This window comes from Ruditapes philippinarum, unplaced genomic scaffold, assembly GCF_026571515.1.
Source record: "Ruditapes philippinarum isolate M1 unplaced genomic scaffold, ASM2657151v2 ctg7593_1_1_1_1, whole genome shotgun sequence".
Classification (NCBI taxonomy): domain Eukaryota; kingdom Metazoa; phylum Mollusca; class Bivalvia; order Venerida; family Veneridae; genus Ruditapes; species Ruditapes philippinarum.
Genome location: NW_026865448.1, coordinates 23,913 through 91,956, shown reverse-complemented (window position 1 = coordinate 91,956; position 68,044 = coordinate 23,913). Strand labels below are relative to the sequence as shown.

Genomic DNA, 68,044 nt, shown 5'->3' with positions numbered 1-68,044 from the left:
GGGCAAAAATTAAAAATATCAACATAACAACATTTTTCCCTGTTTCACATAAAAGTTTTCACCGCAAACGCACAGGACGGCACCGCAGCCACGCACGCACACACACAATTTTATTAAAAATGAAAAAAGAATTTCGGTAACATTGATGAATAGATCATTGGGAATTTACTTATGGTCTAGTACCAATGTACTGCTCATAACGAAAAAAATATTATTATAGATACAAAAATATTTTTGGGAAAATGTGTGCTTTTAAAAATGAAGTCAATGTATGCTAGATTAAGGGTGACAAAGCACTTTCCGTGGTATACAAAATGTCATTTAAATTAAGTTTTTTAGTAAAAATTTTATTTATTTAATCTTGTGCTTTAAAATTTATCGTTGTTCATAAAAAAATAACTATTTGAAAAAATCCCTTTTTGTAAATGTTTGATTTTGAATAAAAACCCAAAAAATTTTAAATCGTATATCAAAGTCATTTTTTTTTTTTTTTGTCAAAATTTTTGGAAAAAAAACCCATACTTATATTATTGGGGAACCGTGTCTCAAATTTTTTCTATCTTTTCCAAAAAATATTACGTAGTCAAACATTTTATGCGACTTTTTTCCCCAATAATATTACGTAATTAAAGATAATTAAGTCGCTGATTGAGCAAAAAAAAATCCTGACAGGGTTCCCCCCGTAAATGAATTTCCTTTATGTGCTTTAAACCGCATTTTAATTCCCTTAATTTTTAAAAAAATTTGCCGATTAAAATTTTAGTCCGCCCCGCATCAAACAAAGTGTCATAAATCGGTTTCTCTCTCGGACCCCTACGTTTCACGCAAAAATAATTGATAAACAAAATTCGCCCCAGAGAGGGTCACAAGTTGCGGTAAATACTTTAACAAATTTTATGACCCAGTGCCATTGCCCAAATTTAAAAAGTGCTGATTAATATCATTTTTATAGCCAAATTTTTTCTTCAATTTTAAGTTTTACTTTCATTTGGTATCTGTCGCACATGTCACGTGACTTTTCGGAAAAATTTTATAGGCACTCAGTGGGGAAATGGAAGCATTGCGCACCGCTAGCGGGGGTTTTTTTAATTGTTTCCTTTTTTGAATTTATTAAATTATTATCATCAGCATTTTTTTGATTACCCCGTGTCACTCTCCCTGTGTTTTCTGTATAAAATTCCCGTTAAAATTAAAAAAAAATAAAAAAAATAGTTCTGAAGTCTTTTAAAAATCCATGGTAGATGACAAATAAAAACGGGTATTTATATTTTTTCCACCAAAATTTATAATGTTCAATATTTTTTAAAAGAAATAAAAGATTTACTGATCATTATGATCTGGGCCCTTTTTGACTTCTTTATCATGAATATCATCTATGCACGGGTAAAGATCAGTTTCTACCCGGGAAAAGAAATAAATTTTATACTTTGTCCCCGATTTATTAGTACTGTGTCCATTTACTGGCGAAATTTTTTTTATGAAAATATATTTTAATTTTTTTTTTTTTCATAAGAATAATCATCTTGACAATCTAAAAAGGTTTAGAAATTTTCAGGGACACCTTACCCCAAATCATATAGGCGTTCACATAAAAAATGTTTTTCTTTTTGTTGTTTAAATTTTTTTTACTTGACATTGTTAGAAAAAAGAGGTTGAATGTAAAGTAAACCTTGAATCCTTTTAAAAAGTCTATCAACTCAATGTAATTTATCAGATTAACGGGACAGAAAATTTTTTCAACATTATGGTATTTTTTGCAACTCATTTTTTAAACAAACCCCCTGGTCGTGCGATTTCCGCTATGTTTAAATTTTTATGTTTCATACATTATGTTACGTACATTGGCCCCACAATTTTTAAATTTTTAAAAAAAAGGGTAAAAGTTGAGATATTTATAAAAGGTTAGTTTTTACGATACATGTTTCGAGTGTTGGGCCGTATGGACCTGTAAATTCACGCCCCTATATGAACTACCCATTTCCCTCTTGTCCCCACAGGGGGCGGGCGTTTTTCATTTAAAGAAGGTTAGGGAATAGCAGATACAAATAGTATAGGTACGTTTTTTAAAAAGTTTTTAAAAAAAAATTTTTTGGGTAAACTTCCAAAAATTTAAAAACGAATGTGTTCAGAAAAGGTTGTAAATCTTTTAGCAAAAATCTTTATTTTAGGTTTTTTCAGTGATTAAAAGACTTCCCTGTCACCTTAAGGAGTAAAAAAATTCAATATTTAAAAATTTCAAAAAAATATTCAATTGAAATACGAGGGAAGTCAGAAAATTCCGGACTTTTTGACCGTCTTCGAAAACCATTCAACATTTAAAAAAAAAACTTTCTACTCTTTTTTTTAAAAAATTTAACCCCACGTCTACGCATTTTTGGGCCCTCTTCGTGGGGCTTTCGTATTCCCCTTTGGGGCCATAACGTGACCTATGTTTTAGGGGTTTTGTAACAGCAGATATAAAGTCGCCCCGGTTTATATTTCTTTTTCCAGCCAGCATATTTTTAGTTCTGGAAACAAAAAAAGTCACAGGGGGGGGGGGGCTGGTCTATAAGGGGAGGGGGAGAACACCCCTTCATAATAAGAGGGCCAAAAAACGTGTATAACAACTATATTGAAAAACTCTGCCCGTTATTGGCAAATGAATGTAGTTTTCACTAATATATAATGTGTGTATATAGCTCCACGTGGAAAGAGAGGAGCATGAAAAGTCCGGATATTTTCTTACCGTCCCTCGTACTTATTTTATTTTAAGAACACGATCAATAAATTTGAAATTCATCAATTATTAAATACTTAACTTTTCGTGTACAGACTCAAACCGAGTCTGCCATTTTTGTGCAATACTATTATGATTAATGTTTCTAGAGGATCACTCTTTCTCTAATTTTTGGGTCGCTGCGCTTGCGCAAAGCGAGCCAAAGTTATAAGCTACATCTCAGGCTTACTGCGAACCGAATTTCGGCTGAATTATACATGCACGTAGTAAATAGTTCCATATTGTCGGTAACAAGTTAGAAAATCCGTACCTTCATTCATTACAGGAGGGTTATCTACATTTTGAAATGGTCTTATGATAACGAAAATTACAGTAAATTTGTGCTGTGTACAGAAAAAATATCAAATGCGCGATTGAATCAACGTGACAGGTCACTGAGGTCAAGCCTAGCTTCTTCCACAGCTTGATTCGACTTTCGTTATTTGATACAGACATCCAGGATATTTTGAAGAAATTTGTAAAGTTCTTGAGTAATTTTGACCAGTTTACGCTCGATTAAATAAGAAAGATTTTTTTATGAAACTGAACCCACCCGTGAGATTAATTTTTGAAGATTAATTTGTTTTTATAAATACAATTGGTCCGGTAACAGGTCCGATTCGCACAGTGACGATTAGTCCGAATTTAGTGACGATTCGCCCCACTAAATTAACAAAATTTTTTTAAAATACATTTGGACTGTAAAATATTATGGTTTGGGTTATTTTTGTTTTGATTTGTTTGGTATAATCCTTTATATTTTAATAGATCACAGAATAAAGGTTTAACAGAACTAAACAGTATTAATAATAAATTATTGAATTAAATCTGGATTCTCATTTGTATCAAATAATATAGTTATGATATTTAATATAGAACTTTCAGAGTTTTAATAAATAAACTAGATAATAGATTGATGTATAAAGATAAGTATGATAATATAATTGATTTTTATTTTACTATAGCTATTCGTTTCTAGCAAGCAGATTGTCCATACATTGTCATTATATATATAACGTTCTATTGGCGCATGGGTATTTGTTCGCATGACATTATATATATGGCAGATTGGTGGAATCAAAAATTATTGTTTATGTTTACCATATGCATATCATAGAGGAAAAATAGAAATCCGCTTAAGAACAACCCAAATGACACAATTGAAAATGTTGCAGGTTCGGTTTTTGTTTTGAGGCTAAACAGTCACTAGAATGAAAGTTACTGTCCTTGCCCCCTAGCACATACTTGGCTTTAAGGCCCATTATGCCTCAAGACAATGATTTTTAATTTTAATTTCTCAAAGCCTGTTATTGGTGCCTGTTATAACTTCCAAAAAGTTACTCAATGGGCAATTGATCTGAACACAACTTTTGCCTCAGCTGTTGCTTTTTTAGCAAATCAGTATAGTTAAGCGTGATTTAGTATTTTTGTGGAAGTCAAAAACACTACTTTGTTTACAATGCAAAAACAGTAAGGGGCCTTACATGTATGTAAGTTCTGTCGCTAGAGGAGGTGTCTGATTATTCTTTAGGCTTAGTTCTCACACTGACACTAACTGAGTTCAAATATTTTGGCAACATTCAGTTTTTATAGTCTTATAATTACTCCTAATTATTGGAAACAATCTAAACCAAAGTTTTTGAAAAAACCGCAGAAAAAAATACACAGAATCTTGAAGAACAGTATCCTTTTTGTTTCAAGTTCCCCATTCTTTTTTTTTCATGAAGGGAACACACCAATTGTATTCTTTTTGGGAATCATGACGCCACTTTTCATGGAATGGCACTACATGTCAGATTGGAGTTCCATGATCACTGCCATAGAAAATACACTGTAATGTTTCTAATTTAAAAATTTACCATTACAATGTTTAAATGTTTGAATACTGCTTAACCTAATGCTATTGGGTGTGAACAGTAGCATGCACTTTCAGTACTATCGCATAAACTGGCTCAAATCAAACTGAGTCTGAAGCATTTTCAATATTGCTATTTTGGAGCTTTTTTTTTAGAATTCCTGTTTCTCTTATGTATCATAATTACCTACGTATTAAGCTTTAAATAGCGAATAAAGAGACCACTTAGGGAACAAAACACACATGCAACAACTGGATTTTATTTATCTTTGCCCTGCAAGCCTCTGTCACTCAGTCATATTTAGCCTGTATTTAAAGAAAAGATTCTACAACTAGAATTTTTTAGAAGGTAATTCTCCTGATCCAGAAGTGTTCTCCCACAAACAAGTGCGTGGTTCCCATTCTGCTCTATGCTAGTGCATACAAAAAACGGACGGACGATAGTACTTAGACTGTGTATCTATAACACTTTAATTTACATGATGATTAGGGGATTTTCTAAATAATATGAAAAATTGTTGATATAAGAAAAATATATATATATGAAATTTAAATTGATAACGTGCATGGGATTTGACTGATTTAATTTCACAAATAATCATTGTAAATATTATAAACATGATGATATTGGTCTGAATGGTTAAGGTCAACATTTTTACTTGCTTCTGATTTGTCCCCAATAGTTTGATGCATTGACGTGTTTTGGAGTTGGTATATATACATGTACATGATGTAGCTGATTTGACTATTAAAGCCTCAAATGATTTAGATAAGCTTTAAGTTGGAATGCTTTATTGTTGATATGAAAAATCATTGAATGTTAAATAAGAAAATGTATTTATTTCAGGTGTGTGATATAATAAACTGTTGTGTGACGGTTTTAAAATGTGACATGGTCAAGACATCAACAATATGATCGTATTTGTTCAGTGTTAATTGGTTCTCTTAAATGTATTTGTTTATGAAGAAAAACCCACATTTATTTTATGGGAGCTCTGGAAAATTTGAAACACATATTTGACGTTAAGTAGTTCAACATTTAAGAACAAACACTACGTGTCAGGAAGTATTTATCCTGTAAAAAGCAGTATAAAGCGCCAGCTTTTTTTGGCAATGAAATGCTGTTGTTTTTTTTCCTTGTGTCAGCAGAATGATATGCACACATATTCTATTAAGAATTCATTCCAGAATTAAATTGAAAATTGTATATTTGGTGCTATTCTAATTCTATTCTTCCCAATACATGTATGAATCAAAAGCACTGTTCATTTTTTGGGACATTTTAATCACTATTCAAGTAATCAATTCTGGAAAACAGAGGCGCAGTGCATAATCTGAAATTTTTGAGCAAGTTTTACAATATTTAATGATTTCTCCTTTGGTTACAGAGAGAAACAGTTTCTTCTTTTTGTATCTTATTAATATTGAAAAAATGTATAATTTGCTGTCAGTTGTGTGTTATAAATGTGTAGTACATTTTAACATTATCTTCTGTTTAGTAAAATTAATCTATAATAATTAAGGTAAACAGAATGCTCTGGTAAAAAATATTAGAAAAATCTCTTAAAAAGACACATATAATGTGTCAAAGATAAATAATTTGTAATTCTTATAGAAAGGTACAAATAAGTGTGGTTCAACTTATGTTTTTAATGATGTTTTAGAGCATTTTAAATGTTGGTAACAACTGAAAAAGAGTAACCTGAACCAAACGTCATGTGTTGTAAAGGTAGCAAAATGTGAGGCAAAGTATTATTTTTGACTTACAAATACAAAATACTGAATTAATGTAATTATATCCAATTGCCAAGAATAACATTATCTACATTGTACATGGTCCAATGAGTACATGTAACTATTTAGAATGCAACAAGATATGTAAAAGGAAAGTTTTGAAAAAATAAAAATGTTATCTTTATCTAAGGTTTAAGGTGGACCTTTAAAAAGTTTATTTATTTTATATATATCTTAATGCACGATATCATATGTGCGAAAAAAAATTGTGTGTAAAATGATTAACTTGGGCTTGCTTTAATACTGATTACTTGTGCATGATCTTTAATATATTATAAGACATTAAATTTGTTTTGCTTTTTTTAGGTGACTTCTGTCATGGTTACTGTTTGTAACAGTGAAGGTACAGTACATGTAGGTTCAGAACAAGTTATATACATGTATACAGGAAAAGATAGCTCAAACTGGTAGTTTGTTTATAGCAAAAAAAGTGATGAAGTTTCAGCCATGAAGTTCTTCCATCGTGATGATGAATCATCATGATCCTATTTAATAGATTCTTTGCAATTATCTGTAAGGAAGAGGTTTCTGCTGCAGAGAAGAAAAAAAAAATCATACAGGTTTGTTCTTTTTTCCAATAATAAATTTAGGTCTGTTGTTGAATTGCATGTACATTAAAGGTCTTTCCTTTCATAAGGTTCTACAGGTTTGTCATCTTTGTGGTAATTACCTGATTCCCTTTAGTAATTAATTACAGTCATCAAACTTTTTAAAACATGTTTACTGTAATCACTTGTTGCATGGTGCATATGCCTGAAAGCCTAGGATTTTGTGACAAATATCATCATGTTTTACTATTAGATTATGTGGAAAAATGATTGAATAAATGAATTATAAGTTTAAGGGGTTTTTTCCAAATTTTCAACTTGCACCGATGTTGTTTGTATATCAGGGTTTTTACTTTCTAATGTTTGACTGATATCATTGCAGACCTTTACTAATTCAAAATCATGAACAAAGTATTTAATTAAACATTTTCCTTTCCAGAATTACATAATTCATTGTAGGACTAGTAATCATACAAAAAATATATATTACTGTAAACTGTTACAACTACGAAAATTAAAAAATTGAAATGTATGCTCATAGTGAAATGATCCATTCAAAAGTTAAATTTTCAATTATTTTTCTGAAAAAACAAATAACAGATTATGCCCTTGCTTCTAGTTTCTTTTAATTTGAACAAATTATGCTGTTTAATTGTTTTTCTAAAACCTTGCTCCCACTTTGCAGTAAGAAGTTGCCCACTCTTGTTCAAATGAAGCTGTCTGAAGTACCAAAGTAGAACAATGTATTATTTCTTGGAACAACTTTAATTGAAGTGAAGCTTACTATGTGAAGGAGTTTAATTTCTGTATTCAAAAAGGAAACTTCAGCATACAGAATATACCAATTTTAGGTATGTACACTTTAAATTTTTCACTGGTTATCCATCTAAAGAAAGCATCGAGATACAAAAAAAAAGCGATAATAATTATTTTGCCTGACACCAGAATACACTATGGTTCTGCTTGCAGTTAGAAGTGATGTTCTATTCTTGTACAGCAGCATTAATTGAAACAATATTTGTCCTATCATTTTAATTGAAAGAAATTGACAATATTCTTGTTTGTTTTTCAGCAGCATTTCGTAAAGTTAATTAAGTCTGTGTATAATCACACCATCCATTGCTTGCTTTTGATTTTCTTGTGAGGGGCAGAAACTAGCATTTTTACATAGTGGTGTAAGCTTAACTATGATAATTCATGCAAAGATATGTATAAAGAATATATATATATATAATATATATAAGAAATATGTCTTCGATTTTACTGGTAAATTGTTATGTATGGAGCACATGTCTTTATGATGTTGAATATATTCAGTGCCAGATAAACAATTACTTGCAACATGACAAATATATTGTTATTTTCAGATATTTGTAGCTTTCAGTTATGGGAGTACAAGACAAGATTAATTTGAACTGGAATCCTTCAGACGTTGACATAGCTAAAGGGTTTCGCAGTTTCAACTATAAATGGACATTTAAATTAATATACATTGGTTTTTATTTTATACATGTATTTGTTAATATTTTTGTTTTCCATTATTTCCCAATATTGTTAATTTTGGATAATTTTAATGCCGCAGAAAACTTGTCGGTCTTGGAGTATGGCTGTTTAACAAAAACAATACAGAGTGTTCGTCAGAAACAATGAAATTACAGTTTTGCTTGTTAATGAAACTAATTTACTCATATAAATATATCATTTTTGTAAGTATGAAAGAAATTTGGAAACATATCATATAATGGGTATTTGTTTCTTTTTGCATGCAAGATCCAAATATATTTCATAGAGTGAACAGGCAGATTTAATATTTTCATGAAATGGCATTGAAAAAAGCATATACAATGTATACTTTGGCACAATGGTTGGTAAATGGAGGCTGCTATTTTTACTGTGACTGAAAGTAGTTCAGATATAACAACCTTATTATGTCCGAGGTCTATAGGCCATCATACAAGCAAAGAGAGCAGATTTTTTTTTTTTTTCTGTGTAGAATCATTAGATTTTCAATGTTCAGATTTGAAAGTGGATTCTGTCATTATTTCCTGAATTTGTTTAATTTCCTTTCATGATTTGCAATATTAATTATCTACTTTTTATTTATCACAATTTTTTCTGAGAAATAAATGTATTTTCCCACAAAATTTCTGTTTTGTTTATAGGCTTTTACATCCTCATTCAAATAAGGGTCTGGCTACTTTTGAAATTATACTTTATTGTGAAATAATCTAAAAGTAATGTCATTTTTTTACTGAAAGCATGTTATAAGTTATGGTGTTCAATTGATTTCTGCAGGACAACTTATGAAGGAAATGAAGTGAGTTGACATTTGCCATGTTAGTATCAAAAGCAGATTTAGTTTCAATAAATTATTTTTTGATGCTGTTATACCCCTTTTTAGCTCGACTTTTTTCTTTTTAAAAAAATAGAGGTATTGTTTACAGGTCATGGCATTGCCGAGGTCATCCACAAAACTTATATTTTGAATCATTACTTTTTAGCTCACCTGAGAGCAAACGTGCTTCATGGTGAACTATTGTGATCCCCCACCATCAGTTGTCGTGGGTCGTCAAAAATTTTCTTTAAACAAATCTCCTCCGAAACCAAAGACTGCACAGTAATAAAACTTTGCAGGAATGACCCTACAGTTAGTGCCCTTAATTACTTTTGTCCAGTGCATAACTTGAAAACTAGTACATGTAGTTTGAATTCAATACAAATTCATACAATGGTCAAGCGAAATGAGAGAAAGTGCAGTGTACAATAACCATTACTCAATCTGCAGTATTTTATAGAGTTATTGATCTTTTTCCTTGTCTTTCTGGACTTATTATAGAGTAATTCAATAAAACTTCATCAATGGTCAACCACATTGAAAGGAAATGCAACATACAAGAACCACAACTTACTATCTTTAATTGCCCACAAACATAACTCTATTTCAATTCTTTTACAAGGTATTCTGTTACATCCTAATGTCCAAAGCAGTCTTGTGGGGGTATTAATCACATTAAGTGATAGTTCTATTTTTAACTGATCATACTTTACTTATTGTTTTGTGAGAATTTCATGAATCTCTCTTGATGAAATTGTGTTATTGAAAAGTCATGTATTTACAATCTCTGAAAGTTTATCCCTGATGGAACACTTATTACTAGTATGCATATAAACAGAAAGATTTTTCAACCATTTTCTTTTCGAGTTGTTTGAACACTATCCAGTCTATATGCACAAGTGTTAATTATAACTTGAATATCAGATTGGTAATAACTATAATCCCCAAGAATGAGCATGTTTTTCATATGCCTTATAAGTAGATGAAATTATCAATGCTTAGTCATTGTTAATAGAGGACTTGGTTATCTACTTCCAGCTTTTGCTTCTGTCAGTAGTGTACTCTTAAAAATTTATCCAACTTTCAAAGTATTATTTTGAGGATATAAAGCAATTTGGTTTTTCGATCTCAACTGAACCATTTGAGAAAAAATACTGGTTTTTAGTACTTTTGATAAACCGTGTTGTAATTGTTGGATGTCAATGATAAATCTCCCTGAATAAAATCATATGGCAAAATATTGCACTTTCCTTTGTACTCAGTCATTTCCACTTGAATATAACTTGACCCTTTAAAAAAAGTTGCAAAAGGACAGGAAATTTGGCCTTTCAAGTGATCACCAGCAATATAATGTCATATAAATTTGTCAGCGCAAGCGACCCTCCAGTGCTTTCAGTGCTTTGATTTTATTTAGCACTGCTTATATGTAAAGTAGTTGCGTTCTGAACCATCGTTTTCTCATGTTTTTAATCATCACATAATGTTGACTGTATAATGATACATTTGATTGTTAATATGAATTTGCTGATTTGTTTTTTTAAACAATTTGTGATATAATGTCATTACGTTCTTTACCCCTTAAATCCTGTCTGACCTGAAAGTGATTGACCTTTGCCACCCGTATACTGTCGCGAAGAACGCGATAATATTATTGTTTATTTTGTTTTTATCCGCCGGCTTGGCACTTAATTGTTGTGACCGCCGGGTATTTGTTGTAACCGCCGGGTTTGTCACCGGCGGGTTTATGTTTAATTATATGTACATGATTTTCATGATTTTTACGTGCCTTACGTGGTATATAAAAGGAATTGTTATCTTGTTTGAGTTAGTTCGTTTTAGTTCGTTAAAAGAAAAGGATTGTTATGTTGAAAATTAAAGAAATAAAAGTTTAAAGGAGGAAAAAGAGTTCTTTTAATTCCAGCGTAGTAAAGATTGCTACATTGATGGTCCCGCGAACCGGATAGAAAATCGAAAATAAATAAGTTCTAAAATATGGAATTAAATTCAAAAGAGTAAAAAATTGTCGGAAGTTCATTCAGTGATTCAAAATGGCGAACCTGAAAGGTGTGCGGACTAGATATCTCAACATCTTAAAAACGGAAATTAAAAATGCGCAAGTGATTTTGGAAAGTGATATTGATTTTAGTGACAAAGAGGAATATATTAATCGTGCTGAAAAATGTGTCGAGAAAATGAATGTTTTCCGTGAAAAACTTGAAAATCAAACGGATAAATTGATATGTGTACTTAGTGAAAAAGATGACGAGTTGATAAAATCTATTCTTGATGAAGATTGCACAATTTGTGAAGGAGTTGTGGATATGTGTTTCTCTCTTAACAAATTGAAGGAGAAATTTGTTGATGCAAAACATAAAAGTGAAACGGTAAGTGCACAACAAATTTTAGAACTACAGCATGATATGCAAAATATTGTTGTTAGTCAAATGAAACAACAACAGACAATTCTAGAAATGAACGAGAAAAAAGAAGCGATGCGATCATCGGTAAAGTTGCCAAAGTTAGACTTGCTATCATATAATGGTGATAAGCTTAAATGGTTGGAATTTTGGGACTCGTATGAGTGTACAATACATAAGAATAAATCGCTGTCAAATATTGAGAAATTCACATATTTGAGAAATAAGCTGTACGGAGAGGCAAAACGTGCTGTAATGGGTCTCGCTCTTTCTGACGAAAATTACATGTTGGCAATTCATATCTTGAAAGAACGTTTCGGAAATATACAAGAAGTGATTGATCTACATTACAATCAGATGATAAATTTAACTCCAGCCTGTAACAGAGTTGAAAGTTTGAGGGGATTTTTCGACCAAGTTGAAAAACATCTTCGAAGTCTCGAAGTCCTGAATCAAAACATAAATCAGGATGTATTTGTTTCTATGATACGTTCGAAACTACCTCAAGAAGTTTTGCTTCAACTTGAAATGCATAAAGGAACAGAGGATAAATGGACAGTGACAAATCTTCGCGATAAGTTCAAAGCTTATGTGAATGCTCGTGAGAAAGCGGAGCAAAAGCTACCATTCTCAGAATCACGGAGATATAAACAAATGAATTCTCCTAACCAGCAGAAGCAAAGAGGTAAAGTTTTCTACGGAAACCAGAGTACACAGGACCATTCAGGTAAATCTTTAAGTTCAGCTGAAGCTCTGGTTACAAGTGAAGTAAGAAATGTTGCTGACAAGAAGTTTAAGAAATGCCGGTATTGTGATAAAAAACATTGGAGTGATGAGTGTCCTACTTTTCGCACGATTGCAGAACGAAAAGGAAAACTTATAGGAAGCTGTTTAAAGTGTCTTAAATTAGGTCACAATTCCGCTGAATGTAAAGGAAAAAAGAATTGTGTATACTGTGGTGGATTTAATGTGCACCATCGTAGTTTATGTCCTAAAAAGTTTAGATTAGGTGAATTTTGTGTTGTTAATCCTGAAATAACAGACTCATTGAACAACAATGAACTCCATGAAGAAAGTGCTCTTGTGTCCTGTGATGAAAGTGTTTTAATGCAAACAGCAAGAACGGAAGTAAAAAGTCCATTTGGGACTACGAGTGAAAATGCACGTATTCTGCTTGATTCGGGATCGCAAAGGACATACATTACAGAGTCTCTAGCGAGCAAACTTGGAGTAAAGAAATTAAAAGAAGAAGAAATAAAGTTAGTTACCTTTGGATCGGACAAACCTAAGGTAATTAAAACATATTCTACAAAAGTGTGCTTGAAACTTAGTACTGGCAAATACATTGAAATAATGCCAATATTGTACCGGTAATTAGTGGAAACGTACAGAAAAAATCAGCTAAATTATTTTCTGACGAACATATGAAACATTTGTTCACAAATTTGAACATGGCTGAAGATCTTTCATCAAATAAAGAGTCATCAAAAGTGGACTTATTACTAGGAAATGATTATTACCTAGATATTGTAATGTGTCAAAGAATGGAAGTAAAACCAGGACTTTATCTCCTGGCTTCAAAGCTTGGTTGGATACTTACAGGCCGAATACAGGAAACAAGTGTATATGAAAATGAAACAAATATGCTTATTCTTACGCATGGATCAAATGTATGTGTAAGCACCACAAATGTGTTTGCTAGTGTTGATTCAGTTGTTCAAACCAAACCAGAGTTGGAAGACTTTTGGAAGATCGAATCGTTAGGAATAACAGACAGTCAAGATAATACAAATGATGAAATTGCTTTAATGAAATTTAAAGATACATTAATATATGACAACGGAATGTATCAAGTAACATGGCCTTGGAAAGAAGAAACTCCAGAATTGCCAGAAAACAGAGAGCTAGCATTGGCTCGATTGAAATCAAATATAGCAAGAATGAAAAACAAACCAGAAGTGTTGAAAAAATATAATGAAGTGATACAAGACCAACTTAGTAAAGGTGTAATCGAGAAAATAGATAGAAGTTCGATGAGTGATTTAGTGCATTATATTCCACACCATGCAGTAATTACCCCACACAAATCAACTACCAAATTACGTGTTGTTTATGACGCATCTGCAAAATCAGATAGAAACAATAAAAGTTTGAACGAGTGTTTATATCGAGGTCCAGTTATGATTCGTGATCTTTGTGGATTATTGATGCGTTTTAGACATCATCAAGTGGCATTGGTTTCGGATATTGAAAAGGCTTTTTTACAAATTGGCCTACAGCAGGATCAGCGGGATGTCACACGATTTCTGTGGATAAAAGATATAGAAAGACCAATTGTCAGTAGTGATAATGTTCAAGAATTCAGATTCTGTCGTGTTCCATTTGGTATAATATCAAGCCCCTTTTTGTTAGGTGCCACTCTTGAGAGCCATCTAGAAACATACAACAACAACATTGCTGACAAAATTAAAGGTGATATCTACGTTGATAACGTAATTACAGGTACAAATACATGGGAAGAAGCATATGATTTGTACAAGACTAGTAAAAGAATCTTTGCTAATGCCTCTATGAATCTGAGAGAATGGGCATCAAATAGTTCTCAATTAAATGAAATGATTCCGACAACAGACCAAACAAAAAGTATCTCTATCAAAGTACTCGGACATACATGGGATACAAAAAACGACACACTTACTCTAAATGAATCATCTGTGTCGAGTGATGAAAGCATTTTGACAAAACGTATAATTTTAAAGCAGATTGCATCTGTTTTCGATCCTCTAGGATTGTTGTGTCCAGTGGTGCTGGAAGGAAAGATCCTTCTGCAATCAATATGGAAGAAAAAATATGATTGGGATGATTTAATAGAGGATGATGACATTTGTGAAATTTGGTCAACTGTGAAAAGTGATATAAAATCGATTTCTGATTTTAAAATACCTCGATCTGTTTCACTGCAGAAGTACGACGAAGATACAGAATACAGATTGTTGTGTTTTTGTGATGCTTCGACAAAAGCATATGCTACGGCAATATATTTACATCAGAAAAGCAAATTAGAAACAAAAGTTGATTTAGTGTTTGCTAAAAGTAGGCTTGCGCCTTTGAAAGAAATAACTATCCCAAGATTAGAATTAATGGCAGTTTTGATAGGAGTGCGCTGTTTGAAATTCGTGAGTAATCAGCTACAGTTAAACATCAAAGAAAAATACTTATGGACAGATTCTAAGTGTGTTCTTCACTGGATCCAAAGTAAGAAAGAATTACCAGTGTTTGTAAAAAACAGAATTAGTGAGATAAAATCAGACGAAGGTATAAAATTTGAATATGTGTTAGGCAACCAGAACCCAGCGGATATAGCATCAAGAGGCTGTTCGGTAAAAACAATTAGCGATGGCAAACTGTGGTGGCATGGTCCATTATGGTTACAAGAGCCAGAAGACATGTGGATAAGTGTCAAAAGTGATAGTGATATTTGTGATAAATATGAAAACGACAATTCAGAAAAAGTTATGACTGTTTCTGAAAAAGAAAATAATGACTTAAGTGTTCTTTCGTCACCTTTTGAAATTGACATTGCAAAGTTTTCTTCACTTACAAAACTGTTAAGAGTGACAGCATTTGCTGTAAGATTTGTACGAAAACTACGAAAATTGCCATGCTGCGAAAGTAAAAGCTTAAAATACGTTGAGCTTAAAGAGGCAGAAGAAATTTGGTTAAAACATGTTCAAAGAAAACATTTTGCGTGTGTTTATGATGCCATTAAAAATGAAAAGAAAAACAATTTGCGGATTCAGTTTGGTCTCTTTATTGATGAAAAAGGTTTATTGCGATGTAAAGGTAGATTAGAAAACGCTGATCTGACTGAAAGTGCAAAACATCCAGTGCTTTTACCGAAAAAAGACCGTCTGACCTATCTCGTGATTGACAAAATGCATAAAGATCTATTACACAGTGGTGTTTCTCAAACATTAGCATATACAAGACAAAGATTTTGGATTCCACATGGTCGAGCAGTGGTAAAGTCAGTGTTACACGTGTGTTCAACATGTCGTCGCTTTGATGGTGGCCCATATAAGATTCCACAAATGCCACCACTACCTACATCGAGAGTCACGGAATGTAAACCCTTTTCACGTGTAGGACTTGATTATTTAGGACCACTTTATATCAAATCTGATAAGGGACAATCAAAAGTGTGGATATGTTTATTCACCTGTTTTGTAACACGAGCTATTCATCTTGAAATAGTGATGGATATGTCTACAGAAGAATTTCTACTATGTCTTCGAAGATTTATTTCTCAAAGAGGCACCCCTGTTCAAATATTGAGTGACAATGCGTCACAATTTAAAGCTGCATGCTCCGTTATTGAAAAAATCTGGTACAAAATGCTTCAAAGTGAAGAAGTGCAAACATATGTGTCAAATTCCAGTATCAAATGGAATTTTATTACCGAACTTGCTCCATGGATGGGAGGTTTCTATGAAAGACTTGTAGGTTAAGTAAAAAGGGTGTTTCGGAAAACATTAGGCCGACGGCTTCTAACATTAATTCAATTACAAACATTTGTTAAAGAGGCCGAAGCGGTTGTGAACTCAAGACCCCTAGTTTACGTCGGCGATGACGTCAATTCAAATATTGCATTAACTCCAAGTCATTTCTTAACATTAAACCCCAGTATCGGTATTCCAGAGTCTCATATAGACGAGAAAGATACAGATTTTATAGCGCATTACAATTCAAGTGATCGCCTAATGAATATATGGAAAAAAGGTCAGAAATTACTCAACATGTTTTGGGTTATATGGCGCAATGACTATTTGTTAAATCTTCGAGAAAGAACTCAATCAAAAATTAAAACGGGTCGAGTTCAATCACATATTGAGCCATGTGTTGGAAATATAGTATTATTAAAAGAGGATTTACCTCGCGGAAACTGGAAACTTGGGAGAATAGTGGATTTAATCCCAAGTCAGGACGGAAATGTACGCTCAGCAATGGTTAAAATACCATCGGGAAAAGTGCTGAAACGTCCACTCAAACTATTATTTCCTATTGAGATGTCCTCAACTATCAATCATAAATTAACTCAAAGTACTGAAAATGATAAAATAGATGAATACGAGCAAATATCGCGCCCGCCCCGCAAAGCAGCAGAAAGTGCTAAAATCTTGATCAAAAAGCAATTAAATTGCTAACGAATAAAAGTCGTTTTTATAAAAAAAAAATGTCGCTTACAACATGTGTAATTTTAAAAAAAATGTATACATCGGCGGAGCATACTTGGCGATAAAACATTAGCCATGAAATTCACGCGCAAAGTTTTAGACGGCGGAGCATAGTATTAGAGTGAAAACTACAACATGAAATTCACGTGAAAATCGTGCGGCGGAGTAAAAAATTTGAAAGATTTGCACGAAATTTTTATAAGTATAATACAATAAGAATTGAATCATTATGCTTGTGTCAATTGACCAGAAAGGACATAAAAAAAGAAAAAATGCCTTTGTGCTATTGCGATACCTGCAATAAAAGTTATAAAAATATAAGAAATTTGAAAAGGCATATCAAAGAAAAGCATACAATCTTAGAATATTGGAACTGTGTGGAAAAAGATTGTTCGTCAAGATTCATAAGAAGAAGTTACCTCAGCAAACATTTGATTTTAAAACACAGATATGGAGCAGACTTGGCAAGGGATGCAGCGTTACGTGCAAAAAGAGGAGATTTAAAAGAGAGTGAATATTATGAAGACGTGAGCGAAGATGAAAGTATTTTTAGTTTGTTAGCAGAAAGAGATGGAAATCACGACGAAAAACAGTTTGCTAACACAATCTTGGATTTTGACCTGACTCTTCTGCAAAATGATGAACATTTAACCAATAATTATAAAGATGAAGAAAAACAAAAAGAGTGTGGAATACCTAATGAAGAAAATGAAATGCAAGCAGAAGATAACGATGAGAGAGAATGTGAAATAAACGTAAATGATATGGAAAATGAGGAACGAGATGAAACAAATGATAATAGCTTGGTAGAAGATGACAACGGCGGCGAACTTGACTATAATGATTGTGAACAGGAAAGTGATTACATTAATACGCAGCAAAGAAGTGAAGAAAGTGATCATGATTATATTAGTGATAACGTGAGTGCTACATATGATATAAATAGTGACGTAAGTTCAAAAGATGAAAACAACAACGACTATGAAAGTGATGTTTGTGATAACCAGTATAGTGATATAAGTGTTGAGGATGATGAAGTGATTTTAAGCAGTGATGGTGAGTCTGCACATGGAAACATTGACAACAAATGCACCGATGTAGTGCCGTCAAAGGCTACAACAAGGACTCAAACTTTGATATTAACATTTACAAAGAAGACGACATACATTGGACAAAATGAAATTGAGACACACATGAGTGCCGATCAAGAATACTATGATGATTTTGAGTAACTATAAACTTTGGCCGGGAGTGTCGCGAAGAACGCGATAATATTATTGTTTATTTTGTTTTTATCCGCCGGCTTGGCACTTAATTGTTGTGACCGCCGGGTATTTGTTGTAACCGCCGGGTTTGTCACCGGCGGGTTTATGTTTAATTATATGTACATGATTTTCATGATTATTACGTGCCTTACGTGGTATATAAAAGGAATTGTTATCTTGTTTGAGTTAATTCGTTTTAGTTCGTTAAAAGTAAAGGATTGTTATGTTGAAAATTAAAGAAATAAAAGTTTAAAGGAGGAAAAAGAGTTATTTTAATTCCAGCGTAGTAAAGATTGCTACATATACAGCCAAGCAAGTTAAGCATGTACATTCGAGTTGTCTGATCAGCTTTTTTCTATCCTAATACTGAAATCTTATACACTTCAAATGGAATCTCCCAAACTCCATTTCACGGCAAGCAGGTCAATTTTTAATAACCAGAAAGTTGATAAGATAAAGTTTACATCAGATTTTTGGCTTCAGTTGGCTTTTCTATTATAAGATTCTTAGATTCAGTATATCATAATATAATATACATGTACATGTAAAGAATTATTGTTAACCATTACACGAAAGTTATGTTATAAAATGTATATATTTTACTGTTTCCTTTATTATACCTTATACATGTATCATGCTCTTCAGAATGAATAGATATAACTAATACGAGTTATAGTATGTGTGTTTAATTATATTGCTTTATCTGAATATCTACGGAAGCGTATCAGGGCCTACAGTTGGTGAGACGTTTTGCGCTAAGTCGACTTATTTTTATTTGCATTGATAAGATGTTTTTGCATTTCTCGATAAAATTTAATGACAAAGATCAGGAGCTTTGAGGCATTGCAACTGAATTTTTCTCGATGAGCTTGAAACTTTTGTCTCTTCGACAAAAATCCTGTCGAAACTTCTTGATTTCACGACTTTGCTGAAATATTTAGTAAGACGCAAAGACGTTACTCGCATTGATAAATAGCTCACGTAATTCCACAAAGTCTTTTTGCAATGATTAAAAACTTCTACGTATTACGTATTAATCATCTTCATGGAATGTTTAACGTATTGTGTATTAAGTATAACGTCTTCATGGATTGTTTTTGGTCAAAACGAGAAAAAACAAGTTGACATGACATGAAACTTTAAGATAAGTGGAGGCCCTGATAAGCTTCCGTAAATATCATATACATGTAAACTCTCTTTGAGAAGTTTTTTTTAATACGGTTTATATATATACTCGATTGACTTTACTATTATAAGACACATCATAATATAATAAAAAAGTAGATATGCATGGAATTATTGTTAACAATTGCATGAAAGTTATTTCAGAAAATGTATATAATTTATTGTGTCTTATCATATACAATGTACCTACTATCATGCTCATCAGGATGAATAAATATAACTAACCGGAGTTACAGTATTTGAGTTTTATATTCTAACTGCATTGCCTTATCATAACAGTTACAAGAATTAATGATCTCGAATTCACGATTTCAACAACACGAATTTATGATTTCAACTTGAAGAAATTAACTTAACGATTTTACGTTTTGAGTTTCACAAGATCAACTTGACAAATTCGTGATTTCAACTTCAAGAATTCTTGATAAAAAATTCATAATTTTGTAATTATAGTGAATTCATGAAAGTTAAAGCAGCACGCCTCCATATTCATGCTAATTTTCATTAAAATTTTGAAAATGTATTTGAATGTGTAATATTGTGAAGGGACCAAAAGGAAGCAATTTACACATTATCAATGGCACTTACAAACCACATTAATTACCAAAAAGTGGTCAAAATAAGCATCAATAGCCTTTACTGCGTTAGTAACGGAGTAGTTATAAATACTGAAAAATCCATCATTAATCACACATTATATTTCAAATATTACTTGAATTTTTGAAACTTTTTACTTTTCCTTTCATCTTAGTTCATTTTTGCTCAAGTTTGACTTCATTGAAATATTTTGGACTCATCTGGGGCCATGTAGCTTTAAAATCTTAAATTGAGTGGCTATGCAAAATATCAGACAAAATATAAAATGCCAGACATTTATAGAATATAAATGACAAACAATTTAATGACATACAATAAACAAACATTTTATGGTATATAAATGGGTGACATTTGGCTAAAAGTTATACTCATGTCATGTTATATAACATGTGAGCAGGGTAAAACGTAAATAAATGTTTCTCAATAGTTCGTTGGGCCAAGTTCCAATCCGGTCTATTTATTCAATGTACAATCATTTATGTCTCTTTATATACGCCCCAATAATGCCTATGGAAAAATGCTATGTCTAGACGCAATACATATACAATAGGCTCCTTATCATATAGGCCTCATAACCTCGAGCTCTGATCACCTTCTAGTACCGCCCATAGTTTTCTCGTTTAAGGCACAAACAAATTTTACTTCGGTGGTCGCTTTTCATGGAATGGCACTAAAGTGCCACATTGAAGATTATATGATCATACCCGTATGATGTTTCTCCATGGCGGATATAGGCCCTGGCTTCAGAGCTCCACCCACCGCCTGCTCAGCCCAAAGATACAAAGATACGTTCATGAGCTGGAATAAACGCGTGTCAGTTTCATGCACTTTAGTCATAGTGTACACCATTATCAAATCATTTAATGCTGTCGCACACGCTGTGTGTGTGACTTTGAGTCTATTTATACTCGCCACCGGTTGCCTGTATGGTCAATTCCTCCAGAAAGGTATTAGTCTTTTTACATTTTATATTTACATTTGTATCTCTTCTTGTATCTTGAGGACACAGTTTAAGCTGCACGCCTCCAGATGAGCCAAAATATTTCAAGAAATTCAATTTTTAGAAACATGTATTCAAATCTTAGGAAAAATAAAAAGATTAAATATCTAATTTATTATTTACATGTTATGTGCGATTAATGACTGATATTGCGGTAGAAATCACTTTAATTCCACTGCGTTACTAACGCAGTATGAGGTTTTTATGTATATTTTGACCTCTCTTTGGTAATTTACGTAGATTGTAAGTGCCTTTTGCAAGGTGTAAATTACATTCTTTGTTCACTTCACGTTATGTTACTTTTAAACACATTTTCAATTTTTCATGAAAATTTGCATGAATCTGGAGGCATTCAAAAATTTTATTTTGCAATGATTAAAACCTTCTACGTATTACGTATTAATCATAACGTCTTCATGGAATGTTTTATGTATTACGTATTAATCATAACGTCTTCATGGAATGTTTTTGGTCAAAACGAGAAGAAACAAGTTGACATGACGTGCAACTTTTAGATAAGTGAAGGCCCTGATAAGCTTCCGTAATTATATACGGAAGCGTATCAGGGATAATTATATTATGATATGTCTTAGAATAGATAAAGTCAATTGAGTATATATAAGCCGTATTTAAAGAAAATAAACTTCCAAATATATAAGGAATATATGATATATGTATATGTATATGATATTCTACGGAAGGTTATCAGGGCCTCCACCTATCAAAAGTTTCACGTCGTGTCAACTCGTTTTTTCTCGTTTTGACCAAAAACATTCCATGAAGACGTTATGATTAATACGTAATACGTAAAACGTTACATGAAGACGTTATGATTAATACGTAATACGTAGAAGTTTTTAATCATTGCAAAAAAAACTTTGTTGAATTACGTGAGCTATTTGTCAATGCGAGTAAGGTCTTTGCGTCTTACAAAATAGTTCAGCAAAGTCGTGAAATCAAAAGTTTCGACAGGAGTTCTGTCGAAGAGACAAAAGCTTCAAACATATCGAGAAAAAATCAGTCGCAATGCCTAAAAGCTTCTCATGTTTGTCAGTAAATTGTATTGAGAAATGCAAAAACATCTTATCAATGCGAATGAAAATAAATCGACTTATCGCAAAACATCTCACCAACTGTAGGCCCTGATACGCTTCCGTAATATTCAGATAAAGCAATATAATTAAACACACATACTATAATTCCAATTAGTTATATCTATTCATCCTGAAGAGCATGATACATGTATCACCGGGTGCATGTATAAGGTATAATAAAGGACACAGTAAAATATATACATTTTATAACATAACTTTCATGTAATGGTTAACAATAATTCTTTACATATACATGTATATTATATTATGATATATCTTATTATAGAAAGTCAACTGAAGCCAAAAAAACTATTGTAAACTTTATTTATCAACTTTCTGGTTATTAAAAATTGACCTGCTTAATTCGTGAAGTCGAGTTTGGTATATTCCATTTGAAGTGTATAAGAGTTCAACATTAGAATAGAAAAAAGTTGTTCAGACTGCTCGAATGTATGTGCTGGCTTGGCTGTATACGGGTGGCAAAGGCTAATCACGTTTAGGTCGGTAAAGGTATAAAAAGAACGTAATGACATTATATCACAAATTGTGTAACAAAAACAAATCAGCAAATTCATATTCACAATCAAATGTATCATTATACAGTCAACATTATGTGATGATTTAAAACATAAGATAACTATGGTACAGAACGCAACTACTTTACATATAAGCAGTGCTAAATAAAAAAAATGGAGAAAAAGTGATCCTTTGGTAAGGTAACACTAATCACAATAGTATTACACGAAAATGGCAGACTCGGTTTGAGTCTGTACACGAAAAGTTAAATCTGTCGAAGTTAAGTATAATTCAATGATCCATCCATCATATATCATCATACATTCTTGTTTCATTCTTTAATAACTTTGTGTGTGCGTGCGCGTGCGCGTGAATCTTTTATGTGAAACAGAGAATAGTGCTGTTATGTTGATATTTTGAATTTCTGCATTTTTCTATTTTCAACACAGTTATTTGTAACAACAAAAAATGATTTATCACGTGAGACACATAATTTATATAAATAGTCCATATCTATCTTGTATGATGACAATATCTGACCTCTTTGTGATATCTGTACAACGGTTTTTGTTTTGCTGCTACACACCAGGATAGTATCAGAAGGACCAACTGCTACACCACATGGTTCCTGTATCTGATCATCCTTCACTACGACTCTTGTGTCTGTCTTGATATCATATATGTAGACAGTATGCTCGACTTTATCTGTTATCACCACTTTGTCACTGCTCTTTATGTAAGTACTATCGCTAGTGTCTACAGGATATGATTTGTTTGGAAAGTTAACACCAAAATCACTCTCCTCTCCTGTCAATGATACAATACGAACAGGTCTTGGTTTACCACAAGTCCCTACAACGAAATGTCTATCATCTTTCAAACATATACAGTAATACATTGTGTTCACTTTATATGTTCTTCTCGGTGTTATTTCATTACATTTACTAACGTGTAAAAATTCTATATTGTACCCTACACCTTGTGTTATCGCTATTTCCTCCTCAGATACTACAACAACAGATAATGGTATGTAAGACAGCTGATATGATCCTTCTTTCTCAAGCTTATCATTGTACACTAAACATTTCTTGTTCGTGTTATCAACAGCCACCAGTCTACCATCAGGTAGAAAATCTATACCTGTATATAACGGTACATCTGTGTCATTTTCTGTCTTCTTCAAAATAATAGCAGAAACTGGTGTTAATTTCATCATCATGTTAACAGAATTAACCTCTCCCTGGTGATGAAACTTGAATTGTAATTGTCCTGGAACATATTCATTTACAGGTAATGGCGGCAGCTTTATTGTGTCGTCAAATTGAAAAGAAATGTTCACATTCTCTAATCTCTGACATTCCTCCTTGATGTTTCTGCAGAGAGCGTTGACTTTACTCTCCATTTTCCGTTCTGCTATATATTTCTGTACTGGAGTTCCATTTTTGAAAATATTTTCAATCGTCTCTAAGCACTTTGTTACATCAGCCAAATGTTTCTCGTTTTGTGTTTGCTTCTTTGTCAGATATCGTAATGTTTCTTTCTGCAGAATTTCAGCTCTTTTGTTAACGGAATCTTCTAGATCGACAAACATATTCATAACTTCGTCTCGCATTTGTCTAATTTTTACTTGTATTTCTTTTATATCTTGAGCAAGTTGATCTTTTGAAGAGCAAATCTGTCTCGCAACGCTCTCAGCAGCTTCCTTAGCTTCCTTCAATTTCTCCCCTAATGTAGAAATTGGTGAGGTTATTTTTTCGGCAATCTTCTCAATTTCTACAACGCTGTGACATTTTCGATGATTAACAATGGCACACTTACTGCAGCAAAGCTTCTTTTCATCTTCACAGAAAAATTCTAAAGAACGTTGATGTTCATCACATAAATCTAATGCCTTTGTTTCAAACGAAATACTTGCAACATCAGCTTCTTTCACGCCCACCAATTTATGATTTTTCAAGATGGCGAGCACGTTGTGTACATTTGAACAATCATTACATTGGAATTCATTACAAGTTGAACAAAACTTGGTTGACACAAATGTTCCTTCACACGACCAGGAACTTCATCATCCTCTTCTATTTTACTTCCATTCTCCGCCATTTTGTGTAACGATTATATTTTCCCTATTTGAGAAATTAATCTCGAGGTCAATACACAACGACACTGTATTACAGCTTAGATATTAAGAACATTTTGTTTAGAAACAAACATTTTGCTTGTGTAATGTGTTACCTGAATGTTGTTATTTGTTTCTTAACAATGAGCAATAGAAAAACATTTTTTATAATTATGATATTACAGATTATTTACAGTTTCCTCATTTCTGAAAATAAGCCCTTCTAATGGCAAAGTCTTAGTTCAGAAATATATCCATAACTCATAAACCACACGGTAAATTTTATTTAAATTTTGCATACAGGTGACCTTGAAGACATATAACTGTCCTATGTTGTCAATTTTACAGTTCCTTATGGTGCCCATTACCCATGGTCTACCTTAACTTATAACGGTTAAAGTGACATTATCCCCATTCAAAGGTATTTAGTCAGTGAACAGTTGAAGATATAATTTACTTCACATGAACAATATATAACTGAAATATCTGTAAATATCCATTGAAATTTACCTGTTACATTCAAATTAAAAATAATGGGAGTAGCCTTTTTAAATTTCAGGTTGATATTTTGTTATATTTAACATTTTACAGTATCAACTGTCGGTCTATCAAAATCATTACAGTCAATCTTAGAAATACAGTTAGTTCAGCTCCAATTGACGATGAAATAATGAGTATAATTTGAATGTTTATAACAGTCCTTTATGGAAGCCCTGGAGGGACATTTGAAATTAATATTTAAAACTTAAAACTTATTATTTAATTCTTAATATTTAAAATTTAATTCTTAATATTTAAAAATTAATTATTAATACTTAAAAATTAAGAACATAATACATAAGACGCGGTATTTGAATTCAACGGTCTCTTGCAAAAGGTTGCTACACGAAGAAAAATTGGCTAATTCGATATAGCTGCTTACAGGTAATTGCCATTATATATATATATATACAATAAACATTCCGAGAAATATTATATCTCGATTGTTATATTTTTCATGCTAACAGTTTAAACCATAAAGATATGTTAAGTTTATCATGGTGCCGTTTTACATTTTATTGACTACATGGTGCAGTTGAGATGTTTATCAATACATTTTGTTCTGGTTGAAGCTTTAAAACTGACAGAAATGTACCTCCTTGTCAGGGGTTAGGTTTGTCTAACGATAATGTTTAGTTGTAGGTGGTGGATAACAATATTACATGTTTACAGCCCCAGCCCTTTGTTTTTATAACACTATATTTCATTTATTTATATTTCTTTCAAGGTCGTAAACATGGAGATCCCGTTGCTGTTCGCCTTTATCATTTTATTGAAAGTGACTCCTGTGTCAACAGATGTGTCATCCCTATTGCCATCTGGAAACGGACGCACCAGGTTAGAAGTGATTACGCAGTACTTTCATACTGACTTCATGTATGCATAAATTGTTTTACCACAACATCCGTCAGATACTTCGTTGTAATTATTATGTGCGCAGTTTAGCGGGGACGGCTTATGGTACCAAGGTGGATGAATACGTTGACAGATTTGAGAGCTCGTGGACGAATTGATACGTCAAACCCTTTTCATGCAAAATGCTTGCGATTTTATTTAGCGGATGTTCTTCAAGCGGGACTTTATCGCATTGTATTCACTGGAATTTACACAATGTGCGACCACAAAAACATGTAGACATGTGCACTTGTATTGCATTGTATTGGAAGACCAGAAATAAAATGTTGTTAAATGTACTACATGTTCTACTGATTATGGTGTTAATATTGATTTGTAGGATATTGAATATGAAACAAATCCAGATGATTGAATATTAGACAATAATATATATACTTTTAATAAATAAACATTAATGTTCACAGTTTTCCGAAGTATGTGCTTTTTATGTTTAACTGCTCGTTAAAATTTCTAGGCCGATCTCGAGTTCGCTTTACTTTTTGTTAGAACAGGCCATAAATCAAACGGAAAAAATAATAAAAGAACTTAAACACGAGACCTCTCTTGAAACATTCTGATTCTACATTGATGATTGCATGACAAATCTTAGAATAAACATTGCTAGAAATCTAAGCTAAACCGTATGTAGGAAATTAGAAAATAAACCATATTAGCTTTTTTTAGGCAGTACTATTTTTAACTAAAAATAGTACTGCCTAAAAAAAGCTAATATGGTTTGATTTATGGCCTGTTCTAACAAAAAGTAAAGCGAACTCGAGATCGGCCTAGAAATTTTAACGAGCAGTTAAACATAAAAAGCAAACATTCCGAGAAATATTATATCTCGATTGTTATATTTTTCATGTATATATATATATATATATATATATATATATAATGGCAATTACCTGTAAGCAGCTATATCGAATTAGCCAATTTTTCTTCGTGTAGCAACCTTTTGCAAGAGACCGTTGAATTCAAATACCGCGTCTTATGTATTATGTTCTTAATTTTTAAGTATTAATAATTAATTTTTAAATATTAAGAATTAAATTTTAAATATTAAGAATTAAATAATAAGTTTTAAGTTTTAAATATTAATTTCAAATGTCCCTCCAGGGCTTCCATAAAGGACTGTTATAAACATTCAAATTATACTCATTATTTCATCGTCAATTGGAGCTGAACTAACTGTATTTCTAAGATTGACTGTAATGATTTTGATAGACCGACAGTTGATACTGTAAAATGTTAAATATAACAAAATATCAACCTAAAATTTAAAAAGGCTACTCCCATTATTTTTAATTTGAATGTAACAGGTAAATTTCAATGGATATTTACAGATATTTCAGTTATATATTGTTCATGTGAAGTAAATTATATCTTCAACTTTACATGACATACTACTAATAAAAGATATCTTCTGAAAATAAAGAAGATACCAAAACAATATGCACAATTGTAAATTTGATCTCGAAAAACACGTTTCCTAACCTTATTTAGTTTCATTACTCGTAATCCAAATATAGAATTCATGGAAATTTAACTTCCGCGTTCCAAAGTGATCTAATGTTTTGTAGCAACGACATGTAAAACATTCGAGGGATAACATTAAGATCTGGAACAAGATATTATGTCTTACATGAACATTTTATTTCGTTAAATCAGTTATAAACCGTGATTTGTTTCATTGAAATATCTAAGTTTCTGCTGTAATACAGTGTCGTTGTGTATTGACCTCGAGATTAATTTCTCAAATAGGGATAATATAATCGTTACACAAAATGGCGGAGAGTGGAAGTAAAATAGAAGAGGATGATGAAGTTCCTGGTCGTGTGAAGGAACATTTGTGTCAACCATGTTTAAGTAAGGATAAGCAAACTGTAGCTGACAAGTTTTGTTCAACTTGTAATGAATTCCAATGTAATGATTGTTCAAATGTACACAACGTGCTCGCCATCTTGAAAAATCATAAATTGGTGGGCGTGAAAGAAGCTGATGTTGCAAGTATTTCGTTTGAAACAAAGGCATTAGATTTATGTGATGAACATCAACGTTCTTTAGAATTTTTCTGTGAAGATGAAAAGAAGCTTTGCTGCAGTAAGTGTGCCATTGTTAATCATCGAAAATGTCACAGCGTTGTAGAAATTGAGAAGATTGCCGAAAAAATAACCTCACCAATTTCTACATTAGGGGAGAAATTGAAGGAAGCTAAGGAAGCTGCTGAGAGCGTTGCGAGACAGATTTGCTCTTCAAAAGATCAACTTGCTCAAGATATAAAAGAAATACAAGTAAAAATTAGACAAATGCGAGACGAAGTTATGAATATGTTTGTCGATCTAGAAGATTCCGTTAACAAAAGAGCTGAAATTATGCAGAAAGAAACATTACGATATCTGACAAAGAAGCAAACACAAAACGAGAAACATTTGGCTGATGTAACAAAGTGCTTAGAGACGATTGAAAATATTTTCAAAAATGGAACTCCAGTACAGAAATATATAGCAGAACGGAAAATGGAGAGTAAAGTCAATGCTCTCTGCAGAAACATCAAGGAGGAATGTCAGAGATTAGAGAATGTGAACATTTCTTTTCAATTTGACGACACAATAAAGCTGCCGCCATTACCTGTAAATGAATATGTTCCAGGACAATTACAATTCAAGTTTCATCACCAGGGAGAGGTTAATTCTGTTAACATGATGATGAAATTAACACCAGTTTCTGCTATTATTTTGAAGAAGTCAGAAAATGACACAGATTTACCGTTATATACAGGTATAGATTTTCTACCTGATGGTAGACTGGTGGCTGTTGATAACACGAACAAGAAATGTTTAGTGTACAATGATAAGCTTGAGAAAGAAGGATCATATCAGCTGTCTTACATACCATTATCTGTTGTTGTAGTATCTGAGGAGGAAATAGCGATAACACAAGGTGTAGGATACAATATAGAATTTTTACACGTTAGTAAATGTAATGAAATTACACCGAGAAGAACATATAAAGTGAACACAATATATTACTGTATATGTTTGAAAGATGATAGACATTTCGTTGTAGGGACTTGTGGTAAACCAAGACCTGTTCGTATTGTATCATTGACAGGAGAGGAGAGTGATTTTGGTGTTAACTTTCCAAACAAATCATATCCTGTAGACACTAGCGATAGTACTTACATAAAGAGCAGTGACAAAGTGGTGATAACAGATAAAGTCGAGCATACAGTCTATATATATGATATCAAGACAGACACAAGAGTCGTAGTGAAGGATGATCAGATACAGGAACCATGTGGTGTAGCAGTTGGTCCTTCTGATACTATCCTGGTGTGTAGCAGCAAAACAAAAACCGTTGTACAGATATCACAAAGAGGTCAGATATTGTCATCATACAAGATAGATATGGACTATTTATATAAATTATGTGTCTCACGTGATAAATCATTTTTTGTTGTTACAAGTAACTGTGTTGAAAATAGTAAAATGCAGAAATTCAAAATATCAACATAACAGCACTATTCTCTGTTTCACATAAAAGATTCACGCGCACGCGCACGCACACACAAAGTTATTAAAGAATGAAACAAGAATGTATGATGATATATGATGGATGGATCATTGAATTATACTTAACTTCGACAGACTTAACTTTTCGTGTACAGACTCAAACCGAGTCTGCCATTTTCGTGTAATACTATTGTGATTAGTGTTACCTTACCAAAGGATCACTTTTTCTCCATTTTTTTTATTTAGCATTGCTTATATGTAAAGTAGTTGCGTTCTGTACCATAGTTATCTTATGTTTTTAATCATCACATAATGTTGACTGTATATTGATACATTTGATTGTGAATATGAATTTGCTGATTTGTTTTTTTACACAATTTGTGATATAATGTCATTACGTTCTTTTTATACTTTACCGACCTAAACGTGATTAGCCTTTGCCACCCGTATACAGCCAAGCCAGCACATACATTCGAGCAGTCTGAAAACCACTTTTTTCTATTCTAATGTTGAACTCTTATACACTTCAAATGGAATATACCAAACTCGACTTCACGAATTAAGCAGGTCAATTTTTAATAACCAGAAAGTTGATAAATAAAGTTTACAATAGTTTTTTTGGCTTCAGTTGACTTTCTATAATAAGATATATCATAATATAATATACATGTATATGTAAAGAATTATTGTTAACCATTACATGAAAGTTATGTTATAAAAATGTATCTATTTTACTGTGTCCTTTATTATACCTTATACATGCACCCGGTGATACATGTATCATGCTCTTCAGGATGAATAGATATAACTAATTGGAATTATAGTATGTGTGTTTAATTATATTGCTTTATCTGAATATTACGGAAGCGTATCAGCGCCTACAGTTGGTGAGATGTTTTGCGATAAGTCGATTTATTTTCATTCGCATTGATAAGATGTTTTTGCATTTCTCAATAAAATTTACTGACAAACATGAGAAGCTTTTAGGCATTGCGACTGATTTTTTCTCGATATGTTTGAAGCTTTTGTCTCTTCGACAGAACTCCTGTCGAAACTTTTGATTTCACGACTTTGCTGAACTATTTTGTAAGACGCAAAGACCTTACTCGCATTGACAAATAGCTCACGTAATTCAACAAAGTTTTTTTTGCAATGATTAAAAACTTCTACGTATTACGTATTAATCATAACGTCTTCATGTAATGTTTTACGTTTTACGTATTAATCATAACGTCTTCATGGAATGTTTTTGGTCAAAACGAGAAAAAACGAGTTGACACGATACGCTTCCGTATATAATAAATAAAGTAGATATGTATAGAATTATTGTTAACGATTACATGAAAGTTGTGTAAAAAAATGTATATAATTTATTGTGTATTATCATATACAATGTACCTACTATCATGCTCATCTGGATGAATAAATATAACTAACCGGAGTTACAGTATTTGAGTTTTATATTCTAATTGCATTGCCTTATCTAAATGTCATACATAACAGGGCAAGAATTAATGATCTCGAATTCACGATTTCAACAACACGAATTTATGATTTCAACTTGAAGAAATTAACTTAACAATTTTACGTTTTGAGTTTCACAATATCAACTTGACAAATTCGTGATTTCAACTTCACGAATTCTTGATAAAAAAAATCATAATTTTGTAATTATAGTGAATTCATGAAATTGAGTGACTATGCAAACATCAGACATAATATAAAATGCCAGACATTTTATAGACTGAATATAAATGGCAAACGATTTAATGACATACAAAAATTTTAACAACATTTTTTGTTTTAAATGGGGGAATTTCAAATTTATTCATGCATTTATTTTAAAATGTGAGAAGGCCCAGGGAAAAACGTAAAAAACATTACCATGGCTCCTTATTATTAGGCCTCGTAACCCCGAGTCTGAGCTTGACACCCTTTTAGTACCGCCATATTTTTTCGTTTTTAAAGGACAACAATTTTTATTGGGGGGTTTTTCTCTTTTTATAAAATGGCTTAAGTGCCCATTTAAAAATTAAGGGTCAATCCCTATAAAGTTTCTCCATGGCGGATATAGGCCCCGGTTCAGACTGCACCTCCCTGCTCAACCCAAAAATACAAGATAGTTCATAGCTGGAATAAAAGCGTTCTTTCATGGGAATATTGTCATGTCACCCCCTAAATATTTTGCTGTCACCCCTTTTTGAGCCTGTCCCGGTTGTTGAGCACATGCTGTGTGTGTGTGTATTTGAGTTTATTTATAATCGCCACCGGTTACCTGTATGGACAAGTCCTCCAGAAAGGTATTTGTCTTTTTACATTTTGGAGGACACAGTTTAAGCTGCACGCCTCCAGATGAGCCAAAATATTTCAAGAAATTCAATTTTTAGAACATATGTATTCAGATCTTAGGAAAAATAAAAAGATTCAATATCTAATTTATTATTTACATGTTATGTGCGATTAATGACTGATATTGCGGTAGAAATCACTTCAATTCTACTGCGTTACTAACGCAGTAAGAGGTTTTTATGTATATTTTGACCTCTTTTTGGTAATTTATGTAGATTGTAAGCGCCGTTTGCAAGGTGTAAATTACTTTCTTTGTTCACTTCACGTTATGTTACTTTTAAACACATTTTCAAATTTTCATGAAAATTTGCATGAATCTGGAGGCCTGCTGCTTTAAAGAAAAACTACCCAATTCCATAAGTTTCTCCTGGTTCTTTAACGTGCCAAGTGTTTAAACACTCATATTGAAAATCACATCCGAAAGACTGATTAGTAATTTTAGCTGGCCAGCCCCGGAATCGAACCCCCAATAACGTGATTGCTCGTTATGTAGGCTGGTCCATTAATATTTCATATTTCAGACTGCCTTTAATAAATTTAAGTTGTAATTACTTCTTAAATATCTAAAAAAATTAATAGATTCATTGATAGAATAAAATGCTTATTAAATATAAGTGTTTTTTTATCTTTTGTAGAATAAAAAGCAGTATTTCAAATAACACATTTACATTGGTAAATCGGCTAATAAGTTAATTATTTGTCAAGTAAATTGACTGTTGATAAAAAAATAATTTCAGACACTACAGCTAGTACTAGTACTGCAGAAAATTGGTGAGATCCAATTCACATGTGCATATATATTCTTTATTTCAATTTCACCAATGTAGAGAAATAAAACTCGAATAGTAGTAAAGACAAATTAATTATAAGAAATAAATTGCCCACGTCTATTACATTTTTTTCACATGCACAAATTCCTGGCCAAATCTCCAAAAACACGCGCTTTTCCCCTGTCAAATAGTTTATGTCGACAGATCAGCCGCCAACCCCAGCAGCTAACCCGGCCTGTTCTGTCTGCTCCTGTTTCTAAATTAGAAATTTCAGCATTTAAATTTTGAATACCGCTTTAGTCGGTGGCAGGGGGGCGTGATCAGTAGCTTGCACTTTCCAGTACTGTCCATCTGGGACAGAATATAACAGGTCCTTCCCAGTTTCCATAAATGGGTTCAATCAAACCACGGATTTATATACGATATAAATCCGTGATGAAACCAAGTGTGCAACATTTTTGGACTTTCTATTTTCTCTTCGTTAGCATGCATGCCTTACATTTGTTTTGCCTAGAAGTAAAATATGTCGGCAAACAGTATTTATAGGTCGCTCACGGAATAGAAAAAAACAACACCACCACAAAAAAATGCTGATTTACGGTATCAGGATGTCACGTGACGATGTAATGACTCATGTGACTTAATTGTAAGTCATGTGATATCAAATTATTACAAAAAATGGCGGCTTGCAAGACGGGAGTAATTTTATCGGCACTGGCTTTCTTTGGTAAGAGAATTTGTTCAATTTAATATGATTATTCAAATATTTCTAACTGAATAACTCGAAACTGTTAAGTGGTAATTAGAACAATGTTCTTTTGCGACTTCCATGCTTCTGCAAAAAATCAAACTTGAAAAAAACTGAAGCGTCTTTGTTGACATGGCACATGGGCTATTTTCCAGTTTACGTATTGTTTTGAAATATATGTTGAACACTTTCGTCTGTAAGGGGGTTACCACTACCACAGTATTCGCCTCGCGCAAGATTCATGCAGCTCGTTGATGGTCCCAGTGAGTCCTTCTGACATTGAAGGACAGTGCATTTTCCTTTTTTTTATAGATTTACATTTGTCTGAAAATGCGAATATGGACAAATGTGATAAACCTGTAAATGTTTAAATTTTTAGAAAGTCAATGATATATATGACAAACGTTTACAACCCCCCCTCCCCCACCCAAACACACACAAACACACATACACCATTTGATTAACGGAGGATACATACCAGAAGGTTACGTACCATTTTTGGAGGTTACGTACCACTTATATATTTTGGAGGATACGTACCATATATATAATTTATATAAAATACAAATGATATAGAGCATAACAATTATAAAAAAAGACCGAATTATAACTTTAATATGTGGTTTGTTTCATTGTACTGTTCAATTTCGGTTTAGTGTGTGTAATTATATTAGTGTTATTAATTATTTTTATCGATTGTTCATTTCAGTTTTATGTTACCTGTAAGATGATTCTGGGCTCTGATGGAAGGGCCAAGCCCTTTTTAAGCCCCTCTTCTTTTGACAATCTTTCACTACTTCTTCTTATTGCTCTCACCACTTCTATGTTTAATTATATATACTTTTATCTATTTCTGTTCACTCTGCTGTATAATTTTAACAGCATAATTTTTCAATAAACATTTTAAACTTTATATGGAGTGTCTCCGGTCCAGTGTTGGTCTAGTTTTATTTTAAATTCATGAACACTTTTTGAGTCTACTACATTATTTGGCAAATTATTCCATGTTTTAATTACACGTCTTGAAAACTGATGTAGGCAATGAGTTGTTCTACTACGAGGCATTTCTAGTTTTAAATTATGTCCCCTTGTTGATGCCGAATAACTAAAAAAAATTTCAAAAACACAGTCATCTAAGCCTTTTACTATTTTGAAAGTCTGAATCATGTCCCCTCTTAATCTGCGATGTATTAGACTTGGCAGTTTAAGCTTTTTAAGACGGTCAATATATGTCAGATCTTTTAATGATGAAACTAGTTTTGTTGCTCTTTGTTGAAGTTTTTCTAGACTTGATATATCTTTTATAAAATATGGATTCCACACAACATTTGCAAATTCAACATGAGGACGAATCAAAGCTGTATACAATTTCACAAAGGTGTATTCATCTAAAAATTCAAAAGACCGGTTAATAAGGCCTAAAATACTATTTGCCTTATTAATCTTAGTAGAAATATGTTTGCTAAATTTAAGATCTTTTTCAAAAATAACTCCTAGATCTATGTAAATAAGATTTGTTTATTATCGTTAATTGTGGTTTGTTGTTTATTCTTATGTATTCATACCAGAGCTGCATTACTGGTACTGGTACTGGTACTGCAGTACGTACTGCAGCAATTTTGCAAGTACTGGTACTGATACTGAATTACTCTTACAAAATTTTGCTACTACTGGTACTGGTACTGCATTACTGTCTTAAAAAGTGGTACTGCTACTGCATTACCCAGTACTTTTATTTTTGATTAAAATTAAAAATAACATCAATTTTTGTCATAAAATAAAGCTGTAAATTACATTAACTATATTTTATTTTTGTGAAAAGGTAAGTTATCAAATCTAAAGATAATTTGCTGCAATATTCCTTCAAATGTTAACATAGTATTCATCATAAAAAGCACCAAAGACTTTAAGTAAAAAATTAAATTAAGATAAACAGACTCAGTAACTCTTTACCCTAAAATATCATTATTTAAATATTTTATTACTTTGTATTTACTAGTAAAAGAGCAAAATAAACACTAATTAATTTCTTCTATTCTAAAAAATCCCATTTCAAGTGAAAAAAGTGATGTTGTTAGCACCATAAAAAGTTGTTATTTACTTTGATTTAAATTGAACAGTTTGAAGGTGTGAAAGGCAACAAAAGACTGTTGTGTTTTAAATAAAGATGTTTGCATTGTATTTATACAGTTGACTGGTTACTAAACAATTAGATATGACATTAATTAATATGTTGTAAATATTGTTTATAAAAAGTATGTTAAAACTATATAGTTGTAAATATGTTATGTTAACTTTAAAGCAGCACGCCTCCAGATTCATACTAATTTTCATGAAAATTTTGAAAACGTATTTAAAGGTAAAATATTGTTAAACGAACAAAGATAGTATTTGACACATTACAATCAGCACTTAAAATCCACGTTAATTACCAAAAAGAGGTCAAATCATGCATAAATAGCCCCTACTGCGTTAGTAACGCAGTAGAAATATGGTGATAAATACTACAAAATACAGTCATTAATTGCACATTAGAAATAAACTATCACTTGAATCTTTAATTTGTTTACTTTTCTCAAAGTTTAAGTAATTTTTTTCCAAGTTTAATTTTCTTGAAATATTTTGGGTCATCTGGAGGCATGCAGCTTTAAAGTAAATTATGATTTATTTCTTTGCTGAATAATATTTGTAATTATTTGTTTGACAATGTATTTATTCAAACTTTGATGAATATATAAAAGTAATGGTACTGATACTTAATTACTTCACCAAAAAAAGTACTGGTACTGCAGTACCGAGCTAAAATCTAGTACTGGTACTGGTAATGGTACTGCATAATTTGCCAAGTACTGGTACTGGTACTTAAGTACTACACCCTTAGTACTGATGCAGCTCTGATTCATACATATTTAATCTCATTACAAAATACAATAAATGCGCAAATTTGAACAATAAACCTGATAGTTTCACACCTAGGCAATCTCTGCCACATGGAAATTTAATAAATAAAAACATGGACATGATATATTTTATATTAGGCCCCAGTAAGAATACTGTTCCACAGTTTTGGCATCCTTAAGTATAGCCCAGTTCACATGTCTCAGTTAGTTTAACCGATTAGATCTAGTTGATTTTCTCGATATGTCCACAGACACTTGTGACTTGGGGTTATATGAGTTGCTCCCCTTCTTGATCCCCACTTATATACATCACAGTTAAATTTAATTTGCAAACTTTACGTCATTATCTCATATTATTTCTGCATATTATATTTCGATGTATAATATTAATACAATACAAAACATCAGCGGCAAACTTTCGATATCAATAGCAGATAATTTAACAATAATACTTATGTATTTAATGAGAATAATAAGCTCCCAGTCCCCAAATACTTTAAATCATGAAGTTTAATGACTGAACACTAATAGTGATATTCACCACCATTTACATATCGCTTACAAAAATCACCATATGACAAAGAGTAATGTATATGTCATAATTGAAAAATTCTTTTCACTCTAGGAATATGCTATGGGTTGCCTAGCATAGTAGAAGTGAGAGAAGATCCACCAGTATGGGGTGAGGTATACAGTGTACAGGGTATGCTACAGCTTCCATATGCAGAAATTAACGAACCTTTCTCCAGCTGGTATGACTCAACAAAGAAAAGGAGTAGGATTGACTACTATGGAGGTATGCATGATATTTTAGTGTAAAATGCAGGGCAGGCAAAATCTGATTTTGACTTACAAGTACTTGTCTATTTTATCTGAAACCTTTCCTTACTTGCCTGTATGATATTCTTAAAGTAAATTATAAAAACAAAATGTCACTTGTCTGTACAGGTTGTGGGACAACCTGGGAAATATGGACAACTGATTTTCCCACTCTGAATTTAACTGATGTTTAACTTTTTAAAATCTGCTCCTGCACCATCTGAGTAAGTTTTAAATGTTAACTTGATAGATGTAGACGACAGAGAGCTGTTTTAATATTAAACCATCCAGCATCAAATATATTACAGACATGATCATTGAAATACTGGTAAACTAGTTGAAAAGTTTAGTTGCCTTACGTGATTGTGATAAATTAAGAACAAAGCAGACTGAGGTTTTCTTTTCTGAATAGGATGATTTATTTTCTTGTACATGTACTATAATTATGATTGTGTTGCTCAACATATTATGATTACCAATTATATGAATTTTACTGGTATAGACTGTTGCTCATCAAATTTTCCAGTCAATGCCAGTTGATACATATAAGTAAATTAGTTACATACAGAAAATAGGTGTGTGTTAGTCTAATATCATTTTATCCTTGACAAGTGCTAAATATATATAAATGTGGGAAGAAAATGAGAAAAAAAAATAGGATAATGATTTGATTATTTGTAATCATATGGTTTATTTCTAGGTATGGTCATGACTATACAAAGAGCAGACCTTGGTCAGTATGGGGAGGGTTATAAAGTTGCCCCACTGTCAACATACAAAGTTCGAAACTTGATGAGCTGTTTCAATATGCCAGGATTCTCTGAGGCCCCCGTAGACATACAGGTCACACTCCCAGATCTTACTGGATTTCAGGTAATTAAATTTTGTTAGCATTATCTTTAAAAGTTTGGAAATAGCCAGATTCCTCGGGAGAGCAATGTAAAAGATAATACATGTAGATGATCCTGGCTGAATATGTTTAATTAATTAAAGCAGCATTTAATCATAAGCATTATCAGCAAGCCATTGAACATTCATGGGATAAACCAGTAATATACATGTATAATGACAAAAGTTCAGGGCTATCTTAGGTGTGATGATACAGAATTTATTTTTCCCGCAAAAAAATATGTTAAGTTATAAAATTTGTATTATAAACAGGTTTGGTTAACTTACAGAAAATATACTACCGACAGAAATATATTTTCTTACAGTATACCAATATTTTTTTGTACGGTCAACTATCATTATCTTGACACCCCTTTTCTCGATAGTCGAGATAACGAGTGTAGACTGTATGTACTTTCATGGTCGAATGGCTTCAAAAATTGTCTATGTAGGTTGGAGTCTTGACAGAAATGTTGAAAAATTTCTTGTGGAGGAATACATGTATATCCAATTGAAAAAATTCAGCTAACATTAAGGTCATTTGTTTAAGCCATGTGCAGAGGCATGTCCATTTTGTACCAGTGATCTTTCTGTGCCAATTAAAAATTAACAATTAAAATATGACTTTGAGATTGTCAGTTTCATCAGAAACCCAACTTAAAAAAACTTGTTTTTGCCTGTTATAATAATACACAATGCGGATAAATATGTAACAAAAAAAATCATGCCTGAATTTATCATTTTACCAATAAATTTATAGGTACATGTACATGTACTATCATTTTCAATTGTTAAAGTGATTTTACGTCCTTGTTGTGTTTCAAAAATACATTAGCATTACCCCATATCTTCCTGCTCACCTTTTTGAAAACTATTTAATACAGGGAAGTAAAAAAATTAAATCTCATATAAAATACCTGGTATTATACTATAATACCAGGTATTTTATTAGTCCCCTACCGGTTTAACCGGAGGGGACTTTAGGTTTACCCTCCGTCCGTCTGTCCGTCTGTCCGCCCGTATGTCAGTCCGTCAGTCCGTCCGTCCACAAAACTGGATCCCGCGATAACGCAAAAAGTACTGAAAATATTTTTATGAAACTTGATATATGGATAGATGGCAGTATGGAGATTATGCACGTCTTTTTTTTTTCTTCCTATGTTGAAAATTCTGGTTGCTATGGCAACAAATAGTCTAAAAATATGGCAAATTTAACACATAAACTGGATCCAGTGATAACTCAAAAAGTACTGAAAATATTTTTATGAAACTTGAAATATGGGTAGATGGCAGTCTGGAGATTATGCACATCTTTTTCTTTTCTTCCTATGTTGAAAATTCTGGTTGCTATGGCAACAAATAGCCTGAATTTCAAGATTTCTGATTTAAATTTTTCAGCTTTTTCACTATATGTTCTTTATTTCTTAAGGTGTTTACTTCAAACTTTAAATATAAGTTTCTGGTCATCAACCACATCATATGTGACAAGGTTTATAACTCTAGCACAAAAAATATCAGTATTACCTCCCTTGAACTTAGATTTTTTAGGGGAAAAAATGTTGTCTTTTTTAAATAACTTCTTTATTTCCTAATGTATCTACTTCAAACTTCATATATATGTTTCTTATTATCACTCGACATTTTTGAGAAGGTTAAATACTCTAGCAAGACTATTTCCAGAATTATGTCCCCCTTGAACTTAGATTTTTTTCGAGAAACTGGTATTTTCACTCCAACTTCTTCATTCCTTATAGGATTTACTTTAAAATCCCACATCGTAATAATATGACAAGGTTGTATAAACATAATTTCCTTACTAAGCATGGAAACTTAACACATTACTGTGATATAGACAAACTTATTTTATTATGTTTTGTGGTTGATATTTTCAAATACAGACTTCATCCTCAAATTCATTATAAATGGCAATACACAGGAGTGACTATGACAATTAAAGAACTTTTTGAGGGACCGGTAGGGGACTACTGTATTGCCCGCAATACTATCAAATGCTTGTTACTATTAGTAAGATCAAATACTGGTGGTTGATTTTTAGCTCGACTATACAAAGTATATGGAGAGCTATCCTACTCGCCCCGGCGTCGGCGTCCGCGTCCAGATTTTAGATTAAAGTTTTGGTGCAGTAAAATATTTTTCACTATAACTTTGTCATTTCTTAAGGTATCATCTTCAAACTTCAAATATATGTTCATTATCATCAACCACATCTTATGTGACAAGGTAACTCTAGCACCAATATTTTCAGATTTATCTCCCCTTGAACTTAGAATTTTCCTTAAAAAATACTATTTTTTACTGTTACTTCTTTATTTCTTAAGGTATCAACCTCATACTTCAAATATATGTACCATATCATCATCCCCATCTTATGTGACAAGGATCATAACTTTAGCACCAATATTTTCAGATTTATCTCCCCTTGAACTTAGAATTTTCATTAAAAAATATTATTTTTTACTGTAACTTATTTTTTTTTTTCTAAAGGGATCACTTTCATACTTCAAATAAATGTACCTTATCATCATCCATATCTTATGTGACAAGGTTCATAACTCTGGCACCAATATTGCAAGAATTATCTACCCATCAACTTAGATTTTTTTTTACTAGAAAAATGTTATTTTTTACTGTAACTTTTTTTAGTTTTAAAGGTATCTACCTCAAACTTCAAATACTTATTCCTTATAATCAATTATATTTTATGTGACAATGTTCATAACTCTTGAAGTAATTTTTACAGATTTATCTCTCTTTGAACTTAGGATTTTCTTTATGAAATATTATAACTTTGTTACTTTTTAAGGTATCTACTTCAAACTTCAAATATATACTTCTTATCATTACATACATGTTGTGTGACAAGGTTCATAACTCTAGCGTGACTATTTCTAGAATTATTTCCCTTGATCTTGGAATTTATTTTAACAAATGTTATTTTTTTACTATAACTAAATACATAATTATACATAAATGATTATTCTTTCATAGTTTTGTCCTCCTTACTGCGTCCAGTATTTTATTAGGCGAGCTTGGCTGTCTCCTGTGACAGCTCTTGTTAAAGAAAATAATCATTGTACATGGAATTGCTGAAAAAAATGTAGTCCCTGCAAAAAGTTAAAAAATTAGAACATATTAAAAAATTTGAATCCTTTAAAATCTTTTAATTATTGTCAGATATCAAAACACATTTACTTCCCCCTTTTCTTTCACTTTAAATATAAGCTACATTTAACTTGTGTTAAGGACCACCCTGAAATAAAGACCACATTATTTTTTTAACTTTTAAAAATGACTTGTAAGTAACACCCTTATACAGCCAAATGATAACGGCAGTAATTAAGTGGCAGTAATATATTGTCTATGCCACCCTTAAAAATAACGGCACTAATGAAGTGGCGGTAATAACTTGTCTATGCCACCCATATATAGACAAATAATTGCGACAATAATAAAGTGGCAGTACTGACTTGTCTATGCCACCCTTGCACAACCAAATGATAGTGGCAGTAATGAAGTGGCAGTGCTAGCTTGTACAACCAGAATGATTATTGTGGAAGTGACAATAATGGCCTGCCATGTCTACCCTTATAAAATCAAGCCTACCTGAGCTTCCAAATGCCTTGTGACTGCACTCCATTCTGTTTGATTGACATATTACAAAAAAACTTGTCAAAAAAGTCAACATTTAAGTTTTAAGCAAATTTATTTAAAAGTATATATGCATGTTGATGATGTACACAATAAAACAAGAAGGAATTGAAATGAAAGCTGCAATAGCTTGTGGTAGCCTCTCATCCATACAATAACAGTGCAATATAAAAACCTTTATCTGTAAAAAAAATTTGTGTCCTTTATTTTAAGAGTGACTTTATACTCAAAGTTAACTGAATTGATTTTGTACTGATACATACATCTAAATAGAATGTACATATTTACACATTTTCCTTTTACCGCTTTTTTAAAAAAAAGTCTACTGAGTGAGGTCATGTGAATTAACTTGTTTTTAAGAAGGAAATAAAATTTCTTTGTATTATTTGTCATCTGTGATAATGAAACCTTCTATTACTAAGATAGGCATTGTAATACCATAGCCATACATTTATGTTTCCTTAATTATGCAGGAACACTGATTGGAGAGATTATGGTAAAATGTAAAATGTCCTTGACCTTTGAAAAAAAGGAGGTAATGAAACAACTTTACAATTACTTTAAATTTCCTGCCACTTGCTAATGCAGTGTACACATGAGTAAGGATGGAAAAAAAAAACTAGTATGTCTTAATAATAAATTAATTTGATAACTTTCACCACCTTAAGTGCTCTCTTTCTTCCCCCCCCCCACCTCCCCAAGGTTTTTGCCCTGTCCCTTATTGATCCAGTCTTTCCAGTGGTCCAATATGGTTTGGTATGGTTTAAACATTGCTAACTGTAAAAACATTGTTCTTTACTCTCGTATTTAACCTAATTGACTGTTTTTATGATAATATTTTAGAAAGAACCTGAGCAGCAGATAATTGATGGCAAATCTTGCGATGTTTGGAGAATGGTGGACAAAGAAAACCACAAGACAAACACATATACAATGTGGGTCACCCCAGAGACTAATTTTCCAGTGCGTTACGAGATGATGGGCTTTGATTCACTACTTGGTTCACATTACGATAAATACATCATTGATTACTCCCAGTATAACAAATCTCCTATACCAGAAACCACCTTTGAAACACCAGCAAGTAAGTATTTCGGTAATTTTACCTTTGAAACTACCTAGCATTTGCTGCTGTTGAACAGACTGGTTTGACTGAACAGATATGCACCTGGACCAGTCTTTATCCTTTTGGCAAACCAGTCTTCAAAATTCTATTGTGAAACCCCTAAAATTAAAAATGGACTGTTTTAAAATGGATTTGGACAAGTCCATTAAAGAAATTCTTCAGCTCACATGTATTGTTCAAGTCTGTGGAAGAAAAATTTGGAAAATGTTAACTCCTATAGTTCTCATACTTATCAAACAGTGCAGAAAAATAAACCAGGTGTCTGAGGCAATAGTCAAACATTGTATGATTGTGTTAAAGCAACATGTCTCCAGATTCCTGATAATTTTCATGAAAATTTTGAAAATGTATTTAAAAGTAAAATACTGTGATGTAAACAAAGAAAGTAATTTACACACTGCAAACAGCACTCACAACCCACATCAAAATATACCAAAATAGCCCTTAAGGGGTTTGTAGAAAGTAATGGTTATGTATATGGCTAAGTTAGTAATTAATCACACATAACATGTAAATCATTATATAGTATAAATAGTACATTTTCTTAAGTTTGATTTGCTTGAAATATTTTGACTCCTCTGGAGGCATGTAGCTTTAATGCATGTAATTTTTGTTTGTATAACCCTAAAATTTCAATAAAGGTTCAACATTATTATATTTGTAAATGATTAATGCGTTTTTTGCAGTAATATTTAGTTGTGAACAGAACAAGAGGAATTTTTTTTCATCTAGACACTTGTGTTTAGGTTTCCTAGAAATATTGGTAGATTTATTTCATTTATTGACCAAAAACTAGATTTTCCTTTGAATTTTTTGATTGATTTAAAAAAACAAACTTTTGAATTATTACAGACCTAACATGCGGAGATTTCCCAGGACCTGGTGATTCGGTGCACAGAGTTCTCAATAACCCTATGGGTGAGTTTATGAATCACCATGTGGACCCTCACCATGACGACCATATTGTCACGATGTTTGAGCAGTTTAAGATCACACATAAACCAGTCTATGCTCATGACAAAGAGCATGCTCAGAGATTACATAACTTCAGACAGAATGTCAGGTAATATTTATAAATAAGTCATCAATGTACTTTGAGTAGCGGCGTGGCCGAGTGGTTACTGCATCAGACAAGTAATCTAGGGATTGCTGACCGCCTGTGTTCAAACCCTGTCAGGGGCAAGCCGTTGTTTCCTTGAGCTAGAAACTTTACATTCTTTGCTTAGTATTGGTTGGTACCAGGAACGGATTCGGGAGTGTTTCAATAAGCTTCCAACACAATTGAACTTAAATAAATTTGTATAAACTAATGTACTTTAAAAATATGATACAATCATGATGTATTTAGTTAGTTTTATTTATATAAATCATCTTAAATTCTTAATGTATATCATATTTTCCAGTTAAATTGATATTCTTGATTAAAAAGATAAAAAATTGCAATTTATTACAGTTTCTTGGTCTATTGTATACGAGAAATGTGGAGGGAAAACAACCTTCCCTTAAGATGTTCATATTATTAGTACATGTATAAAACAGTGAAATTTGATACATAATATAATTATCACATGATGTCTCAAGGACCCTTGAATTTAACACTTGTCACTGTAGTGTACAGAAGACTACTGCAGTACAAACATGCAATTACTGATGTTTATTTACACTATCTACTTGTAGGCAGATGGTGTAAGTTACATATTATCTCTTGTCGCGTTTGTCAAATGTTAAATATTTTTTATGCACTTAAGTAGATGATATGAACTTACGATACCCTTGAACATTGAATCATAAGTTATATAGCTGATGCCTTCAGTTAAGCAGACAAATTGTTTATTTTTAAAATATAAACTAAAGGAAAATATTTCAACAGTTTATGAGGTGCATCCATGTAATGATTTAACCCTCACTGCACTTGATATCTTAAATGGAATCGTCTATCTTTCAATCTGGACAAAACCAATGATCATTTTTAGGGAAAGTTTCAAAATCTGTACTGAGTGAGTATTACAGGAATTTTTCCAGGATTTTGGGAACACGACCCATACCCATTGAATTGGGAATTTCAGCGGTGTTTTGTTAAAAATTTAGGAAAAATGCATGACTGAAATTTTGCAGTGATTAAATAGATGCAAACAATTACTGTCTAGGATGGCATCTTCAAACATTTAAGCAGAAGCCCTTATTTGCAAAGATTTTAGAATTTTTACTCAATATTTTAATTATTTAACTTTCAATTGGGAATTTTTTCCTGTGAATTGGGAAAATAGTGTACTATTTTCAGTTAGGAATATGATCCAATAACGGCTATAAAATAAGCCAAAAAAAATCCTTGTATTGAACAGTACAGACCATGATCAAACAGCATTGATGTGGTCTGCACAGGTTGAATTTGTAGCCTCAGTCACAGCCAGCAGGCTAAACGTCATTTGAGCTGTGTCATGACAAAACCAACATAATGGGTTTGTGACCAGCATGGATCCAGACCAGCCTGCGCATCTGTGCAGTCTGATCAGGATCGATGCTGTTCGCTTACCAACTCTATTACAAGTAGAGAAACTGATAGCGAACAGCATGGATCCTGATCAGACTGCGCAGATGCGCAGGCTGGTCTGGATCCATGCTGGTCGCAAACCCACAATGTTGGTTTTGTCATGAGGCGGCTCATTTTTCTTTTCCTTTTAAATAATAGTATTAATTAAAAGTTTAAAATGCTTTTTTTAAGACATAAGAATGAATTTGGAATGGTGATACTTTAAAGAACTCTTAAAATGCTGGATGGCAAAATGGTTACAGTCTAGACCAGTCTGCACATTCTTACAATTAGGCCAGACTTAATGTTGTTAGCTGACTAATTACATTTTTTAATCGTGACTTTTTCAAATTAAAAATTGATGATTCTAAAACTCGTTACTTGTCAAGGTTATTTAAAGAAATATAAGGAAATTAAAGGCACATTTAACATTAAGGATGTATTGTGCATCTGAAAAGAAAATTTTTAATTTTCCCTAGTGATTGTTCTAATGAGTAAAATTATGACTGAGCCAAATTTTTTTTTTGACATCGAGTCTTAAAATGGTTATTTGTTTTCCCACCTCTTATATTTGAAATCACAAGGCATTAGTAATTGGTCACTAAAAAATTGTTAGTTAACCAGGATACCCGGTTAGATGAATGTACAACCATGATAAGGGAAAAAACATGTAAGAATTTGCATATAAAAACACAACAAACAAATGAGCCATTGACTTATGACTTTATAATAGTCATACATTCACTTGACAGTATATACTTATGAACTTGGATTTGATACTTAAATCTGGACTTTCTCAAGTGTCTGTTTAGTATGACAGTGACAGTGTGTGAACTTTGCCTGTCTTTATCATTTACACTATCAAGATGGTGATATATGTTCTACATTAAACATCTGTCCGTCTGTATGTCCTTGATGATTGGTTGATATGATGTTGTGTAGGTGAAATTGATCAAATGATTAAAGCATGTTATTCAACACTACTCTCTTCATTTGATGTCCTGTTTTAAGGTGTTTTTTTTGAGAACTTGTGACTTAAAGTCAATTGAAATGTGTAAAGCTTTATCACATGACTGTGTTTGTTTAAAGTTTATTGTTATCTTGTTTGGACTGATCTAGAGTAAAATGATATCTGACATAAATATCAGTGACATAAATTTGTTTATGGCCATGTTTTAAGTGGCCATGTTTTAATCTGTGACATAAACAGATTTTAAAAGACACTCTGATAAAACACAACATAATAAAAAGAAGGACTGGTCTTCTATCACAACCTATCTCTGAATATCTTTGTATGCTGTACATTTATGTCATATTAGTTACACACAATTTACAAATTTAAGAATTGAAAATTGCATGGATCCTTATTATTTGACTTCTTTGTATAAAGCTATATCTATTTAAAAACAAATAATGCTGCTTCCATAATCAATACATAATTCAATTCCATAATCTTACAGCTGATTCCCGAAATAAAGTTGAAACATAGAATGTCTCTGTTATTTATCACATATGAATAAAGGTCATTATCCGCAACAAAAAAAGTTGCGGAACAGAATATTATGCTGCCATTTTAAGTAGGCTTTTAACTGTTTAGTAATGACTTCTTACATGAGTCATTCCATCTTAAGGAAAAATATACCCATTTTCATTCTTATACATGTATTTTGGAAGTATTTTTTTTTTCAAAATTCCTATAACAATTTTTGAGGCAGATATAATTATAAATAAAGCTTTATACACTTTGACAACATGCTGGCTGACACAGGTTCATGATATTTATAATACATGTGTTACATATTTTAAGTTTTAATTTGGATTGAAGGGGCCTAGTTGATGAAATGTTAAAGATTGCTGATCACTTATGACTCACCATATGGGAATAAAATCCTAATATTAGGAAAGTATATTAAAGGGACTCCGCTTTACTTGAAATGGACTGAAAGTATTTTTTTCGAGATTAATGTTCCATTTGATGTAGGTCTAGAGCAATAACTTGTGTGCCAATCTTCAGATCATTTGCTTACTATGTTTTTCTAGAATAAATATTCTAATTGTGAAAAATGATCAAAATTGAAAAGCGTTACAATGCTTTTTGAACTCCCAAAATTGGGCTAAGAATAGCACAAAAATATAATTTAATTTTTTTCTTTTGAGTATGCTTATTACTTATCATTGCATATTTTTCTGTATTGAGTGCCTCAGCTGATCTAAGTAAGAAAATTAATTCAAATTTTATGTTTTAACACTTTTTGGCCTCAGTTATGTCCCTTTAATCATCTTTTATGTGCTTGATAAGTGATATTATCCAAATGCCTTTCATGCAGGGACTTTAGGGTTCCTCCCCCTTTCTGTACAGTGTAGAGGCGAAACACTTTTAATATTTGTGTGACTAAAAGTCCAACTAAAGACAACAGACACTGAGGTACCTGGGAGGTCAGGTGAATCCTACCAAACTCAAATATTTTGGCAGTTAATAGTTATAATATATTTGGAAATTTTCTATTTTTAGATATGTGCATTCTAAGAACAGACAAGGTTTGACGTACAGACTGGCTCTAAATCATCTGTCAGATAAAAGTCAAAGGGAGCTGAAGCTACGTAATGGGTACCGACATACAGCCGGAGACCATGGTGCACAGGTGTTTGATAAATCTACCATCAACCCTAGGGATGTACCAGAGTCTATTGACTGGAGAACCATTGGTAAATGTTCAGCCTATTGTATTATTTTACCATATTTATGCTTTTATAATTATGATTATGTTAGAATTTTTCAATTTGGTTTAAATTGCATGTACCAACAAAGGGTACATGTATACATCTGTACTTTTAATCACATATTGTATACTAGAGACTAGAGAGGGTATCTGCCTTGGTATTTGGACAAAACTTTATATCACCATCTGCACACTTTAGATAAAATGAACATCTGATCTGATTTCAGAAATTCCTTTAACTTTTAATTGACAGTAACTTAAATAAGGTTAATCCATTTCTCTATTTCTTAAGGCAAAATGCTTTAATATAAATGCTGTGAAAGTTAAAAACTTGTTGTCTTGTTGCTCCCAGGTGCTGTAACTCAGGTAAAGGACCAGGGTGTGTGTGGATCATGCTGGAGTTTTGGAACAGTTGGTGCTATAGAAGGTGCTTATTTTGTCAAGTACGGTGAACGAAAAAGGTTTTCTCAGCAACAGTTGATAGATTGCTCTTGGGGTGAGGGAAATAACGGATGTGATGGTGGGGAAGATTTCAGGTTAGTTAAATCACTATGGATATCTGATCTGATATTTGTTAGTCCACTCATTTTGAAAACAATATGGACCACATTTTTCTAAAAAATACGCCTGTCATTTTAGTTTTAAGAATATACTGGGCTTATTTTTGATGTTAAGGATCACAGTGTATTCAATCCATATAAATCTTAATCAATTTTTACTTAGATGGAGAAGAATTGATAATATCATTGATTTTTCTGGTCTCACTGACTTTTAAATAGATCTTTATAGGACACAAATAATATCCAAATTTGCTACTTTTTTACAATTTGATACAGTCAAACCTGTAGTAATGGTCACTTCTTTTCGGCGGTCATCTGACCTATACGGCCATTTGGTGACCCGCACACAAAAATCATTTTGTACATTAATATATTAAAATTCACACCCCCACCCCCCCCCCCCCCCAAAAAAAAACATAGAAAATATTAAAACAAACGTTTATTATTGCTTAAACACTTGGCCCATGAAAGAACCAGGAGAAGCTTCTGGAATTAGGGCATCTTTCTGTATCTTTATTTTGCACTATCCTCCAAAATATAAAATGAATAACACTCTTCTGGAGGACTTGCCCATATGGGCAACCAGTGGGGAGTATAAATGAGCCATGCCATGGCAAAACCAACATAATGGGTTTGCGACCAGCATGGATCCAGACCAGCGTGCGCATCTGCACATCATACTGTTTGCTTACAAACCCTATAACAAGTAGAGAAACTGATAGCGAAAAGCATGGATCTTGATCAGACTGCCCGGATGCGCAGGCTGGTCTGGATCCATGCTGGTCACAAACCCATTATGTTGGTTTTGTCATGGCGTGGCTCAAATAAACTCAAATACACACACATGAAAGTTTGATATTATGTTTTCAGATCATACATGTATGTAATGAAGACTGGTGGTCTCACAACTGAAGAAATTTATGGCCAGTATTTGGCTCAGGTACATATATATGACTTTTCCTGATTTTCTAATATTTTCAACATATTTTGTCTTCATTTTATGACATTTTCAACATATTTCTTGTCACAAAATTTAATAAGTAAAGAAATTGCGCCTTTACCATAACCATGTTTTAGCATAGCCAATATTTACCATAACCATGTTTTACCATAACCATGTTTGATATCATTATTGATGTCATAATTGTGTGTGCTATAAATAGTAAAGATTATATTTGTATTTCTATTCATAGGACGGTTACTGCCATGACGACAAAGCTCCGAGTATGGTGAAATTGACTGGTTACACAAATGTCACAGCTTATGACCAGGAGGCCTTGACCTTTGCCATTGCCAGCAAGGGACCAGTCTCAGTTGCCATTGATGCCTCCCATAAGTCCCTGTCGTTTTATGCTGACGGTGTTTACTTTGAGCCAGAATGTGGTAAGTTTTGAAATCTGTAAAGTTATTGCATATAAAAGTTACTGGATTTATGCTAAAACAGAAATTTTTGAGTATTTACTGGACAGAAACTTCATCTGTGCTGTCTTACCTGGCTCCATATAGTTGGTTGATCTATTTCCAAATTTTCATTAAAACATTAAAATTTTGTCTAAACACTAGAACCTAAGACAGAAACCAGCCTCCAATTGTATATAGAAAATGAAAAGCTAGTTTAAAATTGTCATTTTGTAAATATTTATGAGAATCTGCTTCTTGGGTACATTAAAATCAAAGATAATTGCAGGTGTTTTCAATAACAATTTCATTTTCCAATTTACTTTCAGGAGGTAATTAGGACTGGCTCATTTAAATGTATAGTAAAACAATGTTTTAGAATGTCCAAGATGCTTCAAATGAAAAAAATATATTATAGAGTAGGGCTGACTCAAAGAATTATAAAAGATTCAAGGGTTTTTTTATGAAAGAAAAATGATTATCACTGTCAGAAAATTAATTTTAATTACATAAAACTTTTTAAGCTCGACTGTTCAAAGAATAGGAAGAGCTGCTGTACTTGCCTATAGATAAATACAGCTGTCATACTTCTGTTACATTTTTGTGTGCAGGTTCGTTTCTCCAGATATACAAAAGGGAATGGGTTAAAACATCCCACACTTATTTTACAGCATATTAGGAGGTCACTATTAAAGTCCCAAAACTCTAACTTGGATTTTGAAAGAATTACGGCCCTTTTAGAAAATTTTACATTATCCAGGCTCTTGAAAATAGTCGAGCATGCTGTCCTACTGATAGTTCTTGTTATTTTTTTCAGGAAGCAAGCCAGATCAGTTGGACCATGCAGTGTTAGCGGTCGGCTACGGGGAAATGGGTGGTCAGAAATACTGGCTCATCAAGAATTCATGGTCGACGTACTGGGGAAATGACGGATATGTTCTCATGTCACAGAAAGACAACAACTGTGGTGTCGCAACTGCCCCTACTTTCGTAACTCTTGCATAAATTATGTTAATCTAATTTACTGAAAAGAAATTATATAAGAAAACAGCTAAAATGTACAATGTTAAAATGTATCTTCTTTTAAGCATTGTTGTAATTAATATGTATCACATTTTTTTTTTCAAATCAAGAAAACCTGCTTAGTCCTTTTATATTATAAAAATACCCAAAAATTTAAATATTTAAAGACTCATTGTAAAATTATACATCAACTTTTGACTTGGAGCTATGTGTTTGACACATTTGTTTTCTTCAATAAAATTGTTATTAAATCATAAGCATTCCAAAAAATTGTTCCATAACATGTGAATATAATAAAAATAGTGTTGAAATAAGTGCTTTTTGAAATGTTTTAAAATATGTGCTTTTCACTCTGAATATTAGAATTGTTTGTAGTCCCTTGTCCCGACATGTGTGTGTAAGTGTGTGAAGTACATATCATGGGTATGTAAAATAGAAGTGCTGTAATATTTGCATTTTACCCCTTTAAGTCATTCTTATTTGGCTTTTATTTTTCTACTTTTGACAAATTGATTTCCGTATGTTTGTGATTTGGATAGGATTGAAAGATGTAAATAAAAAGTAGAAAATGCAAATAAAAACTGTAAATTGGATATTTCTTTTGTAAGATCTTATCATATTTGGTTTGTTGGATACAAAACAACAGGAAGTTGGCGTTCAGCAAAAGATAATGCTCAAACAAATTTTTGTTCTTCATTTCAAGAAATGGAAATGTATTCTTTATCAACATGTTAGGCATGTAAATATGATAGTTTTGTATACATGGTCAAGTAAATGTTCTGGGATTAAACATGATAAAATAAATATTTGTGTTTAAAGATATAAATTATGCTCAATTTGGGATGGGGACGTGAAGTCTCTTTATTAACTGTTAGGGAGGTGTGCCTCAGTGGATGGGATGGTGTAATGTAAATGTGATATTTTTTCATTTTTTTTTTCAGAAACAATTTACTTGTAAATATAACTTTTGAGGGTGTTTAAAGTGTCATACTTTGTAAGGGACATTTACATGCACTTTTGATCGTGCAATCAAAGTCATATTGTGTAATTTATCTTAAACACATATTATTTGTTAATTGTTTCTGATTTACATGAGATTATGTATTTATTCCTACATGCTATGCAAATTTATTGATAATGAACAACACTTATGTACTGCTTTGTTATTTTCTGTTGACATACTAATTTTTGCACATGTATGTTACTGTATTCTATTAAACAGTGAAAAATTGTTGAAAATAACAGTCATTATTCATTTATAATCAAATGAAAAATATTTTTGTGTAGTACAGTGCAACTTGTACATGTGATACTAGGATTGATGCGCTAAATATAATACAATATGTATTAAATCAAAGCTGTTATAAAAACAAGGCTAAATCATAAATATGTTCAATTTTGATAAAATGTTTCTTTGGCAAATTTTTTAGTCAGTGTCTGATATTAATGAGGTCCCAGTGGTTTCAAGGTTTTATTTTGAATTTAATTTCCATGGCAGTGCATTTAAGATTAAGTAAGTCTCATTTTGGGGTTAAAGCCATATTTGAGAACTTGTTTGGAGGTAATATATCCATATCACATATGTCATTTTGAGGTTTTTTTATAGTTAATCTAGAGATATTATTTTTATTAAAGCAAAAATGAGAGATCTTATTTTGAGGTAATAGCCTTATCAGATATCTCATTTTGAGGTTATAGTTAAATTAGAGATCTCATAGCCATATCGGAGATTTCACTTTGAGGTTATCAGTTAAACATATTATTATATGTATTATAGATCTTTTTCAATATCAAAATGTTCTCTTTAAATTAATAACTTCCCATTCTGTACAGTATAAAATGAATCTTTTCAAGAGGCTTTTATTTTATCTGATCCTGGTAAATATAGTATTGTTTCACAGTGTGTAATATCATAAAATAATAGAGTGGTCAGTATGGGCATAGTGCACAGTACTACAAGTACATTGTCTGATAATTATTTAATTTGTCTTGTTACAATTAATGAAAAAGTTTAATATACATGTACTAGCTTTGGGTTGATGGTTAGTATTTTTGTAAACTTTTTGACATTAAAGTTAAAAATATATTCAGTTTTTGTTATCCTTTTGTTAGTTTTATTATGACTAATTACATAAGCTTTAAAAATTATTGTAGCTTTTCTTTGAAACTACTTTAAACTTCGAGAGAGGGTTCTCGAAATGTCCAAGTCTATTTTTTTTTTGCGGAGTCTCAAAAGGGCAGTCTTTAAATTTGTTTATCTGAAATTTGATTTCAAATTTGACATTTTAGAAATTTAGATTAGTACTGGCATGGAGTCGACATGTCATCTTTTTAAATACAATGTAAATGGCTTTAACCATTAAAATGTACTAAATCCTACAATATGTACAAGGAAGGGAAGTAACTGTGTATCGAATATTGTGTTAACCTCCGGCCGCCTTCTCTAAAATCTATTTTTGTTTTAGTTTTGCCTGTTGTTTTCTCATTAAGGACACACACGTTCCTTTATTTGAGGACCATACACCCGAGTCTAATTTTCACCATTTTCATAATTAAATTTTGAATTATGATTTGGCCGTTGAAAGTGTACAAGGACGGTACTTTACATCACCACTACCGTCCACGAACAGTCTCTATTAACTGCAAACATTTTATTGGTAAATTAGTTTCTTTAGAGAATAAAGTACTGTTCTGTTCCGTTATTATACCCCCAACAAACGAAGTTACATAGGAGTCAGCTTGTCACTCCGTCCGTCGGTCGGTCCACTTCATGGTTTCCTAATGATAACTAAATTTTGGAATGAGGTATTGTAATCAAACTTGGTATATAGCAACCTTATGTGGAAACCCTGGGTGGTATTGCATTTGGACCCCCTGGGGTTACCGTCAAGGTCACCGTGACTTAAAATATAAAAATGGTTTACGACCAACAGCTAAAGTTTGGAATGAGATACTTTAATCAAACTTGGTGTATAGCAAGCTTATGTGGAGACCTTAGTTGGTATTGCATTTGGACCTCCTGGGGTCAAGGTCAATCATTACTAAAAATAGAAAAATGTGTTTGCCACTTTGGACAATACTAGTAAATAAAATTAGGAATGAGAAATTGTAATCAAACTTGATATATAGCAAGTTTATATGAAGATACAATTAACTGAAATAAATCTGTATACACAGTTTTTACTTTATTTACCATAAGTTGAGTTCAAAATTTTTTCATCAGACTACTTATTTTTCAAAAAGTCAAAGTTGCTGGTGGGGGTATTTATCACATTCAGTGATAGGTCTAGTTGTGAAATTGGTCTCTTTAGTAAAATCTTCTTACCTGCTACCTAGTGCCTATACACTTTTTACACTGCACCACCTAAATGGCGATAAAGGTGTATATTTACACAACAAGTTATATTTAAACCAACCAAAACACGGAAATATTCCACGTTTTTCCTTGTTAGTCGCATACTTGTTGACATGATAGGACTTGAAATATTTTATTTGAACATTGTATACCATTTGATGTTGGCCTGCCCGCAAAATGTCATTAGCTCATTCCGTTTGATCAAAATAATCAATATTATGTTGCAAAATGACTCGAAATTGAAAAATTGGCTAGAAATCGCACAGAAAATTCATAAAAATTGGCTAGAAATCGCACGTAAAAGCGATTTTTAATTTAATTATAAGAATATTTGTATAATAACGTTTGCAAACATGTGTTTTTCATTTACACAATGATTTAAATTGTCCTAGTTTATCATTGTAAGAATTGAAAAGTGTATGTCTTTGGGCTGTTGGACCTCGGTAAAGTTCCTATTTCTCTCTGTGTCTTTGCAGACGATGGTTAACCGGAAGTGGATGTAAACAATGCTATCATGCACTGGTAAGATGAATTTTTAATGAGAAATAGCAAATGCCTTTGAATTATACACCAGACATTCATTTCACGTGAGTCAGGTTTTTACTCACAAAGAGTATATATAAGAGTGACATCGTAACCATTGCCTGTTTTAAAGTACAAAATCGATTATAACGCTTTGAATTACAGTATTCTAGGACTAGGTAGTGGTCATGTTTAGTAAGACATACCATTGCGCGGTTTTTTATTTGAAAGGGCGGCAATTCAAAAATGGCATCTCTTTTGGTTTGACACTAAAAAATGCGAGTCGCCCCCCTTTAATAAAGACGCCAACATGGACAAACAATGGAGATAACGACGAATTTTTAGGTACTTCCTTAAATTGTCCGTAAATGTTGGATGTTGTCTCGCCGCCCTTACGACACCGTAGTGTCACATCTAATGAGATAATGCCCTATAATAGACGACGCATATTACTGTCACTAAGATGCTGATACGAGGGTATGAAGACAGAATCACTGACACCCGTATATTAAATGATCTAAATTAGTTTTAAAGTTACTTTTACTTCTGACAACACAACTATGAGGAAAAAAAACTGAAGACGAAATTGACCCACAGATTTAAACCTCTCGTTTAAAAGGGGGAACTGAAATGGCAAGTACTTGATAAGAGTGTTTGTCTATAAAGGGTTGTTTTGTTAGACCATTAAACATGTTTAAGAATGGACTGATGCAGTACAGACACGGCTGCAATTCATAAGAAGTACATGTAGATCAGTATCTTGTCTTCTTTTACGTTTACAATTTTACTTGATATTGAACTTCTATACACGAAACCTAAAGTAAGTGGACTATTTTCTTTTTCTCTCTTTTCTTTGTGAATAATTCATCGTTGATGATGAAAATTTTCCATTGAATATAACAGCTAACACCTTCATAATTCTATTTTCGTATATTGTACTGTTATAAATGCCATTACATTTTGATAAAATCCACTGTCTGCAGCAAATTTGTGCCTCGAAACACATTTCACATAAGCTACAAAGTATGGCATTTTTTTATCTTTTGCGACCATTTAAATTAAAGTCAAAATATGTTTTATTAAAACATGTTTATTTATTGTATTTCTAATAATAGTGATAGATAGATAGTCGCATAGATAAATGTATCGTAAAGTAGAAACAATGTGATTAATCACTTTATCATATTCCTTGATGAAAACCGGTGAAGTAAATTTTATTAATAAACTAAAGATTTACAGTAATCAGTGTTGGCTGCAGAACTTCGAGTTGGCCATGCGTTTTAAATATAAGAGAAACCGGAATTTTCTCAAATAACCCACGTGAAGTTTTTAAAAATGATTGATGTACATTTATATCAAGTTTCGATCTTGTTCGATTCGCTGAATGAATAATTTGGATTGATTGATTTGATGATGGCATTGCAATGTTATCACATTTGTAAACAGGGAACAAAAATCATGGTTTATCGAAAAGTTCGTCAAAAGTGTACCCTAATATATTTCATCGTGTAAAATCAATGCAAAATGTCTATTTTTTTATCTTTATTCTAACTAACCAACCTAAATTTATGACATTTATGTCTAAACTATCTTTCAAGAGTTGTTTATTTTATGTAATCTCGTCTTACTGTTAAGATAACTTCCGTTACATTTACAAACCATGCACAGATTATAGCAAGTCCTTAATCCCCTCCCAAAAAAAAACCCAAAAACAACAAAAAAACCCCAAAAAATCCCAAAAAACAAACAAAAAACACATGATCAGAATGAAATATTCTGGAACAAAATATTATACTATTTTCAATGATTTCATGCATGCGCCATTGGCTATTAAGGACATATACAAATAAGGTATTTCGGGAGTATGTTTTTTTTTCCAAATCCAAACAATTGTTTTGTAAACTACATGCAAGCAGGAAATGATTCTTGTACAGCAGCTTTGAATACTTAAAAATTATTATATAGAAATTTGTAAACGAAGATGAAAAAATAACCGAAAGCAAAATCTGTTGAATTGTTCTAAACAAAAATAAAATAAAATAAAATAAATAAATGAATGAATGAATGAATGAATGAATGAATGAATGAATGAATGAATGAATAAATAAATAAATAAATAAATAAAACAATAAATTAAAAAAAATAAATAATGACATAAGTGTTTTCTAAGTATTGTTTCTGATGATATGGTATAAATGTATTTTTCAAGGGTATAAACGCATACAAATTATGAATAATAAGGTTTTAAAATTGTTTCAATGAATATTTAGTTACTAATACCGATACATTGAAGTGAAATTGTGCTCATTTTTTCATTGCCAAGTCGACCTGAATTCACTTTATATTTCAAAAGATTGACTATTATAATGATGACTGACCAAAATAAGATAAAACAATATAATAATTAAAGACTGCCCAACTCTTCTATGCCCCGTGAGTTATTTATCGTTCATGCGAAGTAAATTATAAAATTGAAAAGAAATTATGGCAAACTTATTTTGACTTTTACCTTTTCACTCATAATATAACCTTGGATGGTCATAATTTTACTTTAAAAGAGAATTGTACTTTCCACCGTTTACGACCAGAGTCTCGGTTATTGACAGGAATTTGGTATCGTTTATTTTTTTTTTCAAGGACCCCACCTCTTCCGAATATTATATGCATTCAGCTTTCTTTGTTCAATGAACTTTATAAAAATTTAACTCGAGAAATGTCCTACTTTTTTTTCTTGTGCATTATTTGCAAACAGTGAAGTTCAATTGTTATGTACGAAAGACCGGTCGGGCCATTTCAACTTCCGATTTCATCTTCATGAATTCACAATTTAAACTTCGTGAATTCCCGTTTTCAAAATACGGAACTCAAGAATTCACGATTCAGCTTCATGAATTCACGACTTCAACTTCACGAATTCACGAATTCAACTTCGTGAATTCACGATTTCAACTTCACGAATTCTCGATTTCAACTTCATGAATTCACGATTTCAACTTCACGAATTCAACTTCGTGATTTCACGATTTCAACTTCACGAATTCACGATTTCAATTTCGCGAATTCACAATTTCAACTTCACAAATTCACGATTTCAACTTCGTGAATTCACGATTTCAACTTCACGAATTCACGATTTCAACTTCATGAATTCACGATTTCAACTTCACGAATTCAACTTCGTGATTTTCAATTTCAGAATATTTCCTCTTTATATATGATTTCTTTTTCCTACGGGTTAAATCATTATATTCGTTTTTACATGTACAAAAATATTCTCTTCTTTCTACATCTTTACAATAGTTAAAATTATTCAAAGCATCTAAATAACGGTTTTTCAACAATCTACATTCATCATCAAACCAGTCTGCATTATTTGAAGTAAAACTACTGTCCGTTTAGGATAATTATTTAGTGACGCGGTGGTCAAGTCCACTATTACGGGTTAAAACAGTTATCATATTGTGTTTATTGTCTTAAGGCACGCGGGCTTGCTATAAAAATTAAAAGATCGACAAATTGATCAACTATCAGCGTAACGCAGTAGGTAACGTTGTCACTTTAATCTTCTATCAATGCAAGACTGGTTCGGATTGTACTTCTTTCTCAAAAATAATTTCTATATATATATATTTCTATATATAAACAATCAAATACGAATATGTAATATTTATACCCCCGCACAACAAAGTTGTAAGGGGGGTATACTGGAATCAGCTTGTCCGTCCGGCCGGCCGTCCGGCTGTCCGGACGTCCGGCCGTCCGGCTGTCCGTCGGTTTTTTCTTGTCCAACCAATAACTTAAGATTCCTTTGACCCACAGTCTTCATATTTGGCATGGAGGCTAGTCATGATTAGTAGATGACCCCTATTGATTTTGAGGTCACCGGGTCAAAGGTCAAGGTCACAGGGGCCTTGGCATCAAAAAGCTTGTCCGCCCAATTACTTAAGATTCCTTTGACCCACAGTCTTCATATTTGGCATGGAGGTTAGTCATGATTAGTAGATGACCCCTATTGATTTTGAGGTCACTGGGTCAAAGGTCAAGGTCACAGGGGCCTTTACTTCAAAAAGCTTGTCCGCCCAATAACTTAAGATTTCCCACAGTCTTCATATTTGGCATGGAGGTTAGTCATGATTAGTAGATAACCCCTATTGATTTTGAGGTCACTGGCTCAAAGGTCAAGGTCACAGGGGCCTTGACTTCAAAAAGCTTGTCCGCCCAATAACTAAAGATTCCTTTGACCCACAGTCTTCATATTTGGCATGGAGGTTACTCATGATTTGTAGATGACCGCTATTGATTTTGAGGTCACCGGGTCTAAGGTAAAGGTCACAAGGGCCTTGACTTCAAGAAGCTTGTCCGCCCAAAAACTTAAGATTCTTTTGACCCACAGTCTTCATATTTGGCATGGAGGTTAGTCATGATTAGTAGATGGCCCCTATTGATTTTGAGGTCACCGGGTCTAAGGTCAAGGTCACAGGGGCCTTGACTAAAAAAGTTTTTCCGCCCCAATAACTAAAGATTCCTTCGACCCACAGTCTTCATATTTGGCATGGAGGTTAGTCATGATTAGTAGATGACCCCTATTGATTTTGAGGTCACTGGCTCAAAGGTCAAGGTCACAGGGGCCTTGACTTCAAAAAGCTTGTCCGCCCAATAACTAAAGATTCCTTTGACCCACAGTCTTCATATTTGGCATGGAGGTTAGTCATGATTTGTAGATGACCGCTATTGATTTTGAGGTCACCGGGTCTAAGGTCAAGGTCACAGGGGCCTTGACTTCAAAAAGCTTGTCCGCCCAAAAACTTAAGATTCTTTTGACCCACAGTCTTCATATTTGGCATGGAGGTTAGTCATGATTAGTAAATGGCCCCTATTGATTTTGAGGTCACCGGGTCTAAGGTCAAGGTCACAGGGGCCTTGACTAAAAAAGTTTTTCCGCCCAATAACTAAAGATTTCTTTGACCCACAGTCTTCATATTTAGCATGGAGGTTAGTCATGATTAGTAGATGACCCCTGTTGATTTTGAGGTCACTAGGTCAAAGGTCAAGGTCACAGGGGCATTGACTTCAAAAAGCTTGTCCGCCCAATAACTAAAGATTCCTTTGACCCACAGTCTTCATATTTGGCATGGAGGTTACTCATGATTTGTAGATGGCCCCTATTGATTTTGAGGTCACCGGGTCTTTGGTCAAGGTCACAAGGGCCTTGACTTCAAAAAGCTTGTCCGCCCAAAAACTTAAGATTCTTTTGACCCACAGTCTTCATATTTGGCATGGAGGTTAGTCATGATTACTAGATGGCCCCTATTGATTTTGAGGTCACCGGGTCTAAGGTCAAGGTCACAGGGGCCTTGACTAAAAAAGTTTTTCCGCCCAATAACTTAAGATTCCTTTGACCCACAGTCTTCATATTTGGCATGGAGGTTAGTCATGATTAGTAGATGACCCCTTTTGATTTTGAGGTCACTTGGTCAAAGGTCAAGGTCACAGGGGCCTTGACTAAAAAAGTTTTTCCGCCCATTAACTTAAGATTCCTTTGACCCACAGTCTTTATATTTGGCATGGAGGTTGATCATGACCATAAGGTGACCCCTATTGATTTTGAGGTCACTAGGTCAAAGGTCAGAGGGACCTTGACAATAAAATAAGTTTTTCCCCTCAATTGCTTAAGAATGCCTGTCCGCATTGTATTGATTTTGACATTTTCACATTTGAAGCATGTAGAATACATAACTTAGCAATGCACTGGCTTAGTAACCTCAGATTTGGCAGGGAAGTTATCCTTGAGCTCTAAATGGCCACTGTTGATTCTGACAAAGTGGTATGCGGGGGTATTCACGCCATGACAGTGCCAGTTCTAGTTTTTCTTGGCGTAAAGAAATGTTAAGTGTTGTGTTAATATTTATTAACTTCTCATTTCACTTTTTTTTGTTTCCAAAAATAATATCTAGCAAGTTGGTAAACCTTATACCGAATACTAAACGGAATGAATACATGTACACAAATTGTTTCACAGTAGTTCAGTTGGTACGAAATACTCGTGCACTGCACAAGTACTATGACAACTGCATAATACACACTACACAGAATAAAAAATATTTTTACCGGTATATTTAGATTATTAGATATTTCAATAAAACTATATACGTTTATTTTCCAATTAATTTACATCTTTAGTAAAATTGAAAAAGAAAGTAAAAAGTTAAACAACTTGTTAGGCTCGAACTCGTGAAAAAAATACAGTTGTATTGCATCCCAATGACCTTACCAACTTTGCTATCAAGACATTAAAAATTTTATTTTTTTATCTTGTACTTTATTCGCTTCTAAAAAACCTGTTTTACATATTTTGATAAAGATTGTAAACTTTTGTGTAAACAAAGAAATGCAACGCCACTCTCACATTATCATAGCGGCAAAGTAAATTCGTTGACAGATTGTATTTCAAAAGAAGTAATATTTGAAAAATTAACTGCATTTGTCAAAACATAATCAATTAACTGATGCTCCAGTTTCTGAAACGTATGTGTACATACCAATATTAAAGCAGCACGCCTCCAGATTCTTAATTTTCACGAAAATTTTGAAAATGTATTTGAAAGTAAAATATTGTGAGGTGAACAAATAAAGTTATTCACATATTTCACTCGGCACTTACAATTCATGCAAATTACCAAAAAGAGGTCAAAATATGCAAAAACATCCCTTACTGCGTTGGTAACACAGTAGAAATATGGTGATAAAATACTGCATGAATCTTGAATGTTTTTACCTTTCTTAAAATATTAGTACATTTTTCTCAATTTTCTTGAGATATTTATGTTCATCTGGAGGCGTGCAGCTTTAAATTCATTATGCAACCTTCCGTTAACAATACGGAGATTTGTTCAATTAACTTTACACCGTAGTTATTACAGGTCTTATCTAAGGAGGCCCGGTCAATAAATTTATCGGGAGCATATAACTCGTCATCAAAAGACTTATTCATACAATCAAAGATTAAAAAAATCATATTTATTACCAACTCTACTATTGAAGTCTCCCATTAAATATACAGTTCCTAAAGATTCAAAATGGTTAATATCATTTTCATTATATTCAAATGAATCCACATTTACAGCATTATATGCTGGAGAGTCCTCACCCAACAAGTAAACACCACATAGTAAATATCATTTTTAGTATGGAAAAAATATTTGTCGAGTTTAACCCAAATTAATGTATCGAACCTATTCTCAACAATAGAAATACCTGGTGATATTGTTTCTTTATAATATATTCCGACTCCGCCATTCGATCTTTTTGCTCTTCGGTGTTGGAACTGTCTAAAGAAATTATGGGTTTTATATCCAGTAATGTCAATTACACTGTTCTTACACGCAAATGTTTCATACAGAAAAATGATGTCATGTTAAGTAATTATATCCAAAAGTTCGTTTTTGTCTCTTTTAAATTTACTTAAACCATTTATATTCCAAGAAATAATTTTCAGTTCATCCCCCGCAAATTCCTAGTCCTTAACTGGTTTGCCATCTATGTATAACGTGTCGTACGTTAACCATGCAGTTTTACCTTGCTCACGCGCCTCTCTGTCGAATACTTCCCTTGGGAGTTGTTTCGTTAACAAAGTATGGTGTACCGGACAGGGCTTTCTACTGTTTCCTCACAAGTTCTCTTTCCTTAAACAGGGTGAATTTGGCAACAATGTTTCGAGAGCGACCATTGGTTTTTTTGCCCATTCTATGAACTCGTTCGAAGGATATTTTGTCTACGAGGTCCTGAGCTACTTTCTTTTCTTTTACCATAAATTGTCTTAATATATTTTCTGTGTCTTCATATTTCTTTGAAGGGGTCTCAATTTCTCTGAAGGGCCTCAAGAGAATGAGCAAAAACGTTAATAAGAAACCCATTCTTCAATATCTGAAAGACAAAGCCTCAAGGCATACATACAGAATATTTTTAAATATTTTAGATATGTGGAAATTAAGTACATGTATTCATAATAATCTTTTCAATGCTCTTTGAATTTTCTAAGTGCAAAATTATTTTCTGTTTTGTTTTTATTTAAAGCTTTTTAAAGTATAATGCTCACTTTGTCTTTCAGATATTGAAGAATGGGTTTCTTATTAACGTTTTTGCTCATTCTCTTCACATGCCATCTTATGACGAAAATAGTAGTACGAACGGAAAAACAAGGTAATATCTTAGCCACAATAGATAAATCTATACAAATCTATTATTAATCAAAAAGGAGTTTCTTAAGAATTCCATCGTATTCTAACTGTTACAGTCACATAACGACATGCGAGTTTTACATTTTATATATTGTCATTTAATTTCATTAACGTTCCTAAAACAACACAAAAATGTAAACTCGTAAATCATCTGAACAATATCAATCACTTTATCTAAAGAAAAACTGTTTACATGACATCATTGATGCGCCGGTGAAATGATATTTATAGTTCATAAAAAGATTAAAAATATATATGGACAACAATTTCTTCCAACGGTATTGATTTATACAGATGAGATTATGCATTGCTCATAATCTATTCGACATATATACGTATCCGTTGTATCTTAAATACAACTTTTCTATGATGGAGGCATTGAAAAACACGCACACACACGCGCACGTACGCATGACAACACGCATATTTATTTTCTTTCCTAGAACTAATTAAATTATTGTAAACTATAATTTATTTCAAATCATTCAGTAAAGACTGTAGCTTCTCGTGTTAAGAAAATTAATAATTTTATTAATTTTTTTAAATTCCATAGATTATATAACAAATTTCTAGCATTACACCATAAGATGATACATAGATGATACATAACCTTGTAATATATTCATGATACATGTATGACATATATTCAAATCATCATGAAGAATTGTTTCATCTACGTAAATATGGTGCTGCCTTTTTCTTCAGATATTGCAAAGGGATGTCCAGTTTTAGATATAACCATCGGATGTACAGCACAGTTTGTAAATGACAAAGGAAAAAGTAACGATGGCGATTTCAATGAAATTGGAAGTTTAATAGAAACTTGGAATAAGTCATCACCAAATGAAAAAGCTTATTTGCAATGTCAAGAAGATGGGCATTATAACAAAATAATGTATTGCCTTTATATAGACAAAAGCAGTAAGAAAAAATTATATCATTAAACTTTTATATTCATGCCTCTTTATTGCTTGAAGCTGCACAATAGTAATTTTCATAATTACAATGCGGTCGTTTTTCGAGTGTCTATGTGTCATTCTTTTAATATGACTGAATGTGTTATATAAAACTTTCCATAAAACATTATGATTTCAATATTTTTATCACTATTAAGCATTTTCTTTCTAGCTAGATGTGATGCCTCTATATACCAGCTTACAAACAATTTGATAATGAAACCAAGGCAAGATACTTTTCTAACAGGACATATTCTCCGCTTTACCTGTGAAGCAGATTTTACATTAGAAGGCCCTTCAAGCATATACTGCAAATCAAATAACACATGGAGTAATGAAACAACACCACTATGCAAAGCTTGTTCTTATCCGGGATCCTTAAAAAATGGTTATTATACAGATAGTAAAGGAAATAATTACACTTCTGACGGTAAAGATATTAAAGAAGTAATCACGGGGCACTGCAATCCAAACTTTGCATTGCAAGGGAACAACAACAGAACTTGTCAACAGGCAGGATATTGGAGTGATGGTGATCTAAAGTGTGTTGCTGCGACATGTGAACCTCCAAAAGACTTCACGTCAAATGGCATTTATAGTTTTCCTAATAGGTCCGAGCCTTCAACTGGTAAATTTAAAATTGGAGAAAAATTAATTCTTTCATGCAATAAAGGATCCTTTTCAACGGATAATAATTACATTACATGTAAAATGGGTGGAAAATGGTCCTATGATATGAGTAAAGGGTGTCAACCTGTAGAGTGTAAGGTGCCAGGGAAAGAAAATAACGTAAATTACACGATAGTTAGTGGTTCTGGCAATATCATTTATACAGGATTAACATTGCCTTACCGTAGTCAGCTTAATATCATTTGTCTAGAAGGGTACATTAATACCGTCAATGGTAAACTAGAGTGTAATGAAAATGGGCATTGGTCTGGTGAAACACCTTTTTGTATCAGAGTTACGTGCAGTCCCCCAAAAATACTTAATGGCTGGTATAAAGCCAGTAAAACTACAATTGCAATGCCTACATCTTTCGGATATAATGAACAAGTATATGTTAATTGCAATGTTGGTTATGTACTTAAAACGCATTCACAGCGAACCTGTATAGAATTGAATAAGTGGAGTGGACAGGAAACAATTTGCGACAAAGTAGTTTGTGCAATGCCAATGTGGAGGTCAAACGGTAATTATATGGATGAAAAAGGTGAATTGTTAACACAAGATAAGATGGAATACAACACAAGCATAACTTTCCATTGTGCAACTGGATTTAGATTGACAGATGGATCATTTAAACGACGATGTGATGCAACAGGAAACTGGAGTGGAAAAAATCCCACATGCTCACCTAAAACATGCATCAAACCGGATGAGATATGTGGGTATTATGCTATAAACAGATCAAATGATCCGCAATCAAACCTACCATCGGATATCTCATATAACACTACACTTCTTTTTGTCTGTAACAATTCCAAATATTCTTGCGAAAACAATACCTATGAGCTTAAATGTTCAGAGGATGGAAACTGGCTTGGAAAAAAGCCTCTTTGTGGTGATTATTATTTATTTCTATAAACTGAATATTTTTTCAAATAGTCCCTGTAAACTTTGTTGAAAGCTTTATACAGAATTTAGAAATATCTTTTGAATCTCGAAAGTGTTTCAATGTATGAGTCAACTGCTTGCCTTATCTACAAAATAAAGCAAAACAAAAAGAACAATATTTTTGTAAATTTCTTGGAAGCATTTTTTTTTATTTTAGTGGTTTTTTTCAACATATTTTCAGAGATCAAACAGGCACATTCGGATCACACAGACGCGACCGCCACAAATTCTGATGCAATAATAGGTGCTGTTTGTGGAGTGGTCAGTGTTCTAATAATTGGATCTGTGGTTGTTGTCACTGTCATTTTTATAAAAAGGTAATCAAAATGATAAGCATCAACGTCTTTGATCATTTTTATATGCCCAAAGAAACTTCGGTACATATTATGGTATGACAATGTCCGTCTGTCTGTTCGTCTGTAAACAATTGGTTTTCGCAGGAAATTTATTGAGGATTCCAATGTTTGTAATTATATTTGGCATACACGTACAATATGTCAAAGTCTGAATTTTTGAATCAATTAATAATTGACTAAGTAATGATCCTTTATATGCAACTAAGTAAGCTAAATTATCTTTTAATGCCAGTATTTTTGCTATTAACTAAAATACTGTACTTTTTTCTTTCTTTCACACTTGTAGAAAAATTCATCACATGTGCTATTTTATGTGCATTATTTTGAAAAAAATAAGCCTTTGCACGTATTTTGCCCCGAGCTCTTGTTGCTGGTTTTTCATATTTTTTTCAATTCAAATAACTCATGAAGGTTTTAAAATAGTATTTCACATAATATTCACTTTGACCTAGAACTATGTCTGTATTTTCCTAGGCGGAATGCATTGAGACAAAACAAGCCGGACGATGATAGACAGTCGTTTCGAAGTTCGCTTACACATGCAACAGACCTTGAAATGAGCATTGATAGCCAAGAAACGAACTTTGGAACAGGTAGTTTCTCTATCACTTGAAATGATTTAATAAGCGACTAAGATAAATCCAAATATGACGGGATTAATTTGATTAGAATTGTATTGGAAGTGACACAGTAACACAACTTGAATTTAAATTTACATATTTTCTATTTTTTTCCTTATTTGAACATCGACAATTGGGTAAAAACATAATTCTTCCACCAGGACGTCGGCGGAATCATTACTCTGTTATACAATTTTAAAACAAACAATGCTAATCTACAACTTTATAGTTTATTATAAATAGACTGCATTAGTTTTATGAGTAGTCAAGCAAATACCTCTATAAACATTTTGTGTATTGACTTGTCGTCTATAATGATTTATAAATTAATTTCTCTTTCTACATTATCTTAGTATTAAACAAAAAGTCAGCTTCATTTATGTTAATCTTTGCGATTTGTCGAACCGGTACATTTGTAATTATATTCATAACTGTAAGTGGGCATTATGAAATTGTAACAAAGGAAAACAAAGAAACATTTTTTTTTATCTTTATCACGGCAGATACAGCAAGGAACACAAATGGAGTATATATCAATACCACAGTTGGAGATTCCAACAACCAAACCTACTATGATTTTAGAAACACCGAATCGTTGCCTAAAACAGCAATAAAAGTAGATGATCTTCAAGATATTGTGTTTAATGGAAGTAATGTGAATAAAACATTCGAAGCTCAGTTTAAGGTAAATTTTATAGATATTGTTACGTATGTTTATCAATTAAACCTTAATTGATCTTTGTTTCATAATTGAAGCTCAAATCGTAAAGATGCGAGGAACGAATATAAATGTCTAATTTAAAAAAAAACTGGAACCTGGATTATTTCTTTTTTTTCACAGAAGAAATGTTAACGTTCTTTTCTCAGGGGAATATGGATCAGCAGTACATGATTTTCAATGTGATTGAAATAATGTCATGTGCCTCGAACAAAATGATAAATATTTTCAGAACCAAATGTAACAATTTATTTAATTTCCAATCAATCAATGACTATAAAACAAGATTATTTGGAAAGCAATCTTACAGGTAATTAATAACATGTACTCGTTAGTTCAATCAGTTAATTTTGTCTTTGAAATATGAACATTTGGCTTCTCCATTAAACAATTTACTGTATAATTGTTATTAAGGCCCTACCACAAGGTATGGTTGAAAACTTTTCTGAAGCTGTCAAGCTAGAAAACAAAGGGAAGAATAGATATACGAGACTTTATGCTTG

General features: G+C 32.4%; 7 protein-coding genes across 7 annotated transcripts in view; 6 read left to right on the top strand and 1 right to left on the bottom strand.

Moving 5' to 3' along the window:
• Positions 1-11,335: 11,335 nt before the first annotated feature.
• Positions 11,336-13,078, top strand: LOC132729080 (uncharacterized). The gene has a single exon (XM_060714823.1). It carries the CDS (start codon positions 11,336-11,338, stop codon positions 13,076-13,078), a length of 1,743 nt encoding a protein of 580 aa, XP_060570806.1.
• Positions 13,079-13,155: 77 nt separating this feature from the next.
• On the top strand, positions 13,156-16,212 carry LOC132729079 (uncharacterized). Its single transcript, XM_060714822.1, has one exon. It carries the CDS (start codon positions 13,156-13,158, stop codon positions 16,210-16,212), a length of 3,057 nt encoding a protein of 1,018 aa, XP_060570805.1.
• A 998-nt stretch (positions 16,213-17,210) lies between these two features.
• LOC132729078 (probable ATP-dependent helicase PF08_0048) lies at positions 17,211-18,170 on the top strand. The gene has a single exon (XM_060714821.1). The coding sequence runs from the start codon at positions 17,211-17,213 to the stop codon at positions 18,168-18,170; it is 960 nt and encodes a 319-aa protein (XP_060570804.1).
• A 2,505-nt stretch (positions 18,171-20,675) lies between these two features.
• LOC132729077 (uncharacterized) lies at positions 20,676-24,695 on the bottom strand. Its single transcript, XM_060714820.1, has 3 exons — positions 24,591-24,695; positions 23,136-24,486; positions 20,676-20,812 (listed from the first exon to the last, which is right to left on the bottom strand). The coding sequence occupies exons 1-3, from the start codon at positions 24,693-24,695 to the stop codon at positions 20,676-20,678; spliced, it is 1,593 nt and encodes a 530-aa protein (XP_060570803.1).
• Positions 24,696-27,653: 2,958 nt separating this feature from the next.
• On the top strand, positions 27,654-30,012 carry LOC132729081 (uncharacterized). The gene has a single exon (XM_060714824.1). The coding sequence runs from the start codon at positions 27,933-27,935 to the stop codon at positions 29,661-29,663; it is 1,731 nt and encodes a 576-aa protein (XP_060570807.1). The 5' UTR covers positions 27,654-27,932; the 3' UTR covers positions 29,664-30,012.
• A 3,340-nt stretch (positions 30,013-33,352) lies between these two features.
• On the top strand, positions 33,353-53,246 carry LOC132729084 (digestive cysteine proteinase 1-like). The gene is made up of 10 exons (XM_060714826.1): positions 33,353-33,506; positions 37,053-37,223; positions 37,947-38,119; positions 42,647-42,887; positions 43,782-43,992; positions 47,972-48,165; positions 48,532-48,715; positions 49,610-49,679; positions 49,933-50,122; positions 50,955-53,246. Exons 1-10 carry the CDS (start codon positions 33,458-33,460, stop codon positions 51,140-51,142), a joined length of 1,671 nt encoding a protein of 556 aa, XP_060570809.1. The 5' UTR covers positions 33,353-33,457; the 3' UTR covers positions 51,143-53,246.
• An 11,163-nt stretch (positions 53,247-64,409) lies between these two features.
• The window catches only part of LOC132729076 (receptor-type tyrosine-protein phosphatase T-like), a 12,631-nt gene continuing 8,996 nt past the window's right edge, over positions 64,410-68,044 (top strand). Inside the window, exons 1-5 of the mRNA XM_060714819.1 lie at positions 64,410-65,794; positions 66,029-66,164; positions 66,678-66,796; positions 67,327-67,508; positions 67,956-68,043. Of these exons, the coding sequence (XP_060570802.1) occupies positions 64,447-65,794; positions 66,029-66,164; positions 66,678-66,796; positions 67,327-67,508; positions 67,956-68,043 (1,873 nt within the window). The 5' untranslated portion in view covers positions 64,410-64,446. The remainder of the gene's footprint in view (positions 65,795-66,028; positions 66,165-66,677; positions 66,797-67,326; positions 67,509-67,955; position 68,044) is intronic.

Excerpts from the sequence above, each read along its gene's own strand:
- LOC132729078 (XM_060714821.1), top strand. The coding sequence starts at position 17,211 with ATGCCTTTGTGCTATTGCGATACCTGCAATAAAAGTTATAAAAATATA.
- LOC132729084 (XM_060714826.1), top strand. The coding sequence starts at position 33,458 with ATGGCGGCTTGCAAGACGGGAGTAATTTTATCGGCACTGGCTTTCTTT. Across the intron at positions 37,224-37,946 it reads TAGGATTGACTACTATGGAG|GTATGGTCATGACTATACAA; the intron begins GTATGCATGATA and ends GTTTATTTCTAG. Across the intron at positions 38,120-42,646 it reads CAGATCTTACTGGATTTCAG|AAAGAACCTGAGCAGCAGAT; the intron begins GTAATTAAATTT and ends ATAATATTTTAG.
- LOC132729081 (XM_060714824.1), top strand. The coding sequence starts at position 27,933 with ATGGCGGAGAGTGGAAGTAAAATAGAAGAGGATGATGAAGTTCCTGGT.
- LOC132729080 (XM_060714823.1), top strand. The coding sequence starts at position 11,336 with ATGGCGAACCTGAAAGGTGTGCGGACTAGATATCTCAACATCTTAAAA.
- LOC132729079 (XM_060714822.1), top strand. The coding sequence starts at position 13,156 with ATGGCTGAAGATCTTTCATCAAATAAAGAGTCATCAAAAGTGGACTTA.
- LOC132729077 (XM_060714820.1), bottom strand. The coding sequence starts at position 24,695 with ATGGCGGAGAATGGAAGTAAAATAGAAGAGGATGATGAAGTTCCTGGT. Across the intron at positions 24,487-24,590 it reads AACTTGTAATGAATTCCAAT|GCATTAGATTTATGTGATGA; the intron begins GTAATGATTGTT and ends TTTGAAACAAAG. Across the intron at positions 20,813-23,135 it reads TGTACAGATATCACAAAGAG|TGCATGAAACTGACACGCGT; the intron begins GTCAGATATTGT and ends CTATGACTAAAG.